Below are 69,635 nucleotides of genomic sequence, written 5' to 3'. Positions count from 1 at the left end.
TAATGTAATACAAGAAAATCCTGTCCAAGGTTACAACCCTACATTATAAATAAAGCCTCTTTTAATAATCTGTTTATTTAAATTATTGCAGAGCCTTGATGATCTCAGAGCTCTGTCTACCAACTGGGTGTAAGGGTAGAGAGAGGCCATTCAAAGTTACTCCTGATCTTCATTACTGCCGTAATTATATCAAGATGGTGAGCTTTTGTGACAAATATCTCTGTCTACATTTATTTAATTCAAATGTTTTTAAATATTTTTTAAACATTGAATTGAAATTACACTGGTTGAATCTTGGCTACCAGTAAAAATGCTTCACCAGGGCAATTATCCACACCAAAACAGCATTATTGATTAATATGTGAGGGTTTGTGGTTGGGAGAAGTCCTGTCAAGGGCCTCAAATCAGCGCCTCAGGACATTAAAATAGAAATTCCACAATAAACACATAAATACTCCTGACACAATTCCAGTGGGTGGATATAAATGAGTTGGGTAGTGGATGTGCCCAGCCAGCTGTCACCAGTTTGTCTTTGATCTGAATTTCAACCTTTCCCTATGCCAACTGGTATGGCACATTTTTGAGGACTTTTCAGGATACTGTCCCATCTTCGCAACCCTTCATGATTCAACCAGATCGGTCCATGTATCAGAAATTTGTTTGAATATCTGTGTAGTCTTTGCAATTTACCTTGACTGTGCATGTACACTTGTTATTGTGAACCCTTTGGTCAATTCTGGAGGACTATTAGTCAGTGCATAATGGACAACTTTGGTCATTATCCACCCGGTTGTTTAGGCTCATAAAATAAGATTTTCTCCAGCAATCCCCCATATCTGTGATAAGTCAGTGAGAAATGCTTGAACGTTGATAGACTTCTCTGTTCAAAATGTGTAGGAAGGAGCTGCAGATGCTGGTTTAAATCGAAGATAGAGGAAAATGCTGGAGTAATTCAGGCAGCATCTCTGAAGAGAAGGAATGGGCGACATTTCGAGTCTAGACCCTTCTTCAGGTCCAACATTTTGTCCTCAAAATTGAAATGGTTTGCGTTACTGCGTGTCCAAGTTATGAGTGTCAGTAATAATACTCAATATTAGATATTGCCACTTTAATCACAGAAAGCTGTTTGGTAAAATGAGTCAAAGAGGGGTGCCTAAATACATTGTTAGAATTCTGGCCTACTGGTATGCCCACCAGACTATGCAAATAAAATGGGACAATCAGCCCCATTTGGGGTTAGCAATGGTGTTAGACAAGGGGGAATTTTGTCCCCAGTCCTTTTTAATCTCTATATTGATGATCTGTCTAAACAATTGAAAGCCTGTAACACTGGGTGCGTGATTGGTAATATTTTAGTGAACCATATTATGTATGCAGATGATCTTGTGGTTTTTAGTCCATCTAGCGCTGGTCTCCAGCAGCTCCTTACTATATGTTCTGTGTATGGTGTGGAACATGACATTAAATATAATGCTAGTAAGAGTGCTGTTATGATCTGTAGAACCAAACAGGATAAATGTCTAAAATTTCCTGATTTTAAATTGTCTGACAATAATCTTAGTGTCTGTAATAAGGTAAAATATCTAGGGCATATTATTACAGAACAAATGACAGATGATGAGGATATTTATAGGCAACGACGCATGCTGTATGTACAGGCAAATATTCTCTTGCGTAAATTTGGTGCGTGTGCAGATGTGGTGAAGATGTCGCTATTTAGAGCATACCGCACACCACTCTACACTGCGCACCTGTGGTCGAACTATGGAAAGACAAGTATGCAGAGACTAAAGGTGGCATATAACGCTAAGAACACTGCTAAGGAAACCTAGATGGTGTAGTGCCAGTAATATGTTTGTGGCTGCAGGAGTCAGTACTTTAGAAGCTATCCTAAGACATCACATGTATAAATTCATTTGCAGGATGAATTACTCTAAAAATGTGATTATTGTGGCCTTGTCAAACATAAGGGTTAGCACTACACGCTACGAATCCCAGCTGTGGAGACACTGGTATTGTTGTCTCGTTCTAGGACAATGATCATTCTTTTAATCTGGATTTTTAACTTATTTATTGTGGTTTTAAAATATATATATCATTTATGATGCTTTTATAAGTGATATACTAAGATTTTATATGTACTTTATGATATTTAATATGCAATGCATTTGTTTTTTAATGTAATGTTGCCCCTCGAGTCCGTAATAAAGTTTATTATATTATTATTATATCCAATAAAGAAAGTAACACTGTCACTTGCATGATCAATCAAGGCACTTGTTACTTCTACATTTTACCAATGAATTCATAATTTCATGGATTTAGTTGTCAAAACCCAAATCAGATGCCTTGCATTTGTTCAGTATTCCCAACGATACTCAGACTGCTCCCATTAGAATTTAAGAGCAGAGGGGTGAGATATTAGTGGGAGAAGGAGACAGACTTTGATTTTGTTGATGGAGTACAAGAGTCAATATCAAATGAACTGCGATTCTAAATTTCACCTACTTTTCCAATTTTGAAAGGAAGGTTCGGCAAAGTACAATCAACAGGTCAATTACATTTGCAAACTGAAAACCAAACGGTTGTCTCTGCTCAAAATTCCACACATAGGAACATTACAGTTCAATGCACTACCCAGTTTTCCTTTCTCCTTATATCCCATTCCTTTCTCTCCCTTTGACTGAGAATCCAATCCCTACATTCTATTTCTCCCTCTGTGAAAGATCTGAATTTTTTTCATTGTCTCAGTTATTCCAAAAGTCTGACGTATTATTGATGTAATTTAGAAAACATATGAAGCAACTTCTTTACAGTGAGCTCATGAAAAGACCAATGTAACCACCTTAATACAATATTGTTTTGTAATGTTGGTTTTTGGATAAATATCCTCAAAATCACTTTGCTTGGGAGGCCAAGATGATTTAATGTCTCCTCCAAAAAACAATTGTATACAGATTGCCCCATGGTTTTTTCTTGGTGCTAAAACAGCATGCTAGTTTCTTTGATGTAACTTGTAAAAGTTCATATAGAGAGAGAACTTAAATTACAAGGTTCACTGAAAAATGTTCTCAATTTTTTCCTGTTAAAAACATAGTGAAACTCCAGTTGCTGGTGTCAGTGCTGTTATCCCTATTGATGTTGTGCAAATTGTCACATGCCATTCCACTGCTGCAGAAGGGTACTGCAGAACAAATGAATGGGTGCTGTATTAATGGAAATTGGATGGTGTTGTGATTTTGAATGAGCTTCACAGAGACTTTATTTAGCCCAAGCAGACATTCAAAAGGAGAACTGGTGGAAGAATCTCCTGGGACAGTCTATACTCTTCAAGAACAATGATAACGGCAGGTGATTGAATACAATTTTTATAATTACAATTAAAATTACATAGTTGTATTAAATAATTTGAGTGTAGGCAAATGGTTCCATAGAATTACATATTTAAAATGAGAGCACATCTTAACTGACAAAACCATCAAGTACCTTTGTTGAGACAACATAGTTCACATCAATATTCTAAAAGCCCAGACATTCATAATTATGTTGAGAAGCTGACTGGTTGCATAAAACTAAATATTGATTGATGGAACAAATATGCCTATAACCATGTAAGTGGTAAAGTGAGCAATCTGCGACATTCCTCGATCTGTCACAATGGTGCAAAATATCTGAGCTGAAGATGCCTGGTGCCTGGTTTGACATAGGCCTATTAACATGGCACTATATGTGTGCATGTTTGGTCAAAGCGTATAAGAACATCTCATGGTCATGCTAGTTTCCATACTCTATATCTGAAGTAGGCTGCTCTTGTCATAGACAGTGGTGTTTATCATGCAGCTGTCCTTGTCCTAGTTTGAAGTCCAGTTCTTGTTGATATCACTGGCTGCTATCCCTGAAACACCTGAATAAAATTGTTTAAAAATCTGTGGTAGCTCGGAGATTGCTCAGTGCTCCCAATGGGTGAGAAAGTGAAGAACGGAACCCCCTAGAAGACCTGCTTCTTGCTCATGGATGCCACAGAGAACCGCCAAGACTGCATCCTGAGTGCTTTTGGTAGGAAACTGGGAGGGAGACTACTAGGATGCACTAGTAAAGTTATGTAGCTCAAGCAAGCTCCAGTAAACAACAGCACCTGTCGAGTTCTGAAAGCTATTAAACAGAAGGGCTGACAAATTCCTTTGAGTTTAGAGTGTAAGCTTCAGACCTTATACAGCTGGCATTGAAAAGAAGTAAAACTGAGCGAGGATATTCACTATAAGGGATTGAACAAATTTGGATTGTTTTATCTGGAGCATGGGAGGCTGATGGGAGAACTAATAGATGTTCATAAAATTATGTAAAGTGTAGATAGGATAGTCTATTTCCCAGGGTGGAAATGTCAGACTAGAGGGATTGGCTTTCAGGTCAGATGAAGACTATTTAAAGGAGATGTGTATGGCAATGTTTTAGAGGGTCGTGGGTGCCTGGAACGAGCTGCCAGTGATGATGGCAGCAAAAGCAAGGGGGCAGATTATTATCTCAATGGGTTTAGGTTAGGTAAGGGGGAGGTACAGCGAGACCTGGGCGTCCTTGTACACCGGTCACTGAAAGTTGGCGTGCAGGTACAGCAGGCAGTGAAGAAAGCTAATAGAATTATAGCCTTCATAACAAGAGGATTTCAGCATAGGAATAAAGGGGTTCTTCTGCAGTTGTATAGGGCTCTGGTGAGACCACATCTGGAGTATTGTGTACAGTTTTGGTCTCCTAATATGAGGAAGGACATCCTTGTGATTGAGGCAGTGCAGCGTAGGTTCACTAGATTGATCCCTGGGATGGCGGGACTGTCATATGAGGAAAGATTGAAAAGACTAGGCTTGTATTCACCAGAGTTTAGAAGGATGAGGGGGATCTTATAGAAACATATAAAATTATAAAAGGACTGGATAAGCTAGATGCAGGAAAAATGTTCCCAATGTTGGGCCAGTCCAGAACCAGGGGGCCACAGTCTTAGAATAAAGGGAAGGTCATTTAAGACTGAAGTGAGAAAAAACATTTTCACCCAGAGAGTTGTGAATTTATGGAATTCCCTGCCACAGAGGGCAGTGGAGGCCAAATCACTGGATGGATTTAAGAGAGAGTTAGATAGAGCTCTAGGGGCTAGTGAAGTCAAGGGATATGGGGAGAAAGCAGGCATGGGTTATTGATTGGGGATAATCAGCCATGATCACAATGAATGGCGATGCTGGTTCGAAGGGCCGAATGGCCTCCTCCTGCACCTATTTTCTATTTTTCTATGGTGGAGGCAGATATGATAGTGGTGTTTAAGATCCTGTTAGATAGCCACATGAATATGCAGGGATAGAGGGATATGGATCACATGCAGGCAGAAGGGATTAGTTTAAGCAGGCATCATTTTCGGCAGAGACATTGTGGATCAAAGGCCTTGTTCCAGTGCTAAAACTGTTCTGTGATTCATTTTGACTTTCTGGGTTCACTTGAAAACTTATTATTTTAAAGAAGGCAAATTAAAAGTGGTGTCAAACTAGTAATAGAAATAACATTCAACAATCTATAAAATCTATCTGTCTAGCAACAGCAAAGTCCCCAATGTGCTGGATTATTAGAGTTTTACTGTGTAGTGACTATTTCACCATGCCAAATAGTAATGTGTGTGACAGGGTCCTTCAGCTACAACCATACATTGATGTATAAAAGCACAACTTACCTGCAGCCTATGTATTGAACATGGCAACATTGAAGTCAGCAAAAGAACAGCCTACAGTTCAAACAACATTTAGACATTGGGAATCTCTCCAATGAGCACTCACATTATTACATGGAAGGCTTTGCACCTAGAGCTCATTCCTTCGGCTTTAAATATTTTTTGTCTATAAATATATTTAAAGATTAATGTTTTTTGGCTCATTGTTATGATTCATTTGCTCTAGGCTGCACGGGGGCCATCTAGTATTTGAATTATTGCATCTGGCGAAAATTCAGTTCACAGTCATGTGGTAGTAGAATTAAGCCATTCAGCCCATCAAGTCTACTCCGCCGTTTGATTATGATGATCTATCACTCCCTCCTAGCCCCATTCTCATGCCTTCTCCCCATAACCTCTAACACATGTACTAATCAGGAATCTATCTATCTCTGCCTTAAAAATATCCATTGGCTTGGCCTCCACAGCCTTCTGTGGCAAAGAATTCCACAGATTCACCAGCCTCTGACTAAAGCCATTTCTCCTCATCTCTTTCCTAAAGGAGAATTGTCTTCTGTAAATGGCAAATTGTCCCTAGTGTGTAGGATACTGGTAGTGTACGGGGACTGCTGGTCGGCGCAGACACGGTGGGCCGAAGGGCCTGCTTCCACGCTGTATCTCTGACCTAAACTAAACCTGAAGCTCAAGGCTTCAGAGTATCCTCTTTGGGCCTTTCCGCCAGTCTAATTCTTAATCTAATTCTTAATTCTTAATAAATTAGTAGTTAACTGCTGTTGTTTTATTATTGTCACATGTACTGAGATACATTGAAAAAATCTTTTGCAAGCTATCTGGTCATATCATATTATAGGTGTCGAATCAAGTGCTATTGCAACAGCTAGCGCAAGGAGAAAAATACAAGATTGCAAAACATGGTGTTGGAGTGTGACAGTGTTACAGTTATAGAGAAAGTGCTAAGAACTAAAAAAGCACAAGGGCCACAATGAGATAGGTTGGGAGATCATGGCTGCATTCTTAGTTTATAGGAGGATAGATCTGTAGTCTGGTAGTATAAAAAGCATTTCTTGAATTTGGCGGGCATGTGCTTTTAATCTTTTGTATCTCCTGCTCGAAGGCAGAACTGGGAAGAGGGAATGGTCTTTAATTATGTTGGCTGCATTCCCAAGGCAGTGTGTAGCATTGATAAAATCAATGGGGATTTGGTTGGGTTGTGTGATCAAACTATAATGTACCCTTTTTTTGTACACTTGAAATAATCATTAATGTTGCTAGATCCCCTGCCTTATATGCAAGTTAAACTTGATCCCCAATAGAAACATAGAAAATAGGTGCAGGAGGAGGCCATTCGGCCCTTCGAGCCAGCACCGCCATTCATTGTGATCATGGCTGATCGTCCCCAATCAATAACCCGTGCCTGCCTTCTCCCATTATCCCTTGATTCCACCAGCCCCTAGAGCTCTACCTAACTCTCTCTTAAATCCATCCAGTGATTTGGCCTCCACTGCCCTCTGTGGCAGGGAATTCCACAAATTCACAACTCTCTGGGTGAAAACGTTTTTTCTCACCTCAGTCTTAAATGGCCTTCCCTTTATTCAGACAGGTTCTGGACTCGCCCAACATTGGGACCATTTTTCCTGCATCTAGCTTGTCCAGTCCTTTCATAATTTTATATGTTTCTATAAGATCCCCCTCATCCTTCTAAACTCTGGTGAATACAAGCCTAGTCTTTTCAATCTTTCCTCATATGACAGTCCCGCCATTCCAGGGATCAATCTCGTGAACTTACGCTGCACTGCCTCAATCACAAGGATGTCCTTCCTCAAATTAGGAGACCAAAACGGAGACAATAAGCCCCTCTCTCTTTTCTTAGTTGCCCATTGCTCTTCGCATCCTTAGATTACCTCTTTTTTCATGTTTCATTTTACATGGTGGTATAGCCATATAATAACCATATAACAATTACAGCACGGAAACAGGCCATCTCGACCCTTCTAGTCCGTGCCGAACACGTATTCTCCCCTAGTCCCATATACCTGCGCTCAGACCATAACCCTCCATTCCTTTCTCGTCCATATAACTATCCAATTTATTTTTAAATGATAAAAACGAACCTGCCTCCACCACCTTCACTGGAAGCTCATTCCACATAGCCACCACTCTCTGAGTAAAGATGTTCCCTCTCATGTTACCCCTAAACTTCTGTCCCTTAATTCTCAAGTATTGTCCCCTTGTTTGCATCTTCCCTCCTCTCAGTGGGAAAAGCTTATCCACGTCAACTCTGTCTATCCCTCTCATAATTTTAAAGACCTCTATCAAGTCCCCCCTTAACCTTCTGCACTCCAAAGAATAAAGCCCTAACTTGTTCAACCTTTCTCTGTAACTTAGTTGCTGAAACCCAGGCAACATTCTAGTAAATCTCCTCTGTACTCTCTCTATTTTGTTGACATCCTTCCTATAATTAGGCGACCTATTTTGATTTGTCCTGCCAAGATGTAGCACCTCACATTTATCAGCATTAAACTCCATCTGCCATCTTTCAGTCCACTCTTCCAACTGGCATAAATCTCTCTGTAGATTTTGAAAATCTACTTCATTATCCACAGCCCCTCCTATCTTAGTATCATCTGCATACTTACTAATCCAATTTACCACACCATCATCCAGATCATTGATGTACATGACAAACAACAGTGGACCCAACACAGATCCCTGTGGCACCCCACTAGTCACTGGCCTCCAACCTGACAAACAACCATCCACCATTACTCTCTGGCATCTCCCATTCAGCCACTGTTGAATCCATCTTGCTACTCCACCATTGAACCTTCTTAACCAACCTTCCATGAGGAACCTTGTCAAAGGCCTTACTGAAGTCCATATATACAACATCCACTGCTTTACCCTCATCAATTTCCCGAGTAACCTCTTCAAAAAATTCAAGAAGATTAGTCAAACATGACCTTACAGGCACAAATCCATGTTGCCTGTTCCTAATCAGACCCTGTTTATCCAGATGCTTATATATATTATCTCTAAGTATCCTTTCCATTAATTTGCCCACCACTGATGTCAAACTAACAGGTCTATAATTGCTAGGTTTACTCTTGGACCCCTTTTTAAACAATGGAACAACATGCGCAGTACGCCAATCCTCCGGCACTATTCAAATTTCTAATGACATTTGAAATATTTCTGTCATAGTCCCTGCTATTTCTACACTAACTTCCCTCAATGTCCTAGGGAATATCCTGTCCGGACCTGGAGACTTATCCACTTTTATATTTCTCAAAAGTGTCAGTACTTCCTCTTCTTTGAATCTCATAGTTTCCATAGCTATAGCGGTAGTGTTACTGCGTTACAGCGCCAGAGACCTGGGTTCGATCCTGACTACGGGTGCTTGTCTGTACAGAGTTTGTACATTTGCATCGTGATCTGCTTGGGTTTTCTCCAAGATCTTTGGTTTCCTCCCAAACTCCAAAGATGTACAGATTTGTAGCATCATTGGCTTGGTATAAATATAAAATTGTTCCAAGTGTATATAGGGCAGTGTTAATGTGCAGGGATCGCTGGTCGGTGCGGACCCGGTGGACCAAAGGGCATGTTTCCGCAATATATCTCTAAACTAAACTAATGTTCCTTTTCATTTCACCATGGCACTTGTTATATGCTTCTGGACTTCCTGCAATATTGAGCTCTAACAACATCTTATCATCCAGGGGCTTCACAGAGTTATCAAGTCACACAGCACAAAAACAGTTTTTTTGGCCTAACTCATCCATGCTGACCAAGATGCCCCTTATAAGCTCGTCCCATTTGTCCATGTTTGGCCCATAACTCTCCGAATGTTTTCTATCCATGTAAAAAAAACTCCAGAATTGATATTCAGCCCTTTGGGGTATCTTATTTACCCCAAACACTTTGGATCTCATTCAATTACTCTTACTTTTCACTTTTACTACAGATTTACTTTTAAATAGCTGTTTGCAATCCACATTTGCTATATCACTTTTCAGTTTCATTACATTTGCTTCTCCCAATTCAGAATATTTTCTCTAATTTGATCTTTTTTTTCCATAAAAACTTATTAAATCATGATGATCACTGCAAAAATACTTGCTCTGACACTCTTGTATATGCTCAGTTTTATTCCATAAAACAAATTGCCGAATTTCCCCCAGTCACAACTTCTTGTTGATCTTACTACATACTGGCCAATGAGTTCTTCTGCATGTAATTTTCGAATTCTGTGCTTTCTATGTCTGAGAAATTCAAAGTGTTACAATTTGATAAGAATGTTAAGAGAGGGAAACATTAGATACATTAGAGGATACAGTTGTAAAATCACCACAATAATAGGGACACCTAAGGATACGTGTGCACAGTACATTGGAAGTGGCAGTTGAAAAAATAGTTAATGTACAAATTCTGTGTTTTTATAAACAGATGCATGTAGCAAGGAACTACAAGCATGTAGCACAATGAATTTTAAGGGAAAAAAAGCTAGGTCATCCCCAACTGGAATATTGAATCCAGTTTAGGAAAGATGTAAAGTCCTTGGTGATACTTCAGAAGAGATTTACCAAAAAAGATTCCCGAAATGTCAAATGGTAATTTGGATAGATCAAAAATATAGGAGCAAAGAGGTCCTTCTGTAGTTGTAAAGAGCCCTAGTGAGACCACACCTGGAGTATTGTGTGCAGTTTTGGTCCCCTAATTTGAGGAAGGACATTCTTGCTATTGAGGGAGTGCAGCGTAGGTTTTCAAGGTTAATTCCCGGGATGGCAGGACTGTCATATGCTGAGAGAATGGAGCAGCTGGGCTTGTGCACTCTGGAGTTTAGAAGGACGAGAGGCAATCTCATGGAAACATATAAGATTGTTAAGGGCTTGGACGCACTAGAGGCAGGAAACATGTTCCCGATGTTGGGGAAGTCCAGAACCAGGGGCCACAGTTTAAGAATAAGGAGTAAGTCATTTAGAACGTAGATGAGGAAACACTTTTCTCACAGAGAGTGATGAGTCTGTGGAATTCTCTGCCTCAGAGGCAGGTTCTCTGGATGCTTTCAAGAGAGTGCTAGATAGGGCTCTTAAAAATAGCGGAGTCAGGGAATATGGGAGAAGGCAGGAACGGGGTACTGATTGGGGATGATCAGCCATGATCACATTGAATGGCGGTGCTGGCTCGAAGGACCAAATGGCCTGCTCCTGTACCTATTGTCTATTGTCTAAAAAGTTAAAAATCAAATGATAAAATCAGCTATTTGTGACAAAAACAACTGTAGGGTATTGATACTAAACAACAAGATTTACATTGAAATCGACTTTGATAAATTAAATGCTGAATTTTCTTCTGGTCTAGCATAGTCCTGTGTTCCAACTCCTCTGTTAGAATGGAGGAAAAGATTAATCTGAATTGAAACAAAGAATTTGAAGTGGACAGCAGAATTTGATTTGAACATATCTGATGGCATTGCAAGTTTCAAGCTAATATTATTAACACATGAAAAATTGAGCTAGTATGCCCTCAAGAAACAAAATGACACAAACTCATATTTTCAGAATTTTATTCTAATTGGTACATTTTCTTAAAGAAACATGTCCTAGGTAGGATGAGCAGTGTCTGAACCACTTCCTACCTACATATGGCAGCTGGTACATTTTGATGGTGCATTTGGTCCAGTTTATGACTTTCACCCAGACACCTTCACCTAACAGCTAAACGCACACTGTTGGTGAAGAAAATGTTTCTCCAATAGGTATGTGAGTGCAATCATAAAAAAGAACCAACCATTAAAGCATCACTCAACATACCTGAAATGTGACTTGTCTTTAGATTCTCAAATTTATGAATATAAAAGAAAAATTATAGTTGCCAGAATTCAGAGGTACAAGAAAGAATTGCTATTTTCATTCCTAGTTATCAAACAGTAATAACGGTTTGTTAGAAGTATAGCATAACACAAAAAAAAAACTACAAGCCTTGGCTCATGATTTTACAGCATATTTAAATCAATATTTTGGATGCTTCCTTTATGAACTAGTTAGCCTGATTGGTGATTACAGCTGAAAATAGTCAGGCTTAAAGCTGGTGGGCATATGTATTCACTTTGGATTCAATGGAATTTTAAATGTTTTTTGCCTCTATGATGGGGCTTCATTGGCATTAGGAGGACTGGGCTCAAATGAAGAACCAGAATCAGGAACGTAGTTGGAGCCAGAGCCAGTACCAGAACCCGAGCCATCATCTGCAGGAGATGTTGGGGGTTCATAATCAAAATAGGGATTGTAGTAATCAGTTTGATCCGTAGCTGGGCCTAACGCCCTGGAAATTACTGGTAAACAGGAATCAGGATAAAGGAGAAAGCCGCTGAACGTGCTGTCAGTATCCTGATCTGCGGAGACACCATTGAAACTAGAATCCTTCACTTGTAACCATATCTTGTCCCTTGCAGTAAGATGTAATATCACAGTTTGGGAAGCTTGACCCTGGGTAGCTTTGCTAGATGTCTTGATAACTAATTTACGATTTTTAAATAATCCGAGTTTAATTGGATTTGTTTGTATTGACAAATGGTAACTAAATTCATATGTCCCATTGACTGGGGCTATGTAAACTCCAACTGTAGGATTAAAGTGTCCCTGTCTGTTGTAGAAAATTACCGTGAATGGTATGGGGAAAAACGGATTTGGTAACCCATCTTCGACATTTCGTCCAGCAGAAAAAGCTGATTGGATGGTAGGAGCACATGGGCCAGGAGGTCCTTCTTCACCCTCATTGCCCTGTTCACCTCTGGCTCCTTTTTCGCCAGTTTTTCCCTCCTCACCCGCTGGCCCTTGATCTCCTTTGATTCCTCCAGGTCCAGTTGGTCCAGTACTGCCAGGTTCGCCTTTTACTCCATCTACACAGTCACATGAACCTAGTTCCCCTTTGCTACCTTTCACTCCTTCAACACCCGTGTCTCCTTTAAAGCCAGTGCTTCCTGTTTCACCTTTGAGGCCAGGTTGTCCCGACAAGCCAACTTCACCCATATCTCCCTTTGGACCACTGGAACCTGTATCTCCTTTCTGTCCTGGATCTCCTTTTATGCTCTGGCATTCAGCGGGACATTGACCAGGAACACCTGAACTTCCCTTAGCACCTGGGAGTCCATTAGCACCTGGGTTACCCCTTAGACCTAAAATCAAAAATGGAAAAGATTAATACAAAAGGCATTTGCCAAAATTAATAATCAGAAATTGAATTAATTTAATTACTCTATAATTTTCTAAAGAAATATAAATTATTTTGCTGAAGCTTTTGCTTAATTGTCATTTGGATGACAAATGTATTCAAATAATTTTCAATTGTCTCCAACCTGCAAATTTAAACTTTAAAGAGAACAGGAAAAATTCTAAAGACTGATAGAGGACATGAGCAAGCAAAAGAAATTGACCAGCAAATTGAGAACTAAAACTCACACAAAGTTAGTGGCAGATCTAATGCGCTTTAGGTCTCTTTCTCGGCAGACATGGCTGTACTTTCTCATAGCTCACATACAATAGAATTAATGTGTACCTTATTGGTGAGTAAACATTTTATGTGATGATGGTTTGGCTAAATCATCAGTTTTGCCGCTGAAAGTAGTAAGCATCTAAGGGTGACTGCTACTACTGGGCGTATAAAAAGGAAGATATACACTAGTGGAACAGTTGTGTTAAGATTCAAGAGCCGGGTGGAGGGCAAATTGTGAAGCTTTGGCTCGAGAGACTTCAGCGTAGTCTGTATTCAGCAGATGGTGGGATAAAATCCAGTCTATGTTATTTTCCCTTCGTATATTTTCTTGCCGTAGAGCAGTACAGATGGCAGTTACTGTAGAATAGTTATATGCTATTCCTGCTGGATGTGGGAAGTCAGGAAGACTTCCAGTATCCTTGAGGGCTACACCTGCACGAGCTGCTTATGGACCGTTTTAGGGAACCGGCGCAGCGGCTGGATGACCTGCGGATTATCTGGGAGACTGAGATCAATGATAGGTGGTACAGTGAGGTGGTCATACCTAGGGTACGGGCAGGAAGTAGATGGTGACCACCAGGAAAGGAAGCAGGCCGAGTACAGAATCCCCTGTGGCATTTCCCCCTTGACCACAGGTATGTGCCTTTGGATACTGTTGGGGGCTATGACTTGTCAGAGGAGAGTAGCAGAGGTCAGGTCTATGGCATTGGGGCCAACACTGAGGTACTGCATGGAAAGGTGAAGACAAGCAGAGCCATAGTGATAGGAGACCTCTTAGTTAGGGAAGAAGCCAAGTGTTTCTGTGACAGCAAGAGACTCCAGGATGGTTTGTTTGCTCCCTGGAGCTAGGACTCAGCATATCTCAGAGTGGTTGCACAATATTCTCAAGAGAGAGGGCGAGCAGCCGGAGGTCATTATGTAAGTTGGTACAAATGACATTGGTAGGAAAAGGGATGCAATCCTGCAGAGTGAATACAGGGAGCTAGGCGTAAGGTTAAAAAGCAGGACCTCGAGGACATTTTTCTCCGTATTGTCCCTGGAGCCACGTGCTAATGAGGATAAGAACAGGAAGATAGAATAGGTAAATTTGTTGGTGCAGGATTTCAGATTTTTTTACTATTGGGAATGTTTTCTGGGGCAGTACGGAAGGCAATGAAAGAAGTAGACAGGATAGGCAGGAGCACAGAAGAAAGTGAGGTAGGACTGTTGGTTTAAGTTGTGTCTATTTCAATGCGAGAGGCTTGACAGAAAATGTGGATAAACTCGGAGTATGGTTAGGTACATGCACATTATAGCTATTACAGAAACTGGGCTAAGTGAGGGATCCATCTGTCAGCTTAATGTTCCATTGAAAGGTGCTGCAGACGAGACAGTGGTGGGGGTAAAAGTTGCTTTATTAAGGAGAATGTTGCAATAGTAGTCTAAGCTATCATAACTGATGGTTTGTCCAGTGAGGCTATATGGATGGAGCTGAGAAAAAAAACGAGATGATCACCTTATTGGGAGTGTACTATGGGCCCCCTAAAAGTTTACGGGAATTAGCAGAGCAAATATGCTGGGAGATTGCAGCCAGCTGCAGGACTAATAGGGCCAAAGACTTGAATGGGATGGAACGTGTTAAATATGTTCAGGAAAGATTCCTTAGGCAGTATGTGGAGGGCCCTACTAGGGAGAGGGCAAAACATAACCTACTCTTAGGAAATTGGAAAGGCCAAGTGAATGAAGTGTCAGTCTAAAAGACTGTTACTTAGAGACAATATATATAAGCATCTAGATAAACAGGGTCTGATTAGGAACAGTCAACATGGATTTGTGCCTGGAAGGTCATGTTTGACTAATCTTCTTGAATTTTTTGAAGAGGTTACTAGGGAAATTGACGAGGGTAAAGCAGTGGATGTTGTCTATATGGACTTTAGTAAGGCCTTTGACAAGGTTCCTCATGGAAGGTTGGTTAAGAAGGTTCAACTGTTGGGTATAAATGCAGGAATAGCAAGATGGATTCAACAGTGGCTGATTGGGAGAAGCCAGAGGGTAATGGTGGATGGCTGTTTATCGGGTTGGAGGCAGGTGACTAGTGGGGTGCCTCAGGGATCTGTGTTGGGTCCTTTGTTGTTTGTCATGTACATCAATGATCTGGATGAAGGTGTGGTAAATTGGATTAGTAAGTATACAGATGATACTAAGATAGGGGGTGTTGTGGATAATGAAGAGGATTTCCAAAGTCTACAGAGTGATTTAGGCCATTTGGAAAAATGGGCTGAAAGATGGCAGATGGAGTTTAATGCTGATAAATGTGAGGTGCTACACCTTGGCAGGACAAATCAAAATAGGACGTACATGGTAAATGGTAGGGAATTGAAGAATACAGTTGAACAGAGGGATCTGGGTATAACCGTGCATAGTTCCTTGAAGGTGGAATCTCATATAGATAGGGTGGTAAAGAAAGCTTTTGGTATGCTAGCCTTTATAAATCAGAGCATTGAGTATAGAAGCTGGGATGTAATGTTAAAATTGTACAAGGCATTGGTGAGACCAAATCTGGAGTATGGGGTACAATTTTGGTCGCCAAATTATAGGAAGGATGTCAACAAAATAGAGAGAGTACAGAGGAGATTTACTAGAATGTTGCCTGGGTTTCAACAACTAAGTTACAGAGATAGGTTGAATAAGTTAGGTCTTTATTCTCTGGAGCGCAGAAGGTTAAGGGGGGACCTGATAGAGGTCTTTAAAATGATGAGAGGGATAGACAGAGTTGATGTGGACAAGCTTTTCCCTTTGAGAATAGGGAAGATTCAAACAAGGGGACATGACTTCAGAATTAAGGGACAGAAGTTTAGGGGTAATATGAGGGGGAACTTCTTTACGCAGAGAGTGGTGGCGGTGTGGAATGAGCTCCCAGTGGAAGTGGTGGAGGCAGGTTCATTGGTATCATTTAAAAATAAATTGGATAGGCATATGGATGAGAAGGGAATGGAGGGTTATGGTACGAGTGCAGGCAGGTGGGACTAAGGGGAAAAAAATTTGTTCGGCATGGACTTGTAGGGCCGAGATGGCCTGTTTCCGTGCTGTAATTGTTATATGGTTATATGGTTAAAAGGGGATAGGAGGTAGATCTGGCTGATAATATTAAGAGAAATCCAAAGAGATTAAGGGAATGAGGAGAACTAGGGAGAGAATAACCACAGAAACCAAAGCAGTCATCTACGTGTGGAACCGCAGGTGATGGGCAAGGTCATCAATGAGTATCTTCCCTTTATTTTTACTGTAGAGAAAAATGTAAACATTAGGAAACTTAGGACAGTTAATGGAGATGTCTTGAGGACAATCCATATTATGGTCGAGTAGGTACTGGACGTCCTACGGGGTATGAAGGTAAATAAACCCACCAGGCCTGATCAGATATATCCAAGGCCCCTGTGAGAAGCTAGAGAAGAAATTGCAGAAGCCCTGGTTGAGAAACATAAATCATCATCAGACACGGGTGAGGTCCCGGATGACTGGAGGATGGCTAATGTTGTGGCTAATGAGCCTGTGGCAGGTAAGTTAATGGAGAAGATTCTGAGGGATAAGATATGTTTGCATTTGAATAGACAGGGTCTGATTAGGTATAGTCAGCATGTTTTTTTATGTGGGAGATCATGTCTCACAAATTGATTGTTTCTTTTGAAGAGGTAACCAAAACCGTTGATGAAGGCAAAGTTGTAAATGCTATCTATATGGACTTCAGCAAGGCCTATGATGAGGTTCCACTTGGTAGGCTGCTCTGGAAGGTTAGATCACACTGGATCCAGGGAGAGCTAGCCGACTGGATAGAAAATTGGCTTCGTGGTAGGAAGCATAGGAAGGTTGCTTTTCAGACTGTAGGCCTGTGATGAGTGGTGTGCCTCAGGGACTATTGACCAGTAAGCCTAATAGCTGCGGTAGGTAAGTTAATGGAGAAGTTTCTGAGGGATAAGACAGGGATAAGAAGGTACACAATAATGCTGGAGAAACTCAGCGGGTGCAGCAGCATCTATGGAGCGAAGGAAATAGGTAACGTTTCGGGCCGAAACCCTTCTTCAGTCTGAAGAAGGGTTTCGGCCCAAAACATTACCCATTTCCTTCGCTCCATAGATGCTGCTGCACCCGCTGAGTTTCTCCAGCATTTTTGTGTAACTTCGATTTTCCAACATCTGCAGTTCCTTCTTGAAGACAGGGATAAGATATGCATTTAGATAGACAGGGTCTGATTAGAAATAGTCAACATGGTTTTGTACATGGGAGGTCACGTCTCCCATGTACAAAACATCGCTGTTCATTATTTTCATTAATGATTTGGATGAGAATGTATAAGGCATGATTAGTAAGTTTGACATTACAGTAGGTGGTATTGTGAATAGTGAAGATGGTTATCAATAATTACAGCAGGCTCTTGATCAGCTGGGCAAGTAGGTTGAGGAATGGCTAATGAAGTTGGCTAATGGCTAAGTGCGAGGTGTTACATTTTGAGAAGTCAACTCATGGCAGGACCACAGTGAATGTTAGGACCCAGAGGTGTGTTGCAGAGCAGAGGGATTTAGGAGTACATATACAGTTCCCTGAAAGTGGCATCACAGGCAGGTACAGTGGCCAAGAAGCCTTTTGGTACATTGGCCTTCATAAAGGGCATCCCACTTGGGAGACCTCCACCGTGACCTCTGGCGGCCTTGCCCGCGACCCATTCACAGGAAGGTCGCCACAAGGTCGTAGGAGGTTTTCGTCACTCTCCTTCATGGTCGAGAATGGTCTCCGCGTAGTCGAGGCTTCAGCTAAGTCGCGGCGTATCTTTCAAGATGTTAAAAATTGGCCAAGACTAAAAATAGGTCGCCGTGGGAAAAATCAATATTTTATTAGTCCTAGGTCTAGTCGAAGTCGGTCGTACTAGGTTGTGACACTAGTCGTAGGTAGTCAAAGGTGGTCGAAGATAATAGCTCAGGGGTGAAAAAAAGGTCAGTAGAAAAAAAAGGTTATTTAAACAGCAGAACGTCATCTCAGTCACTCCAAGGCATGTTCATTCATAGCTGGGGAGTTTTTTGGAGAGGAGACTTGTGTTTTAGAAATGGCACCAAAAAGGCAGCAGTGCAGGGGGAGGGCACAACCCTAAAAACCTGCCATGCAGGAGTTGCCCACCCAGGAGGAGGAGTGGCAGGAGGTGATGCCACAGGAGGTGATAGTGTAGCAGGAGGAGGTAGACCTGCATGAGAGACCCCTGGAGGAGGAGACCAGGGTGGTAGTATATGTCCCCACCACCACCCCATCCTTCACTGCCTCATTTGAAGGCAGCAAAGCAGCCCTTTCTCCTGTGTCTGACACAGCAGAGGCAGATGCCCCATTGGTGGTGAGGGAGGGCTGGAGGAAGGTTATGCCCTACACCTTCACCAGGCAGCAGGAGGGGACCTTGAGGAATGGTTCCAGCAGAATGCCATCCTGTACGAAAAAGAAAATGAGGGGTACAGGGACAGGGACAAGAATGGCATGTTTGCCATCCACTGCCCCACATGTGTGCTTAAAGTTCCATCTCTTGTCAAAGCCCAGCGGCACTCTCTTTCAGTCATCTGGTGTACTGGGACAGTCCATCACATCATCTCCATTCACCCATTGAGACCTCTTCTTGTGCTTCCTCTTCACCCTTGCTCTTCCCCTTCCTGCTTTTCTTAAAAGGCTGCTGAAGCAAAAGGGCTACTGCAAACAGTAGTAGTTGTGTTTTTACTAACATCCTCCAAACTAGTTCCTTCCTTGCTTGCATGGTTCAGAATGATTTGCCAGAGACCATCCTCGAGTAAAACGTACGTGGTCAAAGCTAGTCTTCAACAGTCGAAGGAGGTCATCTTAATAGTCGTAGGAGGTCGTACACATAGCCATGGAAGGTCGTAGGAGGTCGTAGGTCACCGCAACCTTGATTTTTAAAAAAAAGTCGTTTAAGGTCACCAAAAGTCGCAGTGGAGGTCTCCTAAGTGGGATAGGCCCGTAAGTCAGGGTATCGAGCAGAGAGGTTGGGATGTTATGTTACAGAAGTTAGTGAGGCCACACTTGAAGCACCATTTTCAGTTTTGGTCACCCTGCTGTAGGAATGATGCCATTGAGCAGGAAAGAGTGCGGAGAAGATGTACGAGGATGTTGCTAGGACTTGAGGGGATTTATTATAGGGAGAGTTTGGGCAGGCTATGACCTTATTCCTTTGAGCACAGGAGGCTGAAAGGTGATCTTATAGAGATGTCTAAAATCATGAGGGGATTTGATAGGTTAAATACACCGTCTTGTACCCAGGGTACGGGAATCAAAAACAAGAGAACATATGTTTAAAGGTGAGAGGGGCAAGATTTAACATGAACCTGACAGACAACTTTTTCATTCAGAGCGTATATAGAATGAGCTGCCAGAGAGCAAATTTAAGCTAATACTAAAACAGCATTTAAAAGCCACTTGGACAGGTACATGTGTAGGAAAGGTTGAAGTGTAAGTATAAGAAATGAAGTGGACGAGCTTGAGGCTCAGTTAGTATGATGTTGTGAGAATTACAGAGACATGGCTGCAAGAGGGCCAGGGTTGGGAACTGAATATTCAAGGGGATACATCCTATCGAAAAGTCACACAGGTGGGAAGAGGGGGTGGGGAAGCTCTGTTGGTGAGGAATGAAATTCAGTCCATTGCAAGGGGTGACATTGAAACAGGAGATGTGGAGTCAATATGGATAGAGCTAAGGAATTGTAAGGGTAAAAAGACCCCAATGGAACTTATCTACAGGCTCCCAAACAGTAGCCTGGATATATCGTTGTCTCGTTGTAGGACAATGATCATTCTTTTAATCTGGATATTTAATTTATGTATTGTGTTTTAAAAAATATGTAATTTATGATGCTTTTATGTGATATACTAAGATTTTATATGTACTTTATGATATTTTTTAATATGCAATGCATTTTTTAATGTAATGTTGCCCCTTGTCTGGACCTTGAGTCCGTAATAAAGTTTATTATTATTATTATTATTATTATTATTATTATAGGGTGCAAGTTGAATCAAAATTTTAAATTGGCATGTCGTAAAGGTAATGCTACAATTGTTATGGGAGATTTCAACATGCAGGTAGACTGGGAAAATCAGGTTGCTACTGGCCCCCAAGAAAGGGAGATTGTGGTGTGCCTCCGTGATAGATGCTTAGAGCAGCTTGTACTGGAGCCTAGCAGGGAGAAGGCAATAGTAAGATTAAATGAGAGCTTACCAGTTTGAACTTTGATCTTTATTTTATGATGAGGGATTATGTGAAGACCCCGCCAGCACGCATGCGCATAATTCTTCAAAGCAGCGGTATGGAATCACAGAACACAATTGAAATAATAATTGAAATAAACATAGTAAAGATAAGAAGAACTAGGATACCAGTTGACCTTTATAATTGAGGGCGGGAGCGGAGGGCACGTAATCCCTCATTGTAACTCCTCATAAAATAAAGATCAAACTTCAAACTGGTAAGTTCTCGTTTAATCTTACTATTTTACTTCGGAGTCACGTGGGTGACGTGAAGATTTTAAAGCTCTGTGATTTCAAGCCGTGTAACAGTCCATGCTTCACTCACTGCCGACATCGAGGGAGGAAGTATGTTACCGTAATTAAACATGAATCAGTTTTTAAAAACAATAACTATATTTATTTTAAACAAAGAAAATAACGCTCCCCCGGGCTTAAATTATATATTTGCAGAATTTAAAATCCTTTCTGCAAACAATGCAGGTTTGGCAATCGGCTTGTTATAGAACGTTTGGAAAGTTCTTTCCATGGACCACCCCGCTGATGCCAGGATATGGTCCATTGGCACCTCCATATTGCTGGCCGCCGATGTTGCTGCTGCCCTGGTGGAGTGAGATTTAAAAATGTCAGTATCCAACCCAGCAGCTCCCAATACCTGTCTGAGCCACCTTGAGATGGTTTGTACCGACACCTGACCATGTTGCTTTTTGAAGCTGACCCATAGTGCCTTTTCTCTCCCTCGGAATGCTTTGGTTGTGCTAAGGTATAGCAGCAGATGTGTCATGACACGTAAAGGGGGTCAGGTGGGTACGCCCGGAATTCCATCGTAAGTCCTGAAGTTCCCGGTCTGCTCTGCTTGACCAGCTCCCAGATTGTGAATGTAATTTGGTCAGCTGATGTGACCATATTGTCCAGTATTAGGTAGTGTAGAGATTGGACCCTTTGGGCTGAGACTAAAGCCATCAGCATTACCGTTTTCAGGGTGAGCTGTTCCAGAGTCAGGGATCTGGCTGGTGACCAACCCCTTAGAAATGACAGGACGACACTGACGTCCCATATCTGGGTGTACGTTGGTCTAGGGGGGTTGGTATTAAAAATACCTTTCATTAGTTTGGCCACCAGCGGATTTGATCCTATATGGACTGTTGTCCTGTTGCCTGCCATAGATAGGCTGACAGCGCACTCCTAGCACGATTTATTGTGCTGTAACTCAGACCTTCATCGTAGTGAAGGCTGGACAGGAACTCCAGCACGTTCATGTTGCTGTTCTATATGTCGCCCCAGTTCTTGAAAAGTATGTTTCCCACTTCCTGATGCTGGAGAGGTACTGTTTCTTGGTGGATTGTCGGTGAGATGCTGTCATCATGTCCATGGTCCTGTTTGATAGTCCCAGGTCCAATAATGGTCTTTTTAAATTCTGCAACCCAACAGATTTATTCTGTCATGGCACGGATGACTCTCGCCTGTGACGGGTGGACCAACAGATCTTAGCTAATTCCAGGGTTTTGCCCACTATTAAAATGTCATCAAGATATGCCATGACAATATGTTTTTGTTTTCTTAGTATTGCCAAGGCTGGTTTTAATATCTTGGTAAATAATCTTGGGGCTGATGTTAGTCCATTTGGCAACACTTTATACTGCCATTGTTGCCCCATCCAGTTAAACTTTAGGTATCTACGATGATCCTTATGAATGGGTACTGAATAGTATGCATCTTTTAGATCGATGCATGCCATGAAGTATCCTCTGGAAATCAATTGTTTGGCAGTAACAAATGTTTCCATTTTGAAATGTATATACTGGACAAAAGTATTCAGTGTCGTCAAGTCAATGATGATGCGACATCCACCATCTCTCTTGGTTTTTGTAAAGATATTTGATACAAATTCCAAAGGGTCATGTTCCGATTTCTCTATGACTACTTTTGTATGTAATCTCACCAGTTCTGCCTGTCCCTCGCATTTTTCTTTTTGTGAGAGGGTAAACTCCCTGTGGGGTGCATGCTGAACTGGTGACATACTTTTTTGAATTAATTCAATTTTGTATCCCTGAATACTTTGTAGTATATAATTATCAAGAGTGATAGCCCTCCATGCTTCCAAAAACAGGTGTAACCTTCCCCCTGTTAGATGTGGCCCTTGTGGCTAAGGGGATCAGAGGGTATGGAGAGAAGGCAGGTACGGAATACTGAGTTGGATGATCAGCCATGATCATATTGAATGGCGGTGCAGGCTCGAAGGGCCGAATGGCCTACTCCTGCACCTAATTTATATGTTTCTATAGGCCCTGCACCTTTTATGTTCTGGAAGGAACCAGACCCGCCTACCTCCATGGTTACCGGTAGAATGTTCATTTCTTGGGTTTCCGGTTCTTCATCGGTCGAGGTGTTGCTGTGTGGGGTTGGCGCATCTTCCATGGGGTCCGCTCTGGGCCCTGGCCTAAAAAAGACCTCCGGGAATGATATGCGGGCCCCATGCTTTCACCAGCACCATGATGTTGACGCCTACTGGTGGATGCGTAGGGGTGCTGCCGTCTGGGTTGCGTGGCCTTGCTCGTTCCGAGGCCTGCCCTCATGAGTCCAAGCGCTTTTGACTCCTCATCCAGATCTTTTACCTGTTTCGACAGGTCCTTTCCAAATAGCAGGATTTGAGGTTGTGTGGTCGGAGATTTGCACAACCCTGCAAATTTGGGATTGAGGGCAGGTCTTATTGCTTCTTTGCGCAGGCTATTTATTTTGTACTGTGTGTTACACAGTAGAGCCAGGGTGTCCTGCTGGTTGTTGGTCATTTCGACCCCATCCACGGAACGAGCGTATTTAGACCCCATCCACGGAACGTCAGGAGCTTCAGCATTTTTTGGAGTTTTACCTCTTGGGTTCGTATGCCCAACCCAATGTACCCCCAGATTTGGCTGTTGACAACCGGTACATTGAATGAAATGAAATTCTCCGGGGGCGTGTATAATTCCAACGTCTCATTTACTACCTGTTCTTGTAGTGGGTTGAAGGACAGGTAGTCAATACTGGCCGCCAGTTTGGACAGCAACGGCTGTCTCGCTCGCGATGTTACAGCGTAGCAGTTTACCACTCCCAGCAGCTCTTCTTGTTCCTGCACCCCCAGCATACTGCTGTCGTGTTCAGCCAAAGACCCCTCTTCTTGACCAGCCCAGCCCTGGTCACCAGCGCTCCCCTCTGCTGAGGGAGATGCGATGGTCAGTGCTGGAAATTGCACTGATGCGGGTGTGCATGCACTCCCTTGGCGGGCTTGCCCCATCTCCCGGAGCAAGTCCCGCTGGAGCATTTGCTCCATCAACCGCTCCATGCGGGACAAACGGTCACCTTTGCCGCTCTCGGGCGGTGTGTCTTCCGTGCCGGACTCATCGGGGTCTACCGGCCAGACCGACTTCTGCTTTGCCTTGCCTCCAACCCGCTGCGGTGGTTCGAGCTGAGCAGCTTGCTAGGTTGGGCTTGGCTCAGCAGAAATTGCGTCGGTGACTGTGGACCGCAGCGAGTGCGGTCCAGGTGCCGCCGGTCGCCCCCCACTGCTGGAACCCTCCTGGGCCATCACATTCGGACGGGGTGCGACCTTCTTTCTTTTTCTGCCCTTGTCCATGTTCTCTATAAAACAGAGCACAACAAGGGTTGCTCAAATACGACCTCAGAATAAGTTTTACTTACCTGGAGGTCCCATTTTAAACTCTATTGCGGGGGAGCTCGTTCCCCCGCCCGTCGCTGTTGCACTGCGTGAGACGCTATGTCGCGCATGCGTGCTGGCAGGATCTTCACGTAATCACTCACGTGACTCCGAAGTAAAATTCTGGATTTAGTGTTGTGCAATGAACCGGATTTGAATCACGCTTGACTAATTTTCTGAATTTTTTTTGCAGATGCAACTAGGAAAATGGACAAGGGAGTGCCAGTGGATTTAATGTAACTGGACTTTCAGAATGCATTTGATAAGGTCCCACATAGGAGATTAGTGGGCAGAATTAGGGCACATGATATTGGGGTTCGAGTGCTGACATGGATAGAAAATTGGTTGGCAGACAGACAAAGAGTAGGGATTAACGGGTCCCTTTCAGAATGGCAGGCAGTGACTAGTGGGGTTCCGCAAGGCTCGGTGCTAGAACCGCAGCTATTTACAATATACATCAATGATTTAGATGAAGGGATTCAAAGTAACATTAGCAAATTTGCAGATGACACTAAGCTGGGTGGCAGTGTGAACTGTGAGGACGATACTATGAGAATGCAGGGTGACTTGGACAGGTTGGGGGAGTGAGCAGATGCATGGGAGCTGCAATTTAATGTGGATAAATGTGAGGTTATCCACTTTGGTAGCAAAAACAGGAAGGCAGATTATTATCTAAATGGTGTCAATTTGTGAAAAAGGGAAGTACAACGGGATCTGGGGGTCCTTGTTCATCAGTCAATAAAAGTAAGCATGCAGGTACAACAGGCACTGAAGGAAGTGAATGGCATGTTGGCCTTCATAACAAGAGGAGTTGAGTATAAGAGCAAAGAGGTCCATCTGTAATTGTACAGGGCCCCAGTGAGACCACACCTGGAGTATTGTGTGCAGTTTTGGTCTCCAAATTTGAGGAAGTACATTCTTGCTATTGAGGGAGTGCAGCATAGGTTCACAAGGTTAATTCCCGGGATGGCCGGACTGTCATATGCTGAGTGAATGGAGTGGCTAGGCTTGTATACTCTGGAATTTAGAAGGATGAGGGGTTCTTATTAAAACATATAAGATTATTAAGGGTTTGAACACGCTAGAGGCAGGAAACAAGTTCCCGATGTTGGCGGAGTACAGAACCAGGGGCCACAGTTTAAGAATAAGGGGTAAGCCATTTCGAACAGAGATGAGGAAACACTTTTTCACACAGGGAGTTGTGAGTCTGTGGAATTCTCTGCCTCAGAGGGCGGTGGAGGCCAGTTCTCTGGATACTTTCAAGAGAGAGCTAGATAGGGCTCTTAAAGATACCAGAGTCAGGGGATATGGGGAGAAGGCAGGCACGGGGTACTGATTGTGAATGATCAGCCATGATCACATTGAATGGCGGTGCTGGCTCGAAGGGCCAAATGGTCTACTCCAGCACCTATTGTCTATCGAAAGGAATATGAGCCAAACATGGGCAAATGAGACTAGCTTAGATGGGGTATCTTGGTCGGAATGGACAAGCTGGACCAAAGGGCTTGTTTCACTGTTGTATGACAATACAAGGAACAATAGAAAAGTGGAAATGCATTTGACATTTCAGTGACATACCTCTACGGCCTTCAAAGCCACGATGTCCTCGAATCCCCTTGAGTCCCATCATGCCTCTTGGACCTCGAGTTCCTTTCTGTCCTGGAATTAAAAACACGAAACTCAAACCAAAACAGTACATAGCAATATTTCAAAAGCTTAAATTTAATTTTTGGTGCTTATCCCTGAAAAGCAATCAAATGTAAATATGGGAATTGTAATCAGAATTATATATAAATGGATCATATCAGAAAGATTATACACACATCCAGGCTCCCTATTTAAGGCAAAATCTACTACGATAGAAGGAGTGCAGCAAAGGATCACCATATTAATACCCAAGATGGTATGTTGTGGGAGAAGAGATTAAGAAAAATGAGCATATATTCTCTTGAGTTTATAAAAATAAGAGGAAATTACATTGAAGAATGAAAATGTTTGTTGCTTGGCAGAACAGAAGCAGAATACATGTTTTATGTTTCGCTTGGCTGGGGTATCTAGAACCAGGGATCATTATCTCAAATGATGGACTGGTCATTCAGTGGAGAGGCAACTTACTTAATCATTCAGTATATTCACAGTATATTCAAAGGAGGGATTGATATTATATATATATATATATATATATATATATATATATATATATATCTTAAAGGACATGGAAGATTGAGGGAGCATAGAAGTAAAATGGCCAGGATCTTATTGAATAATAGAGCAGGTACGAGTAGCTGAATGTCCCATATCTTTATTTTTAATGTTCTTATCCCTCAATGCCTCAAAGGGGGGAGAAGGGGGGGGAAGGGGGGGGGGGGGGGGGGGGGGGGGAGAAGGAGTGGAGACATGCCGGACAACTTTTAATAAGGTTTAGCGGACATTTAACATTACCGGTCGGTTTACTTACCTTTTTTTTCTCAACGAGCTTTACCTTCGACTACCCTCGATTACCTTTAACTACCCTCCATTACCTACGAATAGCATGCCGACCTACTATGACCTACTTCGACTAAACCTACGAGTAAAAAGATATAGATTTTTTCCATGGCGACCTTTTTTTACTCACGGGCATTTTTCAACATGTTTTAAAATATACGCCGCGACCTAGCTGAGGCCTCGAGTACGCGGGGACTACTCTCAAACATGAAGGAGAGTTACAAAGACCTCCTTGGACCTCGTGTCGACCATGCTGCGAGTATGAGTCGAGGGCAAACGCACCTGAACTCGCGGATTAGGTTGCCGCAGTGGGACAGCCCCTTTAAGATAGCAAGATTAGGGAGCCCTGGATGGCAAGAGATGCTGAGAAGTGAATGAAAATAAAGGAAGTATATGATAGGCATATGGACATGAAAATGGCAGAATTTCATGAGTACAGAAATCGCAGGAAAGTACTTAAAAAGTTAGGAGGGCAAAAAAGGGCCAATAAATATTATTGACAGATAAGATTAAGGTAGATCCCAGGGTATTAGGAAGAAGAAAGTAACCAGCAAAAGAGTAGGCCCCATTTTGGGCCATAAGTACAAACTGTGCGTCAAGCCAAGGAACGTCGTTGATGTCCTAAACAAATACTTTTCATCTCCATTCACCAAAGTGAAAGACATGGCAGAAGGAAGTGCAAGCAAGGAACAAGGTTGTTTTGGATATGACAGCATCAGGAATGAGGATATATGGCTTGGGATGCAGAAATGTGGACAAATCTCTAGGACCTGATGAGATGCACTGTGGGATGCTTTGGGGGCAAGGGAGGAGATTGCTGGGCCTTAATGGACATCTTTGTTAGCCAAGGGTAAAGTCCTGAATCTTTGACGAATGGAAAATATAATTCATTTATTCAAAGGAAACAGCATGGGAAAGGCAGAGAACTAGAGACCAACAAGGTTTACACAACGATAGGTAAACCATGGGAAAACAGAATTATCCAGGGCAGGATCTCCTTTCACTTGTAACAGCAGAGATGCATTAGGAGAGTCAGCACGGCTTTATTCATGGAAAATCTCTCACAAATGATGATACAGCTTCATAAAGAATAGACAAACAGAAAGATTGTGATTGTACCGAGAATGTACAGAGGAGATTTACCAGGATATTATCTGGATTAAAACATTAAGGTTATGAGAGACTGAATAGGCTGGATTTATTTTCCTTGGGGCAGACGAGACTGAGGGACAGATACAATTATGAGGGAGAAAGATGGGATAGATCGTAAAGAAAATGTTCCCATGTGGTGGGTGTCAAAGACAAGAAACCCTATGTTAAGGGAGAGGTATGAAGCTCAGAGGGGATCTGAATGAATATTTTTTTCACATACAAGGTGGGATGCAGTGCCTGAAGAAGTGCTGCAGTCAGATACATTAAGGTCATTTAAGAAGCATCTACTCAAGTACATAAAAGGCCAAGGCATAAAAGGCTTAAGGGCTTGTTTCATGTTATACGACTTTAGGACTCTGTTATGCGATAATCCTTTGACATAGATCAATATTCCCTAGCGGCAACATGTTAAAAGTTCTTCCCCATTCCTTGCTAACTTTTATTTTAGAAGACCAGTTTAACAATGCCTCTCTCAACGAAAGAGTGGACTATTTGATAAATTAAAAAATTATGTTGGAAGTGGAAATGTACCAATTGCAGCACACTAATTGAAATCAATTAGTTCAAGTTCAAGTTCAAGTGAGTTTATTGTCATGTGTCCCTGTATAGGACAATGAAATTCTTGCTTTGCTTCAGCACACAGAACATAGTAGGCATTTACTACAGAACAGATAAGTGTGTCCATATACCATGATATAAATATGTACACACATGAATAAATAAACTGATAAAGTGCAAATAACAGAAAATGGATTATTAATAATCAGAGTTTTGTCCGAGCCAGGTTTAATAGCCTGATAGCTGTTCCTGAACCTGGTTGTTGCAGTCTTCAGGCTCCTGTACCTTCTACCTGAAGGTAGCAGGTAGATGAGTGTGTGGCCAGGATGGTGTGGATCTTTGATGATACTGCCAGTCTTTTTGAGGCAGCGACTGCGATAAATCCCCTCGATGGAAGGAAGGTCAGAGCCAATGATGGACTGGGCAGTGTTTACTACTTTGTGTAGTCTTTTCCTCTCCAGGGCGCTCAAATTGCCGAACCAAGCCATGATGCAACTGGTCAGCATGCTCTCTACTGTGCACCTGTGGAAGTTAGAGAGAGTCTTCCTTGACAAACCGACTCTCCGTAATCTTCTCAGGAAGTAGAGGTGCTGATGAGCTTTCTTGATTATTGCATTAGTGTTCTTGGACCAGGAAAGATCTTCAGAGATGTGCACGCCCAGGAATTTGAAACTCTTGACCCTTTCAACCATCGACCCGTTGATATAAATGGGGCTGTGGGTCCCCCTCCTACTCCTTCTAAAGTCCACAATCAGTTCCTTGGTTTTGCTGGTGTTGAGGGCCAAGTTATTGCGCTGGCACCATATGGACAGTTGCTCGATCTCTCTTCTATACTCTGACTCATCCCCATCAGTGATACGCCCCACAACAGTGGTGTCGTCAACGAACTTGATGATGGAGTTCGCACTGTGATTGGCTACGCAGTCATGGGTATAGAGTGAGTACAGCAGGGGGCTGAGCACGCAGCCTTGAGGTGCTCCCGTGCTGATTGTTATCGAGGCTGACACATTTCCACCAATACGAACAGACTGTGGTCTGTGAATGAGGAAGTTGCGGATCCAATTGCAGAGGGATGCGCAGAAACCCAGTTCTGCGAGTTTGGTAACCAGCTTGGAGGGGATGATTGTGTTAAATGCCGAGCTGTAATCGATGAATAACAGCCTGACATATGAGTTTTTGTTGTCTAAGTGGTCCAGAGCGGAGTGGAGGGCCAGCGAGATCGCATCCACCATTGATCTGTTGTGGCGGTAAGCGAACTGCAGTAGGTCCAGGTTTTTGTCGAGGTAGGAGTTGATTTGCTCCATGATCAACCAATTAATATGAAATATCATCTATTTAGACTAGCATGATATCTGTTTAGATATCAGATTACACCTATTTAGATATAATCTGATATGTGAGATATTGTGACCTTAATGGGATGCGTTGAATGTTAGTTAGTTGAAGTTTGTTTATTTCAGTCAGGAAGGTTGATTGCATAGACATATATTTTAAGAAGATGCGGTAATATTGTAAAAGGTGGAATTTACTTCATAATTAAATTATAAAATAATGAACAATACATGTTATGAGTGCTTGACATATTAACTAATTAAAGGTAGACACAAAGTGATGGGGTAACTCAGTGGGACAGGCAGCATCTCTCGAGAAGGAATGGGTGACGTTTTGGATCGAGACCCTTCTTCAGACTCTGTTTCGGGTCGAGATCCTTCTTCAGACTAGTTCAGGTATATTAACTAATTCATTATTTTTAATTCTTAAGTAACTTATAATGTACATGGGGAAGAAAATTGTTTATGGCCATTCGCAAATAAATTCATGTGAAAATAATAAAATGGAATGTGCAGACATATCCACAATCAGTATGTTGAGCACTGCTGACCACAGTGAAGTTCATCCTAAATATTACAGCAATTTTATTGTAACATTTCCTCATTAACATTTCCTCATCATGCATATGAATAATTCAAACCAAATGAAAATAAACACAAACCTTTTAGCCCTCTAAAACCTCCTGGACCCCTCGGTCGTCTCTTGCTCCTTTGATTCCTTTCATGCCACTCGAGCCTGGTCTTCCTGCCACACATAAGATAATGTTGTAAAAACACAAACCATGAAATTACACAAAAGCACATTCTCAGGCTTTCTCATATTACATTCTATTCCAAACTGCTCAAACCGAGAATTTTAATTAGAAAAAGGGTACATATTTTCTACATGAAAGCTTATTATGTGTAATGTTGAGCATGATTTAAGGTATTTAAACCCATTTTTTGTGGATGCTTCATTCATCAGGAAATTTGACCAGATGATGATTCACTCTAACAACGACACATTTTCCCATCTTATTTCTTACTTTGTCATACACCACGTGTTAAGCTATTACCATGAGAAATTAGATCAAAATGTTGTTCATAATTAACACTCAACACATATGGCATATTTCAGAAAGTAGTGAATCTTTTTAATTAAAAAACATGGTCAGAACTATATTGATATATTTTTAACTTTTATGTTTTATCTCCATTGTGATATTCTATGGAATAAAACATTCACACTTTCCGCAGCCCTAAGTAAAGGAACAACAAATCTCTACATTGACTGCACAGTTCATAGCTGTATCAGCCTGTGGCCCATCACTGTGAAGGCTTGGAGACACCCAAAGCATTGGGCACCATCAGGCTCGCTGCTGCAGAGGAGCTTGATATTGACACTTGGCCCAGTCAGACTATATTAAAATTTGACTATGTTCAAACTAGGCCATTAAATCTCCCCTCATCCCCATCCCAATCGTAACTCCACTATATGTTAATGCCTTGTTTTTTTCCTCCATCGATACGGTAATCGATATGTCTGCTGCAAAGGGATTACTTTCACTTAGCTGACGTCCTTCATCGTTTTGGCCGCTTGCAGAAGCTCTAATTTCAGACTTGAAAATAAGTTTCTAATAAGGGCTGACCCACAATAACTATTTCTTAAAGCCAGGAACCCCCAATCTCACATTATTTGCGTGCACCCTAAGGTGTCAGTAGGCCAAAATGTAACCATATACAAGTACACAATACAATACTTGTATTGTGTACTTGTATTGTGTACTTGTACTTGTAATGAGTAACACTCATTTAACACAAGAAAAAAGGATGCGATCTAATCTCTGAGAATAAATCTTACACTATCACTATCTGTCACCTTATCCCCAACAGCTTTTACCTCAGCCCAAATAAAATAGACGAGAATTGTAAAATTTGTCTCCATCCCTCATATTGTTTGGATGCTCATGATACCAGAGTGCTTCAAATTATGATGACTAAGGTGTGTGTGAGGCGGCACGTGGTGGTTGGGCCACTAGCTACACAAACCCTCAGCAGTTGGTCACATGACTGGGCAATGTCAGGGAGGAGTTGTCACGGGGTACAGGGGTGTGTCCTGGGATATATAACAAACCCTGGGACAACCCTCTCTCTCTCTCTCTCTCTCTCTTACTTCGAGCTGACCAACTCTCTTCTCTCCAGGGGCGAGTGTCCTTCCACCTCAGCAGGTGCTCCACTCGAGCCCACGAGGCAACAGCAGCAACAACAACTTTATGTTAGAGGACCAACGTGCATGTATATCTACCTACAATGCCTGAATAAAGTAACCCATTCGTTCACCACGTTTAGTGCCTCTACATTGGTGACCCCGACGTTCCAAAATGAATATTTTGGATTTCCCAATGCATGCAGTCGACCATCTACCGTGGTGACCTGATGTCTGCAGCCGACAGCGCAGCCCTGATCAACGATGCTGCCGCCAACCCGGCCCTACCATTAGGTATGCCGAAGGCCGCCCGGGTCATTGGGCGCGGTCCGGGCCTTGTTAGACAGCCGCCAATCTCGCCTGCATGACCTGCCCGGAGCCGATCAATGGGGTTGAGAGGCCGCGGCTGCCGCCGCTCCCCCACCAGCTGCTGCCCACCGGAGCTGAGAGACCACGGCTGCCGCTGCTCCCCCACCAGCCGTCGCTCCCCCACCAGCTGCTGCAGGCGGGTGCGAGTGTAGCAGCCCCCCTCCCCCAGCATCACTGTCCGATGGCCCCGGGGAACGGGGAGAGAGCGAGCCCACCCATTACCCTGCCGGCCACTGGTCAAGGCCTAGCCACCCAATAGGGCAGGCCTATCTGGGGCGGATCCCGAAAATCCCTCGGTGCTGGCTGCCCGTCCGGCCCAACAGCGGGGTGGAGCCTAGGCCAATCGTGAGTCGATGGTCCCGCGACGAATTCCCCAGCAGCTTCCAGCCTCTGCCGCAGGCGCAGCCGGTCTCTGATGACACCAGTGGCGGTGGGTGGAGTCCCTACCTGTAGCGGTAGGGTGAGGCCCATCGATGCTGGCCGCCCCTTACGCATTTGGAAATGCCTAGGTTGGCCGCCTGTTCAGGTCGCCTCAGCCGGCCGCCAAAATGGCCACCGCAGGGACCACAAAAAACAACGTTCGACCTGCTGACCGCCGTCAACAGCACCCCCTCTGGTTGAGTGGCGACTCTGCAGTCTGACCGACGTCTAAAGAGCCACCACTGGTCACTTGGTGTTACTACAGCCTCCAGTTTCAAACACAGGAAATCCGACCACTTTGGACTTTGCTGTATCTTTGCTGTTTGCTCACTGTAGTTTGCTTTTTTTTCCACTGTACACTGTAATTACCTAGCTTAATGTTACTATTAGTTTCTTGTTGTTGTATTTGTATTGTTGTCGACGACTTTCCCAGGTTACGATCCCCTGCTGGTCGACGTGACTGGTCTATACCTCGTTCATCCTGCAGCTTTTGCGTTGGTCTCCTTGGATGGCCCACAGCCGCAGCGTCGACAGCGCCCGTAGGCCCCACCGTCCCGACCCATAGCTGGGGTGCCCCTGACCTACAGCGAGAGCTGCCCCCGACCATGCCCGCGCACCTTTCGGTAGAAGGTGAGCGCGCTCCATCCCTTTGACGTCTACCCTCACAGCCTGCCTGTTAGTTTACGAGTCAGACTGCTGCATTTTGTCGGCCTGCTCGTTTTCCTGCCTCTGGTTCTGGGGGGGGTTCCTGTGGCAGCACCCAGTGGTTGGGCCACCAGCTACACGAACCCTCAGCTGTCTGTCACATGACTGGGCAGTGGCAGGGAGGAGTTGTCACGGGGTAATGGTATTTGTCCTGGGATATATAACGAACCCTGGGACAACCCTCTCTCTCTCTCTCTCTTACTTAGAGCTGACCAGCTGTCTTCTCTATTTGGGTACCAAAAAACCCAACAAATTCATCAGAAAAATTGTTTCCAAAAATGGTGAGTAATAGATACTGTGCCTTCCATGATTTTTGGAGAAAGACCCATCATTTATTTATTTGCCTCTGTGCACCACATTTGAGATTTGTAATAGAAAGAAATCATGTGGTTAAAGTGCACAATGTCAGATTTTATTAAAGGCCATTTTTATACATTTTGGTTTCATCATGAAGAAATTACAGCTGTGTTTATACATAGTCCCCCCATTTTAGGGCACCATAATGTTTGGGACACATGGCTTCACAGGAGTTTGTAATTGCTCATGTGTGTTTAATTGCCTCTTTGTTGCATATATAACCATATAACCATATAACATATATAAGAGAGCCCTCATCATCTAGTCTTTCCTCCAGTCTTTCCATCACCTTTGGAAACTTTTATTGCTGTTTATAAACATGACGACTAAAGTTGTGCCAATGAAATTCAAAGAAGTCATTATGAGTGAGAAACAAGAATAAAACTGTTAAAGACATCAGCCAAACTTTAGGCTTACCAAAATCAACTGTTTGGAACATCATTAAGAAGAGAGCACTGGTGAGCTTACTAATCGCAAAGGGACTGGCAGGCCAAGGAAGACCTCCACAGCTGATGACAGAAGAATTATCTCTAGAATAAAGTAAAATCCCCAAACACCTGTCCGACAGATCAGAAACACTCTTCAGGGGTCAGGTGTGGACTTATCAATGACTACTGTCTGCTGAAGACTTCATGAACAAATATACTGGGTATACTGCAAGATGCAAAGCACTGGTTAGCTGCAAAAATAAGATGGCCAGGTTACACTTTGCCAAGAAGTACTTAAAAGAGCAACCATAGTTCTGGAAAAAGGTCTTGTGGACAATGAGATGAAGATTAATTTATATCAGAGTAATGGCAAGAGCAAAGTATGGAGGAGAGAAGGAACTGCCCAAGATCCAAAGCATACCACCTTATCTGTGAAACACGGTGTTATGATCTGGGCAGTATGGCTGCTGAAGGTACTGGCTCACTTATCTTCATTGATGATACAATTGCTGATGGAAATAGCATAATGAATTCTGAAGTGTGTAGACACATCCTATCTGCTCAAGTTCAAACAAATGCCTCAAAACTCATTCGCCGGCAGTTCATTCTACAGCAAGACAACGATCCCAAACATACTGCTAAAGCAACAAATTAGTTTTTCAAAGCTAAAAATGTGTCAATTCTTGAGTGGCCAAGTCCATCACCCGATCTGAACCCAATTGAGCATGTCTTTTATATGCTTAAGAGAAAACTGAAGGGGACTATCCCCCAAAACAAGCAAAAGCTAAAGATGGGTGCAATACAGGCCTGGCAGAACATCACCAGAGAAGACACCCATCAACTGGTGATGTCCATGAATCACAGACTTCAAGCAGTCATTGAATGTAAAGGATATGCAACTTGGTTTCTTCTTGGTTTCTTGGTCCTCCAAAATATTCCAAATGGAATTTAAACTGGAGGTGGTGAACAAAATACTAAACATGATGACTTTCATTTACATGACATTGCTGTGTCCCAAACATTATGGTGCCCTGAAATTGGGGGACTATGTATAAACACTGCTGTAATTTCTACATGGTGAAACCAAAATGTATAAAAATGGCCTTTATTAAAATCTGACAATGTGCACTTAAACCACGTGATTTTTTTTCTATTACAAATCTCAAATTGTGGAGTACAGAGGCAAATAAATAAATGATGGGTCTTTCCCTCAAACATTATGATGGCCACTGTAGGTATGGTGTAGATGCTCGTAAGGAACTAAAGGGCCTGTCCCACTTTCACGACCTAATTCACGACCTTGCTGTGGGCATTTCTCGTCATGTTGAAAAACCGCCCCGACCTACTTGTTGCCACGAGTACCTATGACTAGCATCATGACCTACCTACGACCTATCTACGACCTCGTGACGACCATGCTGCGAGTACGAGTCAAGGGCAAACTCGGTAGAGGTCGTGAATTAGGTCTTGAAAGTCGGACATCCCTTTAAGACATTAAAGATTAGTTTAGTTTAGAGATACCACGTGGAAACAGGCCCCTGCACCGACCAATGATCCCTGCACATAAATACTACCCTCCACACACTAGGGACAGTTGTACATTTATACCATGCCAATTAACTTACAATCTTGTACGTCTTTGGACTGTGGGAAGAAATCTAAGGTCTTGGAGAAAACCCACGCAATGCTAATTAACGTAATGCAAATGACAGTAAGGTTAGAATAAGGTCTGAGGGCAATATAAATGTTGGCCTGGACTTATCGGGCTGTTTTACTAGTAAATGTTCAGTACAGGCTGTCCATGGGCAAAGAACACTCGACTTATGGACACCCGACATACAAATAGGTTCTCAGAATATTATTGAATTCAGAAGTCCAATGTATGTTCATTCCTATGCACAGCAGAAATACTTTCTCTCTCTCTCTCTCTCTCTCTCTCTCTCTCTCTCTCTCTCTCTCTCCCTCTTTTTAGTAATTGTTCTTTCTTAGCAATCTTACATGCTTGTGATGCCGATCTTTACAGTACTGTGGAGATTTGGTTACAATTTCAAGTGTTATACATGTTTTTTTTCCAATTCGAGGACAAAATCGACATGGATATCCCAAAAAACTGAGCCCAATTGTTACTTGAGTACAACTTATATATTTATGTAATATTTATTTGATCATTAGTATTTGATCATTAGTTCTCTGACACACAAGCTATTTTATCATTTCAAATCATGTAAATTCAAATTGTTTTTTTGCTTTTTATATTCATACTATGCATTTTATTCTCGTCAGTCACTCACCATACAAAATTTCATATATTAGATCAGTTTCACATGTAAATCTAATGTCCATATGGTCAAAGAAATATCCATACTGGTTCTTATACAGGATTTGATATTAATATCATGTCTAATGGGCCATGAGATTTATAATCTTTTCTTTGCATTTTGCAATGTATACATATGAAATTATACAATATGTTAAGATTAGTGGGCTAAGTGGGTGGCACAGTTGCGCAATGGTAGAGTTGCTTCCTTACAGAACTTGCAGTGCCAGAAACCCGGGTTCGATCGCATCTATGTGTGCTGTGTGTACAGGGTTTGTACTTTCTCTCCATGACTGCATGGGTTTTCTCCGAGATCTTTGGTTTCTTCCCACACTCCAAAGACGTGTAGATTTGTAGGTTAATTGGCTTGGTATAAATGTGAAAAATATCCCTAGTGTAGGATAGTGTTCGTGTGTGGGATTCGCTGATCGATGTGGACCAGTTGGGCCAAAGGGCCTATTTCCGCGCTGTATCTCTAAACTAAACTGGATTTGTTTTATAAGGACTGATTCAGTGTTATAACTAATGACGTGGTTGCTTGAATGATGTTTTGTTCATGAATAACATTTGTAAACACATACATTGCAGATTAATTAAGAACGTTCAAAGTCTACCTGGTGCTCCAAAGTTTCCTCTGTCTCCTTTAGGACCTTGATCTCCTTTTGGCCCTTTACAATGCATACAGACACAATATGCTGGGACCATATCTGCATTGAAAGGATAGTCTTGGTTTGGAATGGGACACATGTTATACTCAACAGATGGATCAGGTAGTCCACGACTTGCTGGTGGCGGCGACCCAGTTTCATTTAGATAAGCACCTTCCGCAATTGTGAGCAGAGCCCAAAGCGCAAATACATTCAACATTCTTAATCTGACTCCAAAACCTGTGGGTAGGTGATATGCAGAATGAAATTTACTTGTACATCGTGAAGGGGCCCCATGCTACAAAAAATACAACTCATATTGAACAGGTTAATTTTCTACAAAAGCATAACTTAATCTAGCAGGTTTCATTGCAATGCATCTTAAATTATGTAGTTTCTATAATCGCAATGGCGAAAGTCAAAATATTTATTTGCTAGTTTCTATATATCAGCTTCTATATTTATTCATGAATGGGTACATGCTGTCAATGGAAAATACAAATTCATTTTCAAATGAGCCACTAAACTAATGCATAGTTTTGCTTTACTATCTGAAGAAAGTATCACTGTTTTTTGGACGTAACTACAATTAAAGTCCAGGTCCTACAAACTGCAACTGACAATAAACTTTTAGATCTCTTCCCTGTATGGGGACCCGACCTGTTCCCTGTCGGGTCTCCGTTGCCGTTGGGGCCTAGCACCAACTGGAACGACAGCTCAAGTCACGGAGCCTGCGGAGCTGCGGACCTACCATCGTGGAGCTGGCCAGCTTCGGAGCTGCTGCGACACGACTCCGGTGGATGGTGACACCGGGAACTCGCGGGTCCCCGGTGGGAGACTGCTTCAGTGGGATTCGCCAAAAATCGAATTGTTATTTTTGTTAACTTCATATTTCTGGCCGAGGATAATGATATAGTACAATACTACATGTCTACATTTCCCCCAGTGATTCCCAGGACTATCCAAGAAGCTAATCTGAGGAGGAAGTCAATAATTCATATGAGTTTTAAGAATAGTGCATCACAAATTTGTGAAATACTGTCAAAATATTCTGAATGAAGGATTTGAAAATCAGTTACTTTTAAACAGAACCAAAAAAACAAATATAAATCTATTCTGTCCTTAGTGTCTGCTCCACCATTCAGCTCAGATCCCTCGATTCACTTTCTATCTAAGAATCTATTGATCTTTGCCTCGAATGTACTCAGTGACCTCCATAGCCATATGAAACAACAATTTCTAAACACTCCCTAACTTTGAGTGAATAAATCTCATCTGAATGGCTGAACTGTTCATTTGCCTATATCAAACCGAGGCCTCTCTGCATCCTTTGCACTCGATCATAAACCTTTGGTTTAATCAGCAAACTTGGACATATTACACTTGGACTCCTCATCCAATTTACTAAACGGCTGGGACCCAGACTTTAATCCTTATAACATCTAGAGCCTTCCAACGTGATGGTGACTTTTTTATTCCATCCCATTAATTTTCTGACTGTTAACCAATATTCAATCCATGCCAGTAATTATCCTTAATCCCACATGCTTAATCCTTAATCCTCCATTTTTTCAATAACCTTTTGTGTCACCTTCTGAAAATCAAATAAATCACATCCACTGATTCGTCGTTATCTATCTGGCCAGTTACCATTTCTAAAATGTTTTAATAGATTCCTCAAATATGGTTTTCCTTCTATAGATCCTTAATTATAGATTCTAGCATTGTGATCGAATCTTAAAATTTGAGCATGCGTGTGATACCTCACATAGAAACATAGAAATTAGGTGCAGGAGTAGGCCATTCGGCCCTTCGAGCCTGCACCGCCATTCAATATGATCATGGCTGATCATCCAACTCAGTATCCCGTACCTGCCTTCTCTCCATACCCCCTGATCCCCTTAGCCACAAGGGCCACATCTAACTCCCTCTTAAATATAGCCAATGAACTGGAACATCACAGGGAATCATTCTCAAAACCTGATTCATGTAGAAGAACATCTCAAACTTAAGTTTTTGAAAAAAGGAACAGTGTTTACCGATTTCAAATAATAAATAGAATGAGGTTAAAATAAAATAGAGAAAATGTTAAATTACACATATCAATATGAATTTATATTTCACATCAATTATACTCATTTTTTTAGACATACAAAACAAAACATCATTGCAAAATTTGCAACATATTATTTAAACTCAACTTTCCTCTGTGTATAAAAGTGTCTTAATTGGAACATTTCTCACCTGTTGAGGTGCAGATCCCCTGAATTCAAACTTTCCGTTGGATCTGAGATAACGGTTTGTACAGTGCTTGGTTTTATAGACCCTTTTTCCGAGGTGAACATCACAAACTAGTCATTGTTCCCAAGTGCATTATTCAGCATGGCCTAGATATAACAATGAAATAGAATTAGGGTGTTTGAGGTCCTTACTCGAGGAAGTAAGAGGATACTTCATAATCATATCCATTGGGTTCATATTTCTCCATTACTCCAAATTCTTTTGCCCAAGGTAGAGAATAGATCGCTACAAATATTTGATATGGTCATTTGTTTTGTTTGGTTTACACATTTGGGGGTTAGATTACAGATTATTAAGCTTTGCATAAACCACTTTCTGGTCATAGCCTTGGGAAATAGAATTTCCCACAGGGGATTCTGTCACCCATTTTCACTGCTAGACAATTGGGAACATAGCACAAGATTTATAGTTAAACAAGCAAAAAATGTGGTTACATTTAATTTCCTCAATTATACTAAGCGTGGATATGGTACAATATGACCTAAATAAAAGGACAATGACCTTAGCAATTGAAGGAATTTAGCACATTTGCTATGTGATTGTGTGTGTATTTGTGTAAGGTGGTTGGTGGGTGGTGTTTGTGGGAAAGCAAGTCAATGTTGAAAGCAGCTTCATTTAAACAGTGGCACTTTCCATGTAAAAACATGCAGTATTATTAGTAATTTGTCATGGATGATATTTAAAAACGAAAAATAACTATAAAACCTCAATTATTAAGGCAATTGGTCCATAGTTCATCTCACTACACATCTTATTAGTCTTATTAAACATGCTTTGCATGTACATCATGCAATTAACTAATCAAGATGGCTGTTAATTTAGTGAGTTTGGGTAGTTAGCTTTTCTCACCTAGGTCTAGAATAGTTTATCTTGCTGTTAGTTTGACTCGCATGGGGTTAAAATGATTTGATTCCAGTATAAATATATAAACCATTATTGACTAACATTATAAACCATATGATAGACACAAAAATCAGGAGTAACTCAGAGGGTCAGATAGCATCTCTAGAGAAAATGACCAGGAGACATTGTCTCGATCCGAAACTGCTAATTTTCTCTAGAGATGCTATCTGACCCGCTGAGTTACTCCAGATTTTTGTGTCTATCATATGGTTTATAATGTTAGTCAATAATGGTTTATATATTTATACTGGAATCAAATCATTTTAACCCCAGCTTTTTGTGTCTATCTTCGGTTTACACCAACATCTGCAGTTTCTTCCTGCACATTATAAACCATATGGTTGTTTTTCTGCACCTACCTTGCCACAGCTCCCTCTTCACCAAATTGATTCAAACAACCTCTTTCCTGTTCCATGCAAGATCCTTTCCTTTTCTCCTAGCAACTTCAACTTTAAAGTCTGTCAGACTTAAAATTCTGCATTCAGAAGGCTCTATCTACTACAACCTTTCACTCTCAAAGAGGATATAAGGAAAAATGTAATCTTATTCAGCACCATCTCTCACCTCCAAGGCACTTTATGATCGATCAATTCCCAGTTCACATTCCCTTAATATGGACAGCCTTTGTCTGCTTGTACCTCTGCAAGAGTACAAACATAGAAGAGACTGAGCACACACAGTGCAGCAGAGTGACCTAATGGGAGAAACACATAAACACCGCACAGTTAAAGAATCAACTTACATTTGTATAACATCTTTCAAAGCTTTGAGCCAATTCAAAGCATTTCACAATCAGTCAATTATTTTTTAGGTAAAGTGACCATTGTGATACAGAAAACAGAGAATTCAATGTGTTCAAACAGCAACAAATGATAATCAGTCTTTTTGGTAGTGAAAGTTAGTGAATATTGTCCAGGCCACTAGGAATGTTGCTCTTCTTCTAATACCATTATTAGAAACTTGACAGTTCAAATAAAGGGGCAGTTGGTGATTCACTTTAACTTCTTATGTGAAAGGTGCAACTTCTGAAAATGTTCCATTGATGTAGCATACTGAATTATACGCTCAAGAGTGTAGAGTAACACAACTTGACAATTTTTTTTTTTTTGAAACAATTTGAAACAAATTTTATTGATTTCATTATAATTAGTTATGTTTTAATGTCATGTTGAGCAAGACAATCATCAACCTTGCAAATAGACTTCTGAGGAATTAAGAAAATCACTAACATACAAAGTGGCTCTGTATATAATTGTACGAAATTGATCGGAAATAATTTATATCAAGACATTTTAAGTAAATAATTCTGAATGCATGGAATCTATACAAATGTTTCACAAATATTTCTCAAATCATTTGTCAATATTACATGATTTTGAATAAGGTGAAGAAAATGCAGAAACAGAATGAATGATGTGTGCTGCTAAATGGTCCTTAATAGTATGTCTGAGCTTACCACAGGCTTTGAAATATGCATGCGGCGATTAATGCCCCTAGGTTTTTGCTGGCTTCCCTGGACTTCTTGAAGACATGCTTGTCAAAAATGGTCTTGATTTTGCTGCTGTCATTTTTCCTCTGCCTCAAGTGTATGAGGGCCAGACAGTGTCACTTTCAATCACTTGTTATAGGAGAATTGATATCAATTGATGGTTGGTTCTGGTGTCAAAGTCAACCCCAATCTAAGATAAGCCCTTCAACAATCACAACTGCACTGGGCAATGCCTCCAGTCCCAATAAATTTGTCAGATAAGGTTAAAATTATTTATGATAAAATTCTGTTGGTGCCCGTGGATGGAGTATTTTGAATGGGCACATTGTACCATTAAGTACAATGGCAGAGTTGTCCTTAATGAAAAAGGGTTGCACTTAACTGAAGATTTTGTTCAGTGTGGCGTCATCCAGACAAATGCTGAGCAGAATTGAATATTTAGTCAGATACCTCTGATAAATCCAGTTTACCTATGAAATTTCAGTAGTAAAATTGCTTTGTGACATACTAACGCTAATCATTTTAGGTCCCTTTACCTATACAGCTTTGCACAGATTAAAACTAACAAACTTAATGAGGAAGGAAATAGTCACAATTAGTTAGCAAAGGACATTGAAGTGAATGGTATGCAAAACATTCTGAAAAAAGAGGGAATTGAGATGAGACTGGACTGTAAAATGTTCAAGACTAAAAAATAAAATGAAAGTCTTCTAATTAGAAACAGAGAAAATATACATTTTATTACGTGTGCTGCAGTTGTCAGTTCTGGGCCGATACAATATTGAGGTTCTTAAAACATGACCCAACTTCATATTTATATAGAGCTCCAGAGTAGGCAAGATCACGGTTTCCTCCTGACCCAATAAAAATAATTTGAATCTTACCATTTCTGGTCCTCTTCAGGTGTATAGCTGAGTAAAGGTCGGTGAAACCTGCAGGAACATGAGATTTATTTTGCCATTTTGCATTCAGAAAGGCATTCATTCTTCTTTGGCAAGAAAATCCACATCAAACAGGTATGTCATAGAGCTGTACTACATAGCCATTTTTATTACTTTTTCATCCAATTAATCATTCCAGATACCTTTTGATAACTTATCCAAGTAACAAAACACATAAATACTGAATATTCTACATTTAAATCTGAGAATCATTCATAAACAGAGATTGGATCATCTGTCATCACTTCCCTATCTACAAATCTTGAAAATACTTCATCTGGTCCTAGGCTCATCTTAGTTGTGTATTTCTGAGTTTTCCTAAATTCATGCTATTTACACACAGATCTCATTCAATACTCAATTAATTTGTAAAAAATATTATATAATATTTTTTTTAAATTATATAATATTTTTTATATAATTTATTTTTTATATATATTACAGGTGCTCAACCTTTTATCCGAAAGCCTTGGGACCAGACACTTGTCGGATTTCGGACATTTTCGGATTTCCGAATGGAAGATTTTTAGCGTAGATTAGGTAGGTAGCGCGGGCGGCTTGAAAAGTCTGGAGCAGCTGCCTCCTCCCCGGAGACCGGGAGAATCATTGCATAAATGTTAGTCAGTTAGTTTGGAGGGATTTTATGTGGTGGTGGTGGAGTAGGGGTGAAGGGGGAAACTTTAATTCTTAGTCCCCTACCTGGTCGGCGACTCCCAACCTCGCGGAGCTGGGGGCTCCGTCCGGCCGCGGGCGGCGCCGGTTGGAGCTCCGACCCCGGCAACTCTACCCCTGGCTGCGCGGCGCTCCAAATCCAGCGACGCTCCGCGAATGTTGGGAGAAGGCGGCCTCCGCGCCCTGGAGCTTACTGCACGGCGACCCGGTAAGGCATTGCCCGCTCCCCGCTGGTGTCCCAGCGCTGCGACGCCGCCGACTCCCGACATTCGCGGAGCTGGGGCGTCCGGCCGCGGGCCGCGCTGGATTTGGAGCGCCTCGCAGCCAGGGGTAGAGTTGCCGGGGTCGGAGCTACAACTGGCGCCGCCCGCAGCCCCAACGGCCACAGCGCTGCGGAGCTTACTGCACGGTGACCCGGTAAGGCATTGACCGCTCCCCGCCTCTCCGACCAGGTAGGGGACTAAGAATTAAAGCTTACCCCTTCACCCCCCCTTCACATAAAAGCCCTCCAAACTAACTGACTAACATTTAAGCAATGATTTACAGATGTTTAAGTGTCTCCCCGGTCTCCAGGGAGGAGGCAGCCGCTACAGTAGTACAGACCTGGGTTGACCGTGGGTCGTTTCGGGTCAAGTTTGGCGCCAAACGCGAGCTTTGGTGTGCAGACGACATCCTGGAAAAATGGCCGGTTTTCGGAGTTTTTCGGTTTCCGGAACACCGGATAAAAGGTTGTGCACCTGTATATAATATTTTTTCTCTCATAATTTCATCTACGTTTAAATTTCCTTCCATCGTTAATTGACCCTACCCTCTCCAAACATTAATTTAGATACCTATGCTCAGTGCTTCTTTTTGTGACGGTATACAAAAAATAGCATGGACAGTGTACAGGCACCTCTAAAAAGTTAAACATCATTATTCTGTTTTTTCCGGCCACATGATACATATGTTTATCAATCATGCATTCCTTCACCATTTTGTGTACAAAAGAGCACTGCCCATGCTATTTTTTTATATATTATCTGCCAGCTATTTTACATTTTCCATATTAGTCATGCATGGTCTTGGTTGCTACTTTATGTAAGGAATAGGGATCAAACTGGATAATTTAGTCTGCCTAATATTTATCAGATTAAAAACGGTTGTCTTTAAAGAGCACCAAGATGCTGGAAATAAGTCTGGTATCAAGTGAAGAGTAACTACAAAAATAAACATTGTGGAGCTACTTAAGGGCCTGTCCTACTTGGGCGTCATTTGCGCCTCATTTACGCGTCATGTAGAAAATTGGCCAACGCATCGTGACGTGTTGGGGCGCATGGGTGACGCGTGCATATGTAGTTGAATCAATTAAACAAGAACATTTGTTATTTTAATCTGATCATTGAAGTTACAAATGTTGCAGGATATTATCTTAAACTTGGGAAATTTTTATTTATTGATTTCCCACATTCTCTGGAGAAACATACTTAATATATGCTTTGCTCAAACTTTGCCTGCATGAAATTGCAGCGAACCTTCTATTGACTCCATTTACACCTCACGCTGCCTCGGCAAGGCCAGCAGCATAATGAAGGATGAGTCATACCTTGGCCAGTCCTCCTTCTCCCCTCTCCCATCAGACAAAAGGTATAGAAGTGTGAAAATGCACACCACCTGATTCAGGGGCAATTTCTTCCCAGCTGTTATCAGGCAGCGGAATCATCCTGCCACAGCCAAAGAGTAGTGCTGAACTATTATCTACCTCTTTCATGACCCTCGGACTTTCCTTGATTGGACTTTGTTGGCTTTACCTTGCACTAAACGTTTTTCCCTTATCACGTATCTATACACTGAGAAAGGATTGTTTGTAATCATGTATTATCTTTCTGCTGACTGGTTAGCACGCAACAATAGCTTTTCACTGTACCTCAGTACACGTGACAATAAACTAAACTCTACTGGAAGTATGCATGATGTACTGGAGTAAACATAGTTAAAATCCCTTACCTTACACTTGTTAAGTGTTCAATTAGAGACCCAAATCTTAATCAAATCCTAAAAAAGACATAATGCTCAATATTCCTTGTTTAGAAAAAAAAGTGTATTTGAAATGCTGGCTTAAAGTTTGTAGTCATTTGTAGTCACTTGTTGCCTTAGGAAAGGGTAATTCCACTTACCTTACAGTTTTTTCAGTGAGAATTTACTAAGAGAAACCACCAACAGAAGCTGTGGTGAATACTTTGTTTTTGCAGGACTTTCTGTGGCACAGATTCCATCATAATAGGGAGGTTAGTACAAGCCTCACCACGAACAATTGAAAAGCTTTAAAACCAATACTTTAACTATCAAAGCTGTCACAAATATTCAAACCTGTTGGTTTATTTTAAATATTAAGTATAAAATAAAATAACATGAACATTTTTAAATAAAAAAATTATTATGGCTGTTCTCTTTCACTGAAATAGAGGGAGAATGTCTCAACTTGTTGTTTGTGTGTGTTTCCCCACTTAAGCAGTGGGAAATCACTGCAGCTTTTTATTTCCAAGATGGGCTGCATGAATGTCAGAGTGTGCTGATGAAAAAAATATCACAAACAGTTCATGCAAATTTTAGACATCTGCATTTTCTCAGAAACCCCAAATTTGCTGTTAATTCCCAAGGTAAATGTTCACAGCTACACAGATGAGTGATAATGAATGGTGAATTGTCCTGTCATCGGAGAAGGAGGGTGTGTTTCCAAGCATACAAACAAAAAGAATGTCTGAAAACTGTCTCTTTGTTAAAGGCACTGACTATATATTGTAAATTGAGTACTTGGGAGATAGTCTATAAACAATGAGCTCAATTATAGAGTTAGTAATAAAACCTCATGGTGTGCACCAAAATTAGAAGACTTCAAAGTGAAATAATAAATCTAGGGTAACGGGGAAGAAGGTAGACTTGCTTAAGGATAAATGAGGAAATCTGTGCTTGGAATGAGGAGCTGTTGGCAAGGTATTAAAAAATGAGTTTGCACCTGTTTTCACCAAGGAGAAGGACATAGAGATCAATGTAGAGAATGATAATATGCAAAGTGAGTTTGAGATTAAGAAGGAGAAAGTGTTGGGGCTCTTGAATAGTATTAAATTGGATAAATCCCCAGGGCCTGATGGGATCTATCCCAGTTTATTGAGAGAAAGAAGAGGGGAGATTGCAGCAGGCTTTACGAAGATCTTGGCATCTTCTATGACCACAGGCAATGACCCGGAGGATTGGAGAGCCGTTAATGCTGTTCCTTTGTTTAAGAAGGGAAGTAGGGAGAATTCAGGGAATTACAGACCGGTGAGCCTCACGGAAGTCTGAATTAAACTCCATTTGCCATTCCTTGGCCCACTTGCTCAGCTGGTCAAGATCTCATAGTAATTCTTCATAACTATCTTCACTGTCTATGATGCCACCTATTTTAGTGTAATCTGCAAACTATCATGCCTTGAGCATTCTCATCCAAATTATTGATATAGATGGAAAAAAGCAATGGGCCTGTCACCAATCCCAGAGGCACCTCACCAATCACAGGATTACAGTTCGAAAACACAATTCTGCACCACTACCCTCTACTACCTACCATTAAGCAAATTATGTATTCATTTAGCTATGAATCGCTGGATCCCATGCAATCTAATCTTCCAGAGTAGCCTATCATGTAGAACTTTATCAAAAGCCTTACAGAAGCCCATATGGACAACAACTATGTCTATAGCCCCGTCCTCATCAACCTTCTTGGTTACATTTTCAAAAAACTCAATCAAATTTGTTATACCTCGCATGCGCAAATGCATGCTGACTATAACTTGTCAACCCCTGTCTTTCCAAATTAATGTATATCTTAGTCCCTAGAATCCTCTATGGTAACCTTCCTATATGTTAGCCTTACCAGTCGATAGTTATTAAGTAGAGGCACAATATTAGCTACTTCTAGTCTTCCAGCATCTCACCTGGGTAGACAATAGACAGTAGACAATAGACAATAGGTGCAGTAGGCCATTCAGCCATTCAAACCAGCACCGCCATTCAATGTGATCATGGTTGATCATCCATAATTAGTAACCCGTTCCCGCCTTCTCCCCATATCCCCTGACTCCGCTATCTTTAAGAGCCCTGTCTAGCTCTCTTGAAAGTATCCAGAGAACTGGCCTCCACCATTCTAAATGGCTTACCCCTTATTCTTAAACTGTGGCCCCTGGTTCTGGACTCCCCCAACATCGGAAACATGTTTCTTGCCTCTAGCGTGTCCAAACTCACAATAATCTTATATGTTTCAATAAGATCCCCTCTCATACTTCTAAATTCCAGAATATACAAGCCCAGCCGCTCCATTCTCTCAGCATATGACAGTCCCACCATCCCGGGAATTAACCTTGTGAACCTACACTGCATTCCCTCAATAGCAAGAATGTCCTTCCTCAAATTTGGAGATCAAAACTGCACACTATACTCCAGGTGTGGTCTCACTAAGGCTCTGTACAACTGCAAGAAGGACCTCTTTGCTCCTATACTCAACTCCTCTTGTTATGAAGGCCAACATGCCATTCGCTTTCTTCACTGCCTGCTGTACCTGCATGCTTATTTTCATTGAATGATGACCAAGGACTCCCAGATCCTGTTGTACTTCCCCTTTTCCCAACTTGACACCATTAGATAATAATCTGCCTTCCGGTTTTTGCTATCAAAGTGGATAACCTTACATTTATCCACATTAAACTGCATCTGCCATGCATCTGCCCACACACCCAACCTGCCCAAGTCACCCTGCATTCTCATAGCATCCTCCTCACAGTTCACACTGCCACCCATCTTAGTGTCATCTGCAAATTTGCTAATGTTACTTGTAATCTCTTCATCTAAATCATTAATATATATTGTAAATAGCTGCAGTCCCAGCACTATTCACTGCCTGCCATTCTGAAAGGGACCCGTTAATCCCTACTCTTTGTTTCCTCTTTGTGGATGATCAGCCAGGCTCATATTGAATGGCAGTGCTGGCTCAAAGGGCCAAATGGCCTACTCTTGCACCTATTTTCGAAGTTTCGATGTTTCTGTCTACTAACCAATTTTCTATCAATGTCAGCACTCTACCCCCAATACCATGTGCCCTCATTTTGCCCACTAATCTCCTATGTGGGACCTTATCAAATGCTTTCTGAAAGTCCAGGTACAGTACATCCACTGGCTCTCCCTTGTCCATTTTCCTAGTTACATCCTCAAAAAATTCCAGAAGATTAGCCAAGCATCATTTCCCCTTCTTAAATCAAATTTGTTAGACCTCCCAAACAATCAAACAAATGCTATGAACATAGAAATTTCCAATTTCAGATACCCACATTCCTGGGGTTCTCCTGGATACACTTAACTGTTCACCTCATTTTCTTCTCCTTTTGTTCACCTTTACCCCTTCTCCACCTGGTTTCACTTGCCCTTCATTCCAACCACATGTGGATCCACTTACCAGTCTTTATCCCAATTTTCTTTTACAAATGCTCCACAAAAGCTAAATAATCTATTTATTCACGCATTTTACTTTCTGGTTGGCAATCAATTCTCAATTTGTTGTGCTCCAATCTTGTTAAACAACCTCCTATATGGTATCTTATCAAAAAACCTTCTTAAAATCTGATAACCACACCTACAAGTTCCTTTTTATTGATTCTACTAATTCAATCTCAAGGAACTTTAGCAGATTAATTAAATGTGGTTGTCTTTTCATAAACACATTGGCTCTCTTCAGTCCTATCATTCTTCTTAAGTTGTTAAAAATCACATTCTACATTACAAAATCCATTTTCATTACCACTGGCATCAGGCCAGTTCCGTGGTTTATTTTTCCCTTCTTATCAAATTAGTGTGGCCCCATTACGTACTCTCCAGTTCACAGGAACAATTCCAGTGTTTATAGAACTTTGAAAGATGGCAACCAAAACATTTGTAATTTCAAAAAGCACCTCCTTCAAAACTTTTGATGTAGAGCACTGTGTTGATTGTGATGATTTATCAGTTTTCAAACCTATCACCTTTTTAGTGCTATCTTTTGATCCACCATTCCCACTGGACTGTTGCTTCAGTAATATGTTTGGCATGTTTTAAGTTCTGTGAAGCAAGTTGCACACTACTTGATTAATTCTTCAACCATATCCTTATTCCTCATAACAAATTGATCTTTCTGCCCAAATCATTTGAAGGTTCAACATAATTTTTTGTTCTTAAAATACTAGAGTAGGAAATGTGGAATTATTTTTGTTATCTCTTGGTCTGCTCTGCCACTCTTGGCAAAGAATTCACACACATCCCAAATTGCTCTGTTCTTGGATCCTTTTAGAATGTGCTCTCTCATTCAGATTGACTCGTCTAATTTTTCCTACTAAAATGTGGCAGTTCACACTTCTCAGCCTGGTCCATCAACTTCCTCCTCGAGTGGCGAATACCCGATTCATGGACATCTGAACATAAAAATATTCAGGTGAATGTTTTACATTTCCCTTACTTTACAGCAGTTCACCAATGCCATAGCAGATAACAGAAACCTAACTAATTCCAAAATGTTTTCTTTTTGTAGTTGTTCTTCATTCATTAATGAAGAGAGAGGAGATATTAGTTTAACTTGGCATCACGTTTGGCACAGACATTGTAGGCTCAATGGCCTGTTCCTGTGCTGCATTCTTTTATATTTGCTCTACAATGTGCTAAAACATGCCATAATGCAAATTCAAACTTTAGATTCCTATAAAAGTATCATCAATGTTGTTCTACAATCTACCGTTACTAATTTTATGACATGTTTTTGACAGTGATTCATATATGTTCTGATGATCTTCATATTAAGACCATGCTAATTTACAAATGCTGATCAAAGCAATTAGTTAATTGTTTTTTTTACTATTTCCACATGCTGCATGATAGTTATTCTCATGTCAAGAATTTATAATCTATCTAATCTTACTTTGCTGATCTTCAGTCGCCGTATTAAGCTAATCAGACCTTGTTTTGCTGCCTCAAACCTCACCCACCAATCACCCAGATTGATGTGAACACTTATTGTTGGTTTTCCAAAGAATGACACTTGATTCGCCCTAGATTTGTTAGAAAAAAGTTAGACCTTACTACTTATGTTTGCTTCTTTGTCACTGGATTTTGTTTTTTTTTAATAGAATTATGTTTTATAATATGAATGATAGAAGCAGGGCGATAGCATACTTAAAAGATTGCTTCTAGGACTTTGGAGTTCTGAAAGGAATCATAAACAATTTTTCTGATTTTTCAGGCAGCTAGAACAATCAATGTAATTATTGTCTAATGGAAATATCCAGTATTGAATAGTCCCAAATTTGGATGTCAACAAAAATTAGTTTTACATGGTGCTCATATTGTTAAATTTCAAGCATTAGTGGGAGCACAAAAATGTATTGAATCACAAAAAGACATAAGAACAACGGAGTTATTGGTATGGTAGACGCAAAATGCTGGAGTAACTCAGCGGGTTCGGCAGTATCACTGACGTTTCGGTTTGGAAACTTTCTTCAGACTGAAAGGGAGGGTGGAGGGATGAAATAAAATGGGAGTAAGAAAAGACCAGAACAAATTAGATTAGATTAGATTAGATTCCTTTATTGTCATTCAGACCTTTCGGTCTGAACGAAATTACGTGCCTGCAGTCATACATATAATAATAAATAACAAAACACACAATAAACACAAATTAACATCCACCACAGTGAGTTCACCAGGCACCTCCTCACTGTGATGGAGGCAAAAGTCTTAAAGTCTCTGGCTCTTCCCTCCTTGTTCTCCCTCTGCACTGAGGCGATCCAGGCTTCCGTTGTTGTGACCCCGCCGGATGATGGTAAGTAAGTGTCGCGGCTCAACCGTGTTCCGGGAACGGGCCGGTTCAAGCTCCGTGGCCCGGGGTGGTCGAAGCTGCCGAAGATACCGCCCTCCAGTCCAGTGGACGCAGCTGTAGTTGCGAGAGCTCCGGAAAAACAGGTCACCAACTTGTGATCTGCGAGCTCCTGACGATGTCGTCCACTGGGCCCGCAGCCGAACCTCCGGTCGGGTCGCCGCCGCCTCAGCTCCGAGTCGGGCTACCGCTGCCTCAGCCCCAAGTCGGGCCGCCGCCTCAGCTCCGAGTCGGGCTGCCGCCGAAAGCCGGAACGCCGCCTCAGCTCTGAGTCGGGCCGCCGCCGCCTCAGCCCTGAGTCGGGCCGCCGCCGGAACGCCGCCTCAGCCCCGAGTTGGGCCGCCGCCGCCTCAGCCCCGAAGTCGGCCAGCCTCGCGTTGGTAAGTCCTGGCTGGCTCTGCCTCCGGAGCCTTGAGGTCGGTCGCAGTTGGAGGCCGCCAGCTCCGCCATTAGGACTCAGCGCAGACGGAGGCAGAGACGGGGGATACGACAAGAAAAAGTCGCATTCCCCCGAAGGAAGAGTCAAAAAACATGTTTAACACTCCCCCCCCCCCACACACATACACAACCCTAATAAACTAAAATTTAACTAAAACAGGACAAAAGAAAACAACAAAAAAATAAAAACAGACGGATTGCAGGCGAGCCGCAACAGCGCCGCCACAAATTGCCTCAGGAAGGGTTGGGCTCATAAATGGCCCATTGTTGGCTGGGGAGGGTGTGATGACAAGAGGGGTAAAAGGTTGCATTAGGGTGGAGATGGGGGATTGGAGGGAGAGGGGGAGGGAACACAGGTGTTACTTGAAGTTAGAGAAATCAACATTCATAACGCTGGGTTGTAAGCTGCCCAAGCGAAATATAAGGTGCTATTCCTCCAATTTGCATGTGGCCTTACGTTGACGATGGAGGAGGCCCAGGACAGAAATGTCAGTACTGGAATGGGAAGGGCAGCCGGGATATTGCATGGGGGCAAGGCAGTCTGAGTGTAATGGTCAGCAAAACAATTTCCAAGTCTATGCTTGGTCTCGCCGATATATTGCCTCATTAACTGTGGTATAGAATATAAAGGCTAGGAGGCCATGTTACAGCTTTTTTCAAAACATTGGTCAGGCCAAACATGGAATATTGTGTGCAGTTCTGGTTGCCTCAGAAATAATCTGATTGCACTGTACAGGATATAGAGGAGATTCACCAAGATTGCTGATTTGGAGCATTGCAATTATAAAGAGAGACTGGAGTGGAGGAGGCTGAGACGTAATCTGAGAGATATATCTAAAATTATGAACGGGTCGAGTTGGGTAGATAGTAAATGTATTTCTCCCACGGTAGGAGTAGATAAGACAAAAAGTACATTGGTTTAAGTTGAGAGGTAGGAAGTATACAGATGGAGTTTGTGAACACAGAGGGTGGTTGGAGTATGGAATCTACTGCCTTGAAAATGTGATGGGGGCAAACTCTCACCCCATTTAAGAAGTATCTAGACAAGTATTTGAAACGCCAAGGCAGAGAAGATTATGGACTTATTGTGAGTAAATGGGATGAGTGTAGATGGGAAGAAGACAGCATGGAGATGGTGGGCCAAATGGCCTGCTTCCATCTTGTATGATTCTAACCTCAGTTTTATACACTGTCTCTGTTTCACAGGGTGTCCAAACATTACAATGAGACCTACAATGTTCATGCACACATTTGATGGAAAGTGGCATCATTGTAATTAGGTTAGAGTGCATACATGGAACAATCGTTCATAGGGATATCATGACAACATCCAGCTTGTAATACTAATTTGATGGCAGCATTATTATTCTGCACCTGGTCTTGACCACTGGTGATTTCTGTGTGGCCTTTGCATGGTTCTCCCACATGGGTGTCTAATGGGCCTCTGGTTTCCTGCCACATCCCAAAAATATTCAGGTTAGTAGGTTTGTGGTCACTGAAATGTGTTTCTGGTATGTAGATGAGTGGTAGAATAGTAAGATTAAACGAGAACTTACCAGTTCGAAGTTTGATCATTATTTTATGAGGAGTACGTTGAGGGAATACGTGAAGAACCCCGCAAGGACGCATGCGTGTCATTCATCAAAGCAGCGGTGTGAAATCACAGATAACTGTAATGACTTAAACATAGTAAGATTAGAGAAAGAAATACCAGTTGAGTATATGATCATGGGTGGGAGCGGAGGGCACGTATTCCCTCAACGTACTCCTCATAAAATAATGATCAAACTTCGAACTGGTAAGTTCTCGTTTAATCTTACCATTTTACTTCGGAGTCACGTGAGTGACTACGTGAAGATTTCAAAGCTCTGTGATTTCATGCCGTGGAAACGAGTCCATGCATCACATCTGCCTTAATGACTGTAGGAGGAATTGGGTCAACATATTTTAGACATGAATCCGACATTGAAATCCATGAATTGATTAACACAAATTATAGCCCCTATTTATGGGGTAATTAAATTACAGAACTTAAATTGTTTCTGCAAATGTTCCAGGTTTTGATGACTGGTTTATGATAAACATAGAAATTAGGTGCAGGAGTAGGCCATTCGGCCCTTCGAGCCTGCACCGCCATTCAATATGATCATGGCTGATCATCCAACTCAGTATCCCGTACCTGCCTTCTCTCCATACCCCCTGATCCCCTTGGCCACAAGGGCCATAAAATAGTTGGAGTGTTTTTTCCCCTGACCATCCTGCTGCCTTGAGGATTTGGTCCATTGGTATATCCAACTGCATAGCTGCCGATGTAGCTGCAGCCCTGGTGAAATGAGATTTAAAATATTAGTATCCACCCCAGCCTGTGTTAGAACCTGTTTCAGCCATCTTGAGATGGTCTGGACCAACACTTTTTTGTGTGGTTGCTTATGGCTGACTAAAAGTGCCTTCTCATTGCCTCTGATGATTTTCATTTTCTCCATATATAACGACAAATGTTTTACTATACAGAGACGATCATCTGTTAGGTAAGACCTAAATTCGATATTGAGGCCCGCTGATCCCTGTCTGTTCTGTTTCACTAATTCATAAATATGAAACGTAATGTTTTCAGATGAAGAAGTCATGTTGTCCAGTCTTAATTTATGTAGTGACTGTACCCTTTGTGCCGTGACCAATGCCATTAGCAGACTGTTTTTAATGTCAGTCTATGTAGGGACAGAGCTGTTGCTGGAGACCAATTCTTGAGCATCTTCAGGACAATACTCACATCCCATATTTGGGAGTACCTGGTTCTTGGGGGATTGGTATTAAAAATTCCCCTCATAAGTTTTGTTACCAGTGGGTGAGTTCCAACAGAGTGACGCTATGTTCCTTGCCATAGATAAGTCGATAAGGCACTTCTGGCGCAGTTGATGGCACTATAACTGAGCCCCTCATCATAATGGAGGCCTGCCAGGTATTCCAGAACAGACGGGATGTTCATATCTCTGTAGGTGATGCTGTTTTTGCTACAATACACCTCCCACTTCCGGATATAGACCAGATACTGTTTTTTGGTGGACTGTCTTTGGGCCGCCGAAATCATATTCACTGTTCGGTCCGTCAGTCCCAGCTGTAGTAGAGGTATTTTTAAACTCTACAAATTAATAAATTCAAATAGTTATGGCATGGGTGGCTATCCCTTGTTACGGGATGAACCAACAAGTCTGGTCTATTCGGGATGGTGATACATGGTTCTAATACCATGTTCATTATCACTGGGAACCATGGTTGAGTAGGCCAATCGGGTACTACCAAAATACCAGACGCAGAGTCCTGCTGTGTTTTCCTTAATACCCGACTGATGAGGCAGAAAGGAGGGAATGCATAAATAAACAATCCCCCCCCCCCCCCCCCCCAATGCAGCGAAAATGCATCTGTCGCCACTGCCCCAGGGTCTGGTTCCCATGAAACATAATTTGATAACTGGTGATTAAGCCTGGATGCGAATAGATCGATATCTGGTGTTCCATATCGTGCTGTAATATCAGCAAATACTTTTTTATTCAACATCCATTTGGTGTTTTCATTAAATTTGCGTGACCTGGTGTCTGCCACTAAATTTAGTTTACCTGGTAGGTAAGTAGCTGATATCCAAATATCTATCTGGATACACCACTGCCAAATTGTATTAGCCAGATTGTCACATGATGTTGATTTGTTTCCACCCATGTGGTTGATATATGCTACCACGGTGGTATTGTCAATCTGTAGTCTAACATGCTGGTGATATGACCCAGTACAATATGACTTTAGGCCATAGAATGCACCTAACATTTCCAGGTAGTTTATGGCCCTTGTTAGTAATAATGATGCCTCCTGAGCAGTCCATCTACCTCCACAGATGGAGATGGAATTGGTGGCACCCCAACCAAGTGCACTGGCATCAGTTTGTAGCACCATAGAAGGGTTGCTGATAATGATTGGATTGAAACAAAGCCAAATGTTATCTATCCACCATGTTAGTTCCATTATAGCTTTGATTGGTAGCTTCATTGGTCTGTCAAAATGACCAGCATTGATTTTGAGTGCTTGTATTTTTGCTCTCTGCAAATTTTGGTCATGTAAAGGTCCAAATTGTGTGGCTGGAAAAGCAGCCACCATTTTGCCAATTACTTTTGCTACCAATCTGATGGACGGTTACTGATGTCAATGAGGTTATTGCAAGCCTCTATTACGTCTATAGGCTTTCTCTTTGGCAAAGTCACCGACATGTGAACTGAGTCAATGGTGAACCCCAAAGAGTCCATAGTAGTGGAAGGCGTTAATTTAGATTTAACTGGATGGATAATAAACCCCAGTTTTTCAAATAACTGTTTTGTGGCTGTTACAGTTTGTTTGGCCAATTCCAAAGTTTTGCCCACAATAAGTATGTCATCTAGATATGCCATGACCATGTGTTTTCGTTTCCGTAGAAACGCTAGGGCTGGTTTCAAAATTTAGTGAACAGCCTGGGGGCTGATGTTAACCCATTTGGCAGCGCTCTATATTGCCAACGCTGTCCCATCCAGTTGAATTTTAAGTAACATCTGTGGTCACCTCGTATAGGCACTGAATAGTAAGCATTTTTTAATCGATGCTAGCCATGAAGTAACCTTTGGAAATCAATTGTTTAGCAGTAACAAAGGTTTCCATTTTAAAATGAATATATTGTACAAATGTATTCAATTTGGTCAGATCTATGATGATGCGACAACCACCATCTTTTTTGATTTTGGTAAAGATATTGGACACGAATTCTAGCGGTTCGTGTTGGGATTTTTCAATTACCCCTTTTGCGTAAGGCCGCTCCAGTTCAGCCTGTGCTTCTGATTTTTCTTTACCGGAAAGTACGAACATTCGGTTCGGTATATGTTGAACTGGAGGGCTGTACTTGTGTATAATTCTATTGTATATCCCTGGATACTGCTTAAATATAAGTATCGGCAGTTAACATACTCCATGCATCCAGAAAGGAGAGTAATCTCCCCCCTCCCCCGCCCCCCCAACCTCCATGCTCCCTGCAATTTGTAGTGAACCAGACTCACCTACCTCCATAGTTACCAGTGGCAGGTTTACTTATTTTTGTAAATCCTTCGTTGATGTTGAGGCGTCGGTGTCTGGGTTTGTGGTTTGGTTGATGTTGGAGGTTTGCGTATCTTCCAAGAAGGCCGGTCTGGGCCATGGCCTAAGAAAGACTCATGTTTGGTGTACCGGACCTTCGAGCTTTCACCAGTCAGTCTTGTTCTACTGGTGGGTGCGTAAGGGTGCTGTCTATGGCCGTGTGTTGCAAAGCAGTGCCAGTGCATCCTGTTGGTCCTGCGACATGTCCTTCTCATCCACTGTGCGGGTGAAAGCTGTTATCCCCGCTGTTTAGGAGTTTCCATATACAATTATTTACTACAGGAAACATTCCGGGATATACAGTTACCCGGTGTCAGGTGTCCTCCAGGTTTTGGCCAGTCTGGTCTGGCTGTATGAAGTTGGACACCATGTCCAGTAGATTTTCACGTTCCTGCACCCCCTGCACACTTGATTTCTGTTCTGCAAACCCCTCTTCAGGATCAGCCCAGAACTGACCCCCAGTACTCCCCTCTGACGAGGGAGAAGCACTGTGCAGCCCTACAGGAGGTGCTACTGTGGGTTTTACATAGACCCACAGTGACTCGACTCCATCTCCCGGAGCCTGTCACGTTGGAGCAAATGCTCCACACACCGCTCCATCCGGCTCCAGCGCTCACGGTCGCTGGCCGCCCGCGGCTGCTCAAAGTCGGACTCCTCTGAGTCCACGACTTTGATGGTTTTTTGTCTTGCCTTACCGCCCGGCCGCGGAGTGGATTTGGCCGGTGCGGAGGCGACATCGGGCACAGCTGATCCCATTATAGGTGATTCAAGTGCCGCTGGCCGCTGCTAGCCCACCAGCTTTGTCGCAGCCCGTTGGTTTCTCCACCTGTAATCAGCATGGGAAAACACAAAAAGAACGTGGCTCTTACCTGCAGGTCCTGGTTTAAATTGTCGCTACGGGGCAACGTCGTTCCACCCCGCCTCCTGCCGTTTTCGACTTGTCAAAAGTCGACGGCCCCATCTGAATAGTCTCCCGCCCGGCCATGGTGTTCTGGCCAGCGCTGGACCAAAAGTCGGCACAGCTGATCCCTTACGGGGCTTGTGCCTTCAGCTGCTGCTGGCTCCCGCAACTTTGCGGTCCTCCCCAGCCAGCTTCACTCGCAGCACTTGTGGACACTATTTTGTCCAGCTTCCCCCCTGTGTAAAAACAACGCAGGGACAAAAAATACTGCAGAGTAAATCACTTACCTGCAGGTCGCGGTTTCAAACTTACCGCTGCGGGGGAACGCTCCACCCCGCCTGTTGTTTCGCAAGCGTGAAAGCGATATATGACACGCATGCATCCTGGCGGGGTTCTTCACGTAGTCACTCACGTGACTCCGAAGTACAATCTGTGTGTGGTGGCAGAGGGGGAATTGATGGGAATGTAAGGAGAATAAAATAGGTTAGGGCAGGATTAGTATAAAAATGAATGCATGATGGTTGACACGGACTATTGGGCTGAAGATTCTGTTTCCATGCATTATCACTAAAACTTTGCCTTACTGAGAATTGGTTTTGTCTTGCACTTTCCAGAGCATATTGGTATCCACCAACCCACCCCATCTCAATCCTATACGTTTTACGCAGTGTCAACATCAATGCCAATGGTAATGCCTATGATATTGAAATCGAATGCTGGTTTTCCTTCATCCACCTTCGTGGGAAATTTCTTTAGCTGATATGTTCTCGATTGAATTTTAAAAATATGAGTTGCATTGTTCTAAATGGAGGATATACATAGCACATGCCTCCGCCATTAGTACTCGTAAACCAGAAGTAGTTTGGAAATGGATGTAAAGTGGAATAATAGATAGAATATTAAGTATAACTATATCTTCATTTTCAATAAGTTCACCTGGTTTACTATTTGCTGATGGTGCAGGCAAGAATTTTGCATATTCTTCTTTCCTTTTAACTCTCACCAATTTTTATTCAATCTCATTTTAATTTTAGCTTATTTATCCTTTGGAGAAAAAGCATGTAGATGCATCACTCCCCTCCTCCAATAAAGGCTGCTCTCTCCTACATTTGTGTTACCTTCTGCAGTAAGAAATAGGCAGTGCTTCTGTTGGTGTAGCTGATATTTATTCATGACTGCTGCATCTCTCAGAGTGTACAAACTTTGACAAAGTGTACAGTGACAGTGCTCCAAATGTGAGGTTGAGGTAAAACCCATGGACCTTACGTTTGAGACTTGATTAACAGGGTATATTTTTACATCAGTTTTAAGAAGTGAATGGGATCAAAAAATAAAATGCAAGGACAGTGCCGGAAATTTAAAATGATTACGTTTTTGAGGGTTGATGAGGGTAGGGTGGTGGATGTTGTCTACATTGATCTTAGTAATGCATTTGACAAAATGTTTGAGGAAAATATACAATTAATGGCAAGATCATTAACAACATTGATAAACATTGGGATATTGGGGGTCAAAGTTTATAACTCCATAAAAGTGGCAACACAAGTAGATAGAGTGGTAATGATTGATTATGGTGTGCTTGCCTCCATTGGTCACGGTATTGAGTATAAAAGTCAGGAAATCATGGTACAGCTTCATAGGATATTGGTTAAGCCACATTTGCAGTATTGCGTGCACAATCTCATTTCACCAGTATGTTTAGGTGCCTGCACATATTGAAAAATATAGGTGAAATCTGCTCAACTTTCCAGGAGCATAGCAGATAATTGGCTGGACCTGCCTTTACTTCTCATAACAAGGGGCATTTCAAACCACTGAAGCTATTATTTGAAACCACCAGTAACTGTTTCAGTAACTACGGCCATTAAACCATAAGATTTCATATACTCTGTCATGTCCATGTACATGTGATAAACTGCAAAGGATAAGAAGGACCATATGACCTAATCATGCTACTATGTTGTAAATTATTAGCAGGTAAAAATTGGATTCATCTTGAAATATCTCGGTCTGACAATGTATGATGGAAACACAGTTGTCCCGAGGATGACTGTCACAGGTCACTCCAGTAACAACATATACTTAAGCCTCTGGCAACACTAAAAGAGAAATGTTCCACAGGGAAATATGTAACTTGATACATAATTGGTGCTGAAATTGTATCAGATAAGCAAGCATATCTCACATCACGAGATGAGAAAATCATTTTAAATCAATTTTTACACAGAGAGTGGTGAATCTGTGGAATTCTCTGCCACAGAAGGTAGTTGAGGCCAGTTCATTGGCTATATTTAAGAGGGAGTTAGATGTGGCCCTTGTGGCTAAAGGGATCAGGGGGTATGGAGAGAAGGCAGGGATGGGATACTGAGTTGGATGATCAGCCATGATCATATCGAATGGCGGTGCTGGCTCGAAGGGCCGAATGGCCTACTCCTGCACCTATTTTCTATGTTTCTATGTTTATCAGGAAGTGCCTATTCAAATTTCTGGACTATCACAAAGCAACCCAGATTATCTCACTTCATCCAAAGTGTATTTTCAATTATTTGTGTTGAAGCAAGTGTTATATGATTGAATTTCTAGGTCTTTAAGTTATATTCTGTAGTCTTCAGAATCAAACTACCTATTGCCTTTGGTTAGTATCCTTTAGTTAATTCACTATATTCCCTCCATTTTTCATTCCTCAAAGTAAGTGGTTCATGAAAGCTCTTTAAAAAGCGAATGAAAGTTGATTTTGTTTATTTTCAAGATTTATGAATCCATTTATAAAAATATAAACCTGAAATAATTAGCATCTGAGGACACATTTCCCCATTTCTTCTTCTACAGACTTCGCTACATTTATACGTTTTATTTGGAATTCAGAGAAGGCAGAAATGTTGCCTTTGTTCTTTATTTTTTTTTAAAGCCTGTTTTCACTTAGATAATATCAGCATCATTGATCTGACGAAAGTGCCATAGACTCACACTATTAAATAGACCTACTTTCAACATGTGCATTGAAGCCATCTAAAGTGTGTCCTACTTTCATTTAATTCTATCTACTTGTACTAAAGATTTAGCTACAGCCTCTCCCTTCACTTCTTGCTCAATAAAATGGATCACAATACAATTTTGCAGGTTAAACTAATTTGATATTACATTTTTAGATAATATATTGTTCATCTCCATAATGCCATTCCATTTACATTGTTCTGTTCTTTGTTAATGATTCCCCCCTCCTGCTAAGTCTTTGTGTCCGTTATCATTCATCCTTTCTGCATAAATTGAATAAAGGTGTGAAAATGATATCCTTCTTATTTTGAAGCTCCAATGTTGGGTTATGCAATGTTAGATGGATGACTAATCCCGTTTACACCTGATGAAATTTTGCATCCTAAATCTCTTCTTGTGATTGAAGTGTTTTGTTTTATTTCAACTTGATATCCACCAAATATCACTTGAAGCAAGGTTTCTAGCTGCACTGAAGTGTCTATTGCAACCCCACCCAGATCCATGGGCTCAGGTTCAACTGTTAATGGGTGCCACTTAAAGGTTGTCAGCAGTCTTTCAGAAAACATGCCATGGATTATCCATTTCATAGTCCTTTTAAACATTTCTTACTGAGTTTACAAATTGCAAAAGTGGATAAGAAGATCACCTCTTTGATCATGTACATTTCAATGGCTCTGTTCCATCAGTTAATAGGCTGACCTTTCAATGGAAAAACATACTCTTTTGGACCATCTGCACAGAATCGCTTTTGCCCAGTATTTTTCTTTCCATTAACAAATAATATGTACATTGCATTATTAATGTCTATGTATCAGATATGCTTTGAAAATATGATAATGAAAATAATTTGATACTGTATGTCAATGAATGAGACTGGTTGAAAGGAAATAGTAAAAATTGGAAAGAGCCATGGTTTTCAAGGGAAATTGGACACGGTTCGGAAAAGGAGAGAGATCTACAATAATTATAGGCAGCATGGAGTAAATGGGGTGCTTGAGGAGTATAAAGAATGTAAAAAGAATCTTAAGAAAGAAATTAGAAAAGCTAGAAGAAGATATGAGGTTGCTTTGGCAAGTAAGGTGAAAGTAAATCCAAAGGGTTTCTACAGCTATATTAATAGCAAAAGGATAACGAGGGATAAAATTGCTCCATTAGAGAGTCAGAGTGGACAGCTATCTGCAGAGCCAAAAGAGATGGGGGAGATATTGAACAATTTCTTTTCATCGGTATTCACCAAGGAGAAGGATATTGAATTATGTGAGGTAAGGGAAACAAGTAGAGTAGCTATGGAAACTATGAGATTCAAAGAAGAGGAAGTACTGACACTTTTGAAAAATATAAAAGTGGATAAGTCTCCAGGTCCGGACAGGATATTCCCTAGGACATTGAGGGAAGTTAGTGTAGAAATAGCAGGGGCTATGACAGAAATATTTCAAATGTCATTAGAAACGGAGGATCGGCGTACTGCGCATGTTGTTCCATTGTTTAAAAAGGGTTCTTAAACCTAGCAATTATAGACCTGTTAGTTTGACGTCAGTGGTGGGCAAATTAATGGAAAGGATACTTAGAGATAATATATATAAGCATCTGGATAAACAGGGTCTGATTAGGAACAGTCAACATGGATTTGTGCCTGGAAGGTCATGTTTGACTAATCTTCTTGAATTTTTTGAACAGGTTACTCGGGAAACTGATGAGGGTAAAGCAGTGGATGTTGTATATATGGACTTCAGTAAGGCCTTTGACAAGGTTCCTCATGGAAGGTTGGTTAAGAAGGTTCAATTGTTGGGTATTAATGGTGGAGTAGCAAGATGTATTCAACAGTGGCTGAATTGGAGATGCCAGAGAATAATGATGGATGGCTGTTTGTCAGGTTGGAGGCCAGTGACTAGTGGGGTGCCACAGGGATCTGTGTTGGGTCCACTGTTGTTTGTCATGTACATCAATGATTTGGATGATGGTGTGGTAAATTGGATTAGTAAGTATGCAGATGATACTAAGATAGGTGGTGTTGTGGATAATGACAGCACCACTAAATCTACAGAGAGATTTAGGCCAGTTGGAAGAGTGGGCTGAAAGATGGCAGATGGAGTTTAATGCTGATAAGTGTGAGGTGCTACATCTTGGCAGGAAAATCAAAATAGGACGTACATGGTAAATGGTAGTGAATTGAGGAATGCAGTTGAACGGAGGGATCTAGGAATAACTGTGCACAGTTCCCTGAAGGTGGAATCTCATGTAGATAGGGTGGTAAAGAAAGCTTTTGGTGTGCTGGCCTTTATAAATCAGAGCATTGAGTATAGAAGTTGGGATGTAATGTTAAAATTGTACAAGGCATTGGTGAGGCCAATTCTGGAGCATGGTGTACAATTTTGGTCGCCTAATTATAGGAAGGATGTCAACAAAATAGAGAGAGTACAGAGATTTACTAGAATGTTGCCTGGGTTTCAGCAACTAAGTTACAGAGAAAGGTTGAACAAGTTAGGTCTTTATTCTTTTGTACGCAGAAGGTTAAGGGGGGACTTGATAGAGGTCCTTAAAATGATGAGAGGGATAGACAGAGTTGACGTGGATAAGCTTTTCCCACTGAGAGTAGGGAAGATTCAAACAAGAGGACAGGTCTTGAGAATTAAGGGACAGAAGTTTAGGGGTAACATGAGGGGGAACTTCTTTACTCAGAGAGTGGTAGCTGTGTGGAATGAGCTTCCAGTGGAGGTGGTGGAGGCAGGTTCGATTTTATCATTTAAAAATAAATTGGATAGTTATATGGACGGGAAAGGAATGGAGGGTTATGGTCTGAGTGCAAGTAGATGGGATTAGGGGAGAATACGTGTTCGGCACGGACTAGAAGGGCCGAGATGGCCTATTTCTGTGCTGTAATTGTTATATGGTTATATGGTATATGGTTAATTCTCAGTTATCATCCTCTGCCCAAATAAACCATACTACCTGTATAGCCACGGCTAGAACCAAAGGGGGAACAAAACCAGGCATTCAATATCACAACATACTGCTATCCTCCCCTAAAGTGAAAAAAAATGACGGGGTAGAAATTCATGTAATAGATAAATAGATGTTATGTTGTTAGACACCCATTATTCACTATTCCCAGTATTAATGGTTCCAAATAATTTGCTTTTGTTGTGATTGTCAACTGATTCAATTCAGAGCAATTTGGTATGTTTTTTCCAGGGAAATGTCTAAATAAGTAGACTCACAAAATTTCTGAGTTTTAGAGTCTCTCGTCCTGAGTGGGGAATTGAGAACCAGGATTAGAGGTGTGGGAGGAGGGAGGGGAGATTTAATAGGAACCTGAGGGGTAACTTTTTCACACAAAGGGTGATGGGTGTATCGAACAAACTGCCAGAAAAGGTACACAACAAAGCTGGAGAAACTCAGCGGGTGCAGCAGTATCTATGGAGCGAAGGAAATAGGCAACGTTTCGGACCAAAACCCGAAGGTAGATGAGGCAGGTACAATCGCAACGTTTAAGAAAAATTTGGACAAGTACATAGATAGGACAGGTTTAGAGGGATATGGGCCAAACAAAATCCAGATACACACCAGCAGGAAGTAACCTCCCATGTTTGTGGTGTCTCAAATCATAGTTGAGTTAATCTATGGAAAAGTATGAAGTTCCCATAGGTTCCTACTCCAAATGTCATGAACTATAGGAAAAATCACTTTAAAAACAAAACAAATATATAACCTATATAACCTTTACACACTCTTTACTGCCATCTGCTGCACATCTTCAGTTTCTGCACCACCGTCACAATTCTATTTCCTACCAGATTCGGCTTTCAATTACTGGGTTTCCAAGACTAATTTTGTTTGGCTCAATGATCAAAATCTGATATATTTTTGGCCTCCAATTAAGAAATCAGGCACTGATGTCAGTAAGTCCTCTTAAATTCTTAATTTCAGTTCATCGGAATAGAAGCTATAAATGCTCTGGAATATTAAAAGAATGTGCATTTCAGTCAAAATGACACATTAATCTTATAAGGCAGTTACAAAGGTGCAGTGATGTAGTTTTGCTGGCAACAGAACAAAATGAGCCTGAAAAATACCTGCCTGCTCTCATATATAAGGACTGTATTTCACCAAAGTTCTTTATCATGAACCCATTATCCCCACATGATTGATCTACATGTGAAACAAACGTCACATTAGCAAACTAATTGATTCTCAGCAATATTTTGAAAGCTTTGAATTATAAAACAAATTAATATGAAGAAGCCATAACACCACATTCTTCCAGAAGTTGGATATGTACTCTATGTGGTGCATTTCTGGGTATGTAAAACAAAAAAATAATCAATAGAATTTTTTATCTGTTATAGATGTTATCTAAACATGTATTAATTATGCTGCTAATATCAGGAAATATTTATGCAATACCCACAAAAATAGGTAATCCAGCAAATATTAGGATTGAAAATTAACACTGTAGACTTCAACAGTGTTTTCAAACCTGCAAACGTAATATATACAGCTATCTCGAGTATTTTTTGGGTGTAGTTTGTAAATCAGCACATAGCCCAGATAATCAGCAAGCTCCGCATTTCGTCGGAAAACCTTGAAGGGTATCTGCGATATTCTCAGAATCGCAAGATGCTAAATTCGAAGCCACCTTCTCTAAAATATTATTTACCTAAAACCAGTTTATCAGTATAAAGTGGAGCAATTACTGTGGCGACTAAGATTTTGTCTTTTAAGTTGTCAGCCATGGCACTACCTGACCCGAAGCCAAGTTAGATTTAGCATAGTCATGGAAAAGGGCAAAGGAGAATTTTTTTAAATTCTAAACGGGGTGATATATTTTGGTGGACTGAGAAGTTAATTAGCAAAAATTGATTAGAAAAAAATCAATGTCAAAGCAATGGGACATATTTAAGAAGATTTAAAAGGTTCGGATCCCCACAAATTATCAAATCCAAAGCACCTAGCATGACAAGATTCCTAGAGGATGAAATAAAGCAAAGCAAAATAAACTTATTTTTAGATGGCAAATGCTAACACTGTAGACAGTTGAAGAAAAAAAATCAAAACCATAGCGATGTTTTGGGTCGGGACCCTTCTTCAGACTGAAAGTATGGAATGGGGAAGGGGTGGGAAAAGTTGGGGGTGAGAAAAGACCAGGACCAATCAGGGCAGGTCACAAATTACCTCAGCCAGGGTGATGCCTGGTAGGCCCATTGTTGGCTAGGGAAGATGTGATCTCAAGAGGGAAACAATGTGGAGAATTGCAGATCTGGTAAAATGACAAAGGTGGAGAAAAAGGGCAATGGGGTAGTAAAATTTGAAGTTGCTTAAAATTGACGAATTCAATGTTTAGACAGCTACTCAAGTAAAATATGAGGTGCTTTTCTTCCAATTTCCATGTGACCTCCCTCTGGAAATGGAAGAGGCCAAGGTCAGTATGGGAATGAAAAGGGGATGTGAAATGGTTGGCAACCAGGAGGAACCTGTAGGTCCAGGCGGGCCAAGAGTAAGTGTTCAGCATAATGACCATCAGGTCTACATTTGGTCTTGCCAATGTACAAGAGCCCACACCGGAACACCAGATGTAGTAGATGAAGTTAGAGAAGGTATATGTGAACCTCTGTCTAACCTGAAAGGACTATCAGGGTCCCTGAATGGGGTCGTAGGTAGACGTATAAGGACTGGTGTTGCATCTCCTGTGGTTGCAGGGGAAAGTGCCTGGGATGCCGTGGTTTGGGTGGGAAGGGATGAATGAACAAGGAGTTGCAGAAGGAGTAGTTCCTGTGGAAGGCGGAAAGGGGTGGAGATAAGAAGATATGATTAGTGGTGTGATCCCTTAGGAGGTGACGTAAATGTTGGAAGATAATGAGTTGGATGCAGAGGCTGGTGGAGTGAAAGGTGAGGACCAGGGGAACTCTGTCCTTGTTGCGTCTGGGGGGAGGGGGAGGAAGAATGAGAGTAAAACTAGGGGACGCAGAGGGGACATGTATGAGGGCCTTATTTCTGATAGAAGTGGGGAACCCACGTTCCCTGATGAATGAGAAAATCTTGTATGTCCTAGTATGGAGCACCTCATCTGGGAAGCAGATGCGGCAGAGACCGAGGAATTGAGAGTAGGGAACAGCATCTTTGCAAGAGGCAGGATTGGAATGAAGAGTAGCCCAGATAGCTTTAGGAGTCGGTAGTTTTGTAATCGATGTCCGTCGATAATCTGTCTCCTGTGATGGAGACAGAGAGATCGAGAAAGGGGAAAGAGGTGTCCAAGATAGTCCATTTTAATTTGAGGACAGGGTGAAGTGTTGAAGTCAATAAAGTCTATGGGTTCTGCATGGGTGTTAATATGAGGTGTTGTTCCTCCAGTTTGCATGCGGTTTAACACTCACAATAGAGGAGGGCAAGGCAGAAAGATCAGAATGAAATGGGAAGGAGAGTTATGCCCATGTCCCACTTAGGAAACCTGAACGGAAACCTATGGAGACTTTGCGCCCCACCCAAGGTTTCCGTGCGGTTCCCGGAGGTTTTTGTCAGTCTCCCTTCTATGTTCCGGCGATTATTTCAAAAAATTAAAAACCGGCCGCGACTAAAAATAGGTTGCCGTTTTAAAAATCGGTAATTTTTTAGTCGAAGGTTGCAGGTAGTTGCCGGAGGTTGCAGGTAGTTGCAGGTAGTGGAAGGTAAGACCTTCCACCACCTGCAATCTCCGGCAACCACCTTCAACTAGCATCGCAACCGGCTTCGACTAAAGAAATTACCAATTTTTAAAACAGCAACCTATTTTTAGTCGAGGGCGGTTTCAAAACCTCCGGAAACCGCAAGGAAACCTTGGGTGGGGTGCAAAGTCTACAGAGGTTTCCTTTCAGGTTTCCTAAGTGGGACAGGGGCATTAAAGTGGTTTTGGTAAGTTTCCCCAGGACTCAGCAATCAGTCCTGGGGCAATTGCTGTTTGTCATCTATATCAACGATCTGGAGATCTGGATTAGAATATACAAAGCATGATTAGTAAATTGGCAGATGACACTAAAATAGGTGGTATCATCGACAGTAGAGATGGATATCAAGAATTATAGTAGAATCTTGATCAGATGGGCAAGTGAGCTGAGTAATGGCAAATAGGGTTTAATTCAAATAAGTTTAAGGTGGTGCATTTTGTGAAGTCAAATTGGTGTAGGACCTTCACAGTATGCAGTTGGGCTTGGGGGAGTGTTGTAGAGCTGATGGATCTAGGAGTGCAAGTACATAGTTTCCTGAAAGTGGTGAAGAAAGCTTTTGGCACATTGGATTTCATCAGTAAGGGAATGCTTATAGAAAATGGAATGTTGGTGAGGCTACACTTGGAGTACTGTATTCAATTTTGATCACCCTTCTATAGGAAAGATGCCATTAAGGGGAAAAAGATGCAGAAAAGATTTATGAGGATGTTGCCAGGACTTAAAGGCGTGAGCTTTAGGGAGAGGTGGTGCAGGCTAGGACTTCATTTGTTGGAATGTTGGAGGCTGAGGGGTGCATAAGATTATGAAGGGAATATATTGGGTGAATGCACAGGGTTCTTTTCCCACGACATAGGTTCCAGAACAATAACATTTAAAAGACATTTAGACAAGTACATGGATAGGAAAGGTTTGGAAGGATATATGTCAAAGAGAGATAAGTGGGACTTACATAAATGGGCCATCTTGGTCAGCATGGATAAGTTGGGCTTAAGGGACTGTTTCCATGCTGCATGATTCTACATGGCAAGTGCAGTTAATGTGATTCACATGATCTTCAATAAACCTTTGACAAGGTCACACATAGATAACTGGTCCAAAATGTTAGAACCTTTGCGGTCTGAGGCAAGTTGGCAAATTAGATCTGAAATTGGCTCGCTAATATAAGACAGAAGCCGATATGGTGGCTTCCATTTCTGTTTGGAAGCCAGTGACCAGTAATGTGCTGCAGAGTTCAGTGCATGGGGCCTTTGCTGTTTGTTATTTATACTAATAATTTGGATGTGAATTTAAGAGATTTAATTAGTAAGTTTGCTGATGACAAAAACAATGATTGGTATTGCTGATAGTTGGAATGGCATTATTAGGTTACTGAATGAGATTGATCATTTGGTAAGCTAAGCACAGTAATGCCAGATGCAATTTAATCCTAATGAGTGTAAGATGATACATTATGGGAAATCTATTAAGAGTATGATCTTTACCTCAACTGGTAAGACCAAATGCAAAATCTATAAACCTTATGTTCAAGACCAAAATCCCTAAAACTGGTACCACAGATAGATAAACTGGTGAAGAATGTATGCTGTATTAGCCAGGTATGCTTACCTTTATTTGCCAGTACATAAGAGTATCAGAGCAGGTAAGTCTTAGTACAACTTTTTAAAAAGTATCAGTTAAGCTACAACTACAATAATATGTGCATTGCTGGTCACCATACTACAATAATATGTGCATTGCTGGTCACCATACTACATGGACTGAAGATGGTGTAGAGGATATGCATCAGGATGTTGCCTGGGATGGAATGTTTCAGTTATGAAGAGGGACTGGGTTTGATTTCCTTGGAGGAGTTGAGGATGAGAGGATAGAGGTACACACATTTTTGAGAGGTGTAGATAGGCGACCCAGGAAGAAGCTTTTCCTATGGCACACATTAGTTGATTACAGCATAGATGAAAGAGCAGAAAGCAAGGGTCTAAGATGAGGAGTAAGGGTAAAAACTGGAATTATTAGTTTAAAAATAGGTAGGACATATTCAATGTGGCAAAGCAAAGAATATCAATTTACTCTCAATCTTCGGCACAGTGACGGGAGATGTTATTGACAATGTTATTACATGGCATTTACTCATGGAAT

At 41.7% G+C, this 69,635-nt stretch overlaps 1 protein-coding gene across 1 annotated transcript; it reads right to left on the bottom strand.

The window, feature by feature from the left end:
* Positions 1-11,252: 11,252 nt before the first annotated feature.
* Positions 11,253-45,664, bottom strand: LOC129703546 (complement C1q and tumor necrosis factor-related protein 9-like). The gene is given in 9 exon segments (XM_055646114.1): positions 11,253-12,878; positions 25,734-25,814; positions 30,346-30,379; positions 30,382-30,428; positions 37,079-37,351; positions 39,356-39,498; positions 40,880-41,009; positions 42,689-42,736; positions 45,574-45,664. Coding segments are annotated over 5 exon segments (1,449 nt in total). The 5' UTR covers positions 37,332-37,351; positions 39,356-39,498; positions 40,880-41,009; positions 42,689-42,736; positions 45,574-45,664; the 3' UTR covers positions 11,253-11,844.
* Between the last annotated feature and the right edge of the window lie 23,971 nt (positions 45,665-69,635).

This window comes from Leucoraja erinacea, chromosome 14, assembly GCF_028641065.1.
Source record: "Leucoraja erinacea ecotype New England chromosome 14, Leri_hhj_1, whole genome shotgun sequence".
In the NCBI taxonomy this organism is placed as follows: domain Eukaryota; kingdom Metazoa; phylum Chordata; class Chondrichthyes; order Rajiformes; family Rajidae; genus Leucoraja; species Leucoraja erinaceus.
The sequence above is the reverse complement of the archived record's forward strand: the minus strand, read 5'-3'. Positions and strand labels throughout refer to the sequence as shown.